The sequence below is a fragment of the Triturus cristatus genome, chromosome 12 (assembly GCF_964204655.1).
Source record: "Triturus cristatus chromosome 12, aTriCri1.1, whole genome shotgun sequence".
Taxonomy (NCBI): Eukaryota; Metazoa; Chordata; class Amphibia; order Caudata; family Salamandridae; genus Triturus; species Triturus cristatus.
The window spans coordinates 765,040,576-765,112,664 of NC_140595.1; the positions used below are offsets into that span (position 1 = coordinate 765,040,576).

Below are 72,089 nucleotides of genomic sequence, written 5' to 3' on the forward strand. Positions count from 1 at the left end.
TAAAAATCTAGAAGCTGTGACTGTTCCAGTGACGATAGGCCCTGTGATGCCTATTTTTGATAAACAGAAAGATAGCGCACATTGTTTAAAGTTCCTTATAATAGCAATAAACAGGCTGAGAAGCCAATGCAGAGCGAAAATGAAAACCCATGGAGACAGACAATGAGTATGATCGAACCAAATGTTTCGGGTAACCCTTTTATAGGCCAAAATTTAGCGGAAAGACATACAATGACAGTGGAATCAATATTAGAAACGCAAAAGAATTCAGAAGGAGGTAACGTAGAAAAACCAGTAGGTCCATCTAAAGATGAATTAAGTGAATGGTTGAGAAGCTTGCAGAGAAAAGACAAAGAATCCCAATCAATAGATGTGGCCAAATTACGAATGGTACTGGAAGAGTTAATAGTAGGAACTATCCCCACAGAGAAATTAAAAACTTATCAAGATGAGGAATTACTATTTTTGTGCAAAAGTGTAACATGGAGAACAAAAAATCTGCACGAAAGGCTAGAAGAAGCAGCAAATGAAATGGGTATAGATATTGAAAAGGTAAAGGCCTTACAAAAACCATATCGAATAGATTTCACTGAAAAAGATATTGAAAATTTTAACACCACAGGACGGATAAGTCAAATTAAGGAAATAATTATCTTGCTGAGAAAATGGGGAGATGTGGATAAATGGAAAAGCAGGTGGAACCAAAAACAAGATGATGCCCCAGATAAAACGTTTGCAGCATTCCCTGTAAGAGAAAAAGAAAAGATAGTAACAGAATGCCCCTTGAGAGAAATCCCAGGAGGAGGATATGTACATGTTCCATGGACAAGACAGGATATTTTGTCTTTTACACATGATTTCCCTCGACTACGCAAAAAGCCTGTCGAGTGGTATAGGCAAGTGGACAGATTTGTGAAGTTGTCCAAAGTACTATGGATTGATTTGAATAGTCTATTTGACATAATAGTACCAGCAGAATTATGGACAGAGTGCAAGCTGAGGATAAATTGGCCAACACAAGAATACCCTAGAGATCCAAAAACTGGAGCTCCTGATCCCGAGGTAATGAAGAAATATGAACAGGTTATTGCCTTTCAGAAAAACAAAATACCTCCTAAAGAGACAGATTGGGTGAAAATTGACAGAACACATCAGGAAAGCAAAGAGTCGGTACATGCATATTACGAAAGGTTGATTTTAGCCTTTAAACAGTTTAGTGGTGATGAAAATCTGAGTGAAAAGGATTTAAGTCATTTTGTATACAGATTTGTATATGGTCTACGTCCAGAGATTAGTGAAATGATAAAACAACATACTGTAGACTGGCAAAATAAGAAAATAGACGAAGTATTGAGACATGCAAAATATTTCAGTGATAAGATTGAAGCAAAACAGCGAAAATTAAAAGAAAAGGCTATGTGGGCACAAGTAAAGGTAGCAGAGCGACAGGAAGTACAATTAGTGGAACAAGCAAATAATACAGGCCCGAGACAAAAGTTCATTCCTGGGAAAAGTAAGGGAAATTTTAATATAGAAGAAGCTCAAAAGAAATTCCCATGTCATAATTGCGGTAGAATAGGGCATTGGAAATCCGAGTGTAAATTTCTCCCAAGTACTAACAATGAAAATGCATCATTGAATCCACAGGTGCAGAATGAGGTGAGTGGTCAACCGCAGCGACAGCAGCAGGTTGTAACCCAACAGAATCAGGTGCCAAAACCGCCTTTTCCACAGAGCAAAAACTCCCAGAAATATAGTAACGAAACAGGATTCTACAACGAAGAACAGGTAAATAAGCTGCCACGCGCTAGCGCTGTTTCGCAGTATTGGCTACAACGCGATGAGAGTGATTCAGAAGAAGGTTATTGACGGTGCCAAGGGAGGAAGAAGAGTGCGTACTTGGCGCAACTCTAGAAGTAGACCAGACAGGCCCATTTGTAGATGGGAAGATAAATAATGAAACTATTACTTTCTTAGTTGATACTGGTGCTACTCGATCAACTGTCAGGTCAACTGATGTTAAGAACCTTCCTCTCTTGGATGAAATGATCCAAGTAGTTGGTGTATCCAACAGACAGATTAAAACTTATCTTACAGAGCCAGTGAAAGTTAGCATAGGGAAATTTTCCGAAATGCATCGCTTTGTTTTGTGCGATGCCAGTCCAGTGAATTTATAAGGTAGGGATTTGTTGTGTAAGATGAACTGCACTATATTCTGTACTCCTGATGGGATAGCCTTTGAGACCCCGGATGAAGACGTGTTGTTTAAAATGACCATGGCAAACAGGGAAAAAGAGGTTACTGAAACCTACGCTGTGCTTAACTCCGATGAATTACCTAGAGAATTGAAACAGTCTGTAAAAGCAGAAGTTTGGGTTTTCACAGGAGAAGATGTGGGATTAATTAGAAATGTAGATCCAGTAAAAATAACAGTGAAAGAAGGAGTAAGCTATCCAAATGTCCCTCAATACAAATTGACACCTGAAATAATTGAAAGAGTTACTCCTGTGATTGAGAAAATGATAAAACAAGGCATTCTGAGAGAAATAATGAGTAGTCCATGTAATTCACCAATTATGGGACTGAAAAAGCCTAATGGGAAGTTCAGGATAGTACAAGATCTGAGAAAGATAAACAAAATTGTTGTGTCTTGCTGTCCTATTGTACCAAATCCATCTGTGATTTTGTATCAGATTCCCCATGATGCAGAATGGTATACTGTGATTGATTTATGCCATGCTTTCTTTTCCATCCCATTGCACCATGACAGCCAGCAAATTTTTGCGTTTCGTTTCGGCGAGCATATTTTGGCTTGGTGCCGAATTCCACAGGGGTATACAAAAAGCCCCTCAATATTTAATCAGCTATTGAAGAAGTCTCTGGAAAGTCTAGAAATGCCCGAAAATTCAGTGTTATTTCAATACATCGGCGACCTTCTTGTGGCGTCGAAAACCCGTGAAGCTTGTGAGATAGACACTATAGCCTTGCTGAATCATCTTGCAGATGGAAGACTTAAAGTGTCACCATCAAAATTACAATTTTACAAGAAAGAAGTACAATACTTAGGCCACAATATTGAAAAAGGACTGAGAAAGATAACAATAGACAGAATCAGGATCATAAAAGGAATAAGAGCACCCATGACCCAAAGAGAGGTGAGAATGTTTCTTGGAATGGTTGGATACTGTCGTCAATGGATCAGCAATTTTTCGTTGATTGCAAAACCTTTGGTACGATTGACAAGGAGTGATGTGAGAGATCCCATTGATTTGAACAAAGAAGAATTGGCAGCTTTTAAACGATTGAAAGATGGGTTGTGTGAAGCACCTGCATTAGGTATGCCTGATTATGAGAAAGAGTTTGAGTTGTACTGCAGCGAGAGGAATGGATGTGCACTCTCTGTTCTAATACAGAAGCATGGAAAACTGACGAGAACAATTGCATATTTTTCATCAATGCTGGACCCAGTAGCTGTAGCCCTACCTGGCTGTTTGAAAGCAGTGTCTGCTACATGCCAGAGTTTGGAACAGAGTGAAGGAATTGTAATGGGATATCCTGTGAAAGTGTTTGTACCTCATGACGTGGCAATCCTTTTGACAAGGAGTCGCACTCAGTATATGACACATAGTCAGCTGACTAAGTATGAGAATGTCATATTAGGTGCCACGAATGTAAGTCTTGTGAGATGTTTGAATGTGAATCCTTCAACATTGCTGCCTGATCCTGAGAATGTAGAAGTCAGAGATGAAGCAGATCATGACTGTCTGGATGTACTTGATTTCTGTACAAAACCACGACCTGACATAAAAGATGTACCTTTACCAGAATGTGATTTTGTCATGTTTATAGACGGCTCTTGTTTGAGAACAGATGATGGAGTGTTGAGTGCAGCATATGCGGTATGCACAGTTGCAGCAGTGATGGAAGCATCCTACCTAAAAGGAGTAAAATTGGCCGAAGTAGCTGAACTTGTTGCTTTGACTAGAGCATGCAAAGTGTGAGAGTGACTGTGATAACTGATAGCCAGTATGGCTTCGGAGTCGTACACGACTTCGGTCAAATATGGCTGCAGAGAGGGTTTTTGACATCCAGTGGAACTCCCATTAAGAATGCTGAAGTGGTTGGAAAATTGCTTGAGGCGATACAGCTGCCTAGGCAATTGGCTGTTGTGAAGTGTGCTGCCCATATTCAAAGTGGTGATTACATCGCCACTGGCAATAAATATGCCAGCGACATGGCTCAATACTGTACTGTGTAATCAGAATTCTATTAACAGGGCCAAGGAGAAGGAGGTGATTTCTTACTCTCTGATGTTTACTAACATTGTGAATACCTGGGAAGAAGTGAGACAATTACAGGAAGAAGCAGAAGATGAGGAAATGAAGCAGTGGGTAAAAGCAGGATGTGCACCAAGAGAGAAGGATCATGTGTGTGTCTATCGGGATGGAAGACCAGTTATGCCTGATAGCATGATGTCTGCCATGGCACGGATGTATCATGATCAGGGACACATAGGGAGAGATGCCATGATCAGGTCATTTAAGCAGACCTGGTGCAATGCAAAATTCAGGCTTGTAGCAGAAAGTCTTTGTCAGAGATGCCTAAGATGTCAGCAATACAATCCTGGAAGAAAGACAGTGTTGAGCCTAGGAATAATAGGTCGAGAAGGAGGGCCTTTTACCACAATGCAAGTGGATTTCATTGAGATGCCTCCCTGTAACAGGTTGAGGTATGTTCTAGTTATGGTCTGTCTGTTTTCTAGATGGGTAGAGGCATTCCCAACAAGAAGGAATGATGGAATGACAGTGGCAAAATTACTTTTGAGGGAATTTATCCCTGGATTTGGATTCCCAGTAACAATTGAATCAGACCGAGGAGGACATTTCCATAATGAGATTATAAAATTGATTTGTGAAGCATTGAATGTACGACAAAAACTACATTGTGCCTACCGCCAAGAAGCTTCTGGTGTGGTGGAACAGATGAATGGTACTATCAAAAACATGATACGGAAAATGTGTTTAGCCACTGGTATGAAATGGCCTGATGTCTTGCCTTGATACTCATGACTATTAGATCAATTCCAGACAGACCTACAGGTTTGAGCCCCCATGAAATTATCATGGGACGGGCGATGCGACATGTGTTCAAACCAGTCAACAAGCTGATGACTATAACTTATGACATGGTGTTGGAATACTGTAAAAGCCTGGCTGACGCAGTTCATTCTGTGTTTCGTCAGGTTGGAGCGGATGCCACAACCCTTGAAAAGAAGCAAGCCCATGATATGAGCCCAGGGGACTGGGTGAGAATTAAAGTACACCGAAGAAGAAACTGTTTGGTACCAAGGTGGGAAAAACCACGACAAGTTATCTTGACTACAACAACAGCTGTGAAGTGTGCTGGACTGAAAAACTGGATTCATGCAAGTCATACATTGAGAATTCCAAATCCAGTGGATAGCACAGAAAAAGAGTATTCTGATGAATCAGAATCCAGTACTGAATCAGATGACGGAGAGCCAAAAACAAAAGAAAACCCTGAAAGGGGGGAATCAGAACCAAGTCTAACATTTGTCCCCAGAAGTATTTCCTTGAGAAGAAGGTTACAGATTTCTGATACCAGTTCAGACTTGGAGACTGAACAAGGAACTCAATGTTCTAGGAAAAGACAAGGAAAAGACAAAGGAAAAGACAGTGAAGAGACAATAAAATAAATTAGTGAAAGAGAAGTTCCAGATGAAAAATTGAGGGAAATTACACCTGAAATAACACATTTAGATGGACAGGTGCCAGATATAGAGAGAGAGGGAAAGATTACTGCGGAAGACCCCCTAGGAGGTGTAGGGAACTCCAACACTCAGTCAGAAGTAGGGACAAGTAGTCAGCAGGAAGATTGCATGCCGGAGATACGAGGAGGGACAGAAGTAGGGAAAACAAAAGAAGTGGTGGAAAAAGAAGCTGTTGAGAGTAAAAAACAAGTTGAAACAGAGTCAGAGGAAAGCGAAGACGAAGTACCTGAAGGTTGAGTTCTAAGAAAAAGAGCTTGAAGAACTGAAAAGAATGATAAAGGAAGTAAATTGAAAAGAGCAGCAAAAGACGACGTTTGGCCGAATAGAATAAAAAGACTGAGATATCGACTGACACTAGTAAATTCACCAAGGGCTGAACAGGTGAATGAAGTGACGAGTCAGGAGAAATTAAAAGGTGAGGAAACCATTGTAATTAAAGAAAGCAAAAGAATAAGAAAACCCAACCAGAAGTATAAGTCACCAGAATGGACGTATGTGGCCCTGCCTGAAGTGAAAGAAGAGGTGGATAGCCAAGGAAATCCAGAGGTGATTGTGCCAGAAGTGGTTGAGGAGGACGAAGAATCGGATATCCTGAGAGTTATCTTGTCCGATATTTGAGAAGAAGCGGATGTTCAGGACATTTTGTTTTCAGATTCCGAGAGAAAGGTGAAAGATGATGAGATGCCAAACTGAATGTGACCAGAACGCTGCTAATGGAAAGATAATAAAATACGGAAAAAGACAAAAACTGGTAGAACCAAGTAGGTGCGTAGAGCCTCGGGTTAGACAAACTAGTTGTGAAGTAGAAGAGGCTAAGTCAAAAGACACTGTCCATTTTAACAAAAATGGCAAACACAGATAGTAGAAAAGGTAGATGTATATTTTTGCGAAGATGGTGTAAAATGTGTTGTTGTTGTACAGGGTTACTAATGCTTCTGTGGAGCAACTTGCTCTCCTGATCTCATTTAAGATTACTATAGATACAATAGAAAGATATAGTGAAAACAAAACTAATATAGAAAAGATTAAAAAGGTAGTTCCAACTAAAATAGATAAAAACAATTTACATAAAGACTGGTCTATAACCGATTTTTCTAATAATGTGTTTTCGAAATTGTTGTATGAATATGTAAAGACAATGGACGTAAGGGACTTCTACGTTTGTATGCAGTTACCTGCCTCTGTATCGGAGGGAGTGACTTATCACCACCTTCCAGTAACTTATGGAATAACATGTAGTGTAATAGCTAGTTTATTTTACCAAACAGGGAAATTAGAGTATTATTTTTCAGAAGTAGATAACATATTTTCACAAGTATCCGCAATTAACAAGTTAAACAAGGTAAAACCTGCAAATGTATTAGGTGAATTTTTCTTAGAGACTAAAGAACTAACATTAGAATACATAATTAAAAACAATTTGACTTGCAGTTTAAAGAAAGAGGAAAATACATTATTAGATATGGTTGAAGAAAGGAGACTGAAAATGCAAAGAAAGGCATCTGAAGGAAAAGTGGAGAAGACAGTCTGGGATGTAGAAATGGAAAAACACTTGAAAGGTGAAGCTAGTCCAACTATGGCATTAGATTGGCCTCAGAAAGGGTAACTGTGTATTAGAAGGAATCAAACTGCATATGATAATTATTTTGTAGGTAATAGTGAGTGCCATGATACATACCGAATCATAAGTGGATGGGGATTTAAAGGTGGAAAAATCCAGTTTTTCCTGGATTATATTTCATTTGCGGGAGCAGGGCATATTATCGTTTGCCAGATCATTGGTATGGCACATGTTATGTAGGCCTGGTTTTCCCGAAGATTTTTCATATGGATAGAGGAGAAGATGGTGTACATAGTTTAGGTAGTTATTTAGCACTTAGTAAGAGAGAATCTTGGTCAGAAATTGTGGGTGACATCTTTGGAGCATTGATACCAGCAGTGGGAATATCTCTGAATGCAAACAAAATTAGAAGACTTTCAACAGTAGTGGATCGCTTGTCAACAAGCACCGCTGGAGGATTTTTATTGGTGAACACTGAAATGGTTTCCATGCGTGCAATGGTAATGCAAAATCGACTTGCTGTTGATATATTATTGGCAAAAGAGGGTGGAGTCTGTGGAATGCTGAAAGTTCAACATTGTTGTACTTACATTCCAGACGAAAGTAAAGATTTGAAAATTTATATTAAAATTATAACTGAATTGCATGACGAAATTGCACCATTGGAGATTGAAGGTGTTTGGGAAAAGATTGGAAAGAAAATATCAGCTATTAGAGATTTCTTAGTAAACTTAGGTAGTACCTTTTTAGGTAAAATCTTATTTCCATTAACCTGTGTGATTTTCATAGTATTAATAATAAGATTAGGGTGTATCTGTTGTAAAAAGAATAAAAGTCAGAAACAGTTAAAAAGAGAGAATTTAGGGAGAAAAGATAAGAAACAAGAGAGAGAATTTGAAGAAATAGAATTAGAGGAAGTTAAGAAGAGTATGTATAAGTCAGCGAAAAGAGAAGAGACAGGGGAAACTGAGTTATGAATAAAAGCAAGAAATCACTTTGAACCTCCATAAAAGAAATAGAAAATTTTGATGGTGTGGTGATATAATCACCAAAGGGGGGATTGATGGAGCGGGTAGTACAACATTTTGTATACCCCCCCCCCCCAATTCTGCATGTTCTTACTAATTAGAATAATATATTAATTGTAATAATATTAATTTGTTTTGAGGGGTACCTAGCCAACCTTACTAATGTATGAATTACACGTGGGATTTGCATTCTGCATGGCTAAAATAATTTGTAAACTAATATACGTACGCATACTAATACTAGAAAAATAGAATATTGCATGATATATGTTGCTTTTGTGACGTAATTGTATGTTGCACCAGATGACATCATTGGGTGAATATAAACGCTTTAAATGTCGCCATTATGCTAGATAATTACTTACACATGGGGGAATTAGTGAGGGTTAAAAAAATTATTCGTTATTTCCATGTTTTAATTATTTTTTGTGTTTGTTTCGCTTAAGTTGACCGATTGGGCCTATGACAAAATGGCCGACCAACGAACACGATGAGACAGCTACCATTCCACGAGGTTTCAGACCAAGTGCGCATGTCACAGGCTCCTGAACAAGTGGCCTCAAGATGACCTACACAGCCTGTACCCGAACAAGGACTTTTGCCAAGAGCTTTAACAATGGACAATTTTAACAAATGGATGAGTCATGTCTGACGGAGTGACATCATAGACTTTGGGAAACCGAAACGGACGATCTTAACCAACCAATCAGAAATGCCTAAAATTGACTTTCGTTACATTCTGTCGTTACTTTCATTATAAAAGATGGTAGAATAGTGAGTAGTGTGTAGCGGACCTTTCCCTTTTCCTGGCGTTATGCTGACGGAGAGGACTGTGACACTGCAGGACAGCTGTTTCCCTGAATCTTTGACAGACTGAATTGCTGCCCAATTTCCTGATGAACTGAGGACTCTCGAACTGATGGGCATTGGTTGATGTGTACACGCTTATGGTCCAGACCCAATCTTCGGGACTGTAGCGTGCTACATGACGACTTGATTGACTTAGAGGATGACTAATAGCCAGATTAGGTAAATATGGTGTTCTGTGGTTTGATTAACGTTTATTAAAATTTTGCATTAATTAGATAAACAATATTATTGATTAACGAGCAAATGTGTTGGGTTATTTATTGAGAGGGAATAGATTACGATTTGAATATAAATGAAAGAGAACTAAAATCACTTTTCCAACACAACTAATTGATCCATCGGCTAAGTGGAAGGAATATCTAGAGGTTCAGGTATTAAAATGTGCTGGATTAAGGATATTTAGCGTATGTTTATGTAAATACATTTTCTTTAGGTTATAAGGTATTCCTTTCATGTCAGCGTTTGGAACACTTATCTCTCTCGTAAGACCAGACCAGTGAAGTGTGAGTGTTGGTGTTATGGGCCCCACCAGTGAATGCATTGAGTGAATGCGTTAGTGAGATATTCGTTCTGTGAAGAAGGGAGGATTTGAAATTCCACGCTGCAGCACAACAACAGCTGTTTCCACCAATCCTGCAACTGCAAGGATGCATGTTTTAAAAAAATAATCTTGATTCCCAAAACTTTCAGGTGTTCAGCTTGTCACCACACCAAGCTCTTTAGTGCCTTGCCTCCTCCTCTTTGGCTTGAAATCAGAAATATGGCGCTACACACAAAACGTAAATATGTAATTAAATTGTGTAATATATTATTTTGTTAACCTCTCAGATATTTCAATAAAATGATTTTAAAGGGTTTTCAGGCTCCAGAGGCTGAGACTGCTCCTCTGGTTGGAAGTCCTCAAGGTGGCCCATGACTTGAGTGTGCTCTGTGCCCTGAGTTCTCGTCTACCCATCAATAGTTACCAACCAGGGCAGCTGTGCGTCTTTGAACAATTACCGCCGTCCCCTGTGGCCCAGCCTGTGGGCCTCGGTGGAACTAGGGCCTTTAAAAGTGATTAAAGCGCCTCGGCACTCATTCACATCATCATGAGAGCCAGAACAGCGCTCTGACCTGAAAAGCTCTGCGCCATATTTTAAAGGCCGTGGCACATTTACTTGTGCCACTGCTGAAAAGATGACAATCAGATTCTAGGCACTAACTAGCTGTAGGAAACATAAAGAGTAATCGTCCCAGATTTGTCATACTTACTTGCACCTAAATTAAGTCTTTTGTATGTCATTATAGCTTCTGAGCTCTCTTTCATCACCTCATTGTCTTGAACGGAGCATGGGACATTCCACTAATGGACACCGCAGGTGTGCGCTGACCCAGGAGCCCGCGCCTTCCATCGCGAGCCTGGCAGTGAAGAGCGTCATCAAACGCCCCTCCTGCCTGGGAGCTGTGCTGAGCCTGCTGCTCGGCTGCCTGATGACGGCGCCCGCTGCCAGAGCCACGGCGCCCGCGTGCCAGCTCCGCCGAGCACGAGAGCGCGGGTTCACGAGAGGCGGGGATATCGTGCTCGGTGGCATCTTCCCCGTCCATATTGATGAAGTGAAACGAGAAATGACCTTCCGGGAAGAGCCTGTGCCCGCTACATGTCAAACGTAAGCAAACCATCATACTTACCGAACCCTGTATTATTAACTGCACTTCAGAAAGAAAAGCAATAACGGTGGGAAATATTAAAGAAAGTAGGCCCTGGTATTCTGGTATTTGGTAATATCTGAAAGGAAGCAAAAAATGACGAAAGACATAATAATTACAAATAGCTGCTACTTTCCTTTGAAGATCCAAGGGACATTCTGAGCAATGCATGCAAGAGCCATACAAATTAAGGGGCAGTTATTGTGCGTCACGGCAAAAATGGACAGATGCGTTACGCATCTGCTGCCGTAAAGGCGGCGCATTGCTGGAGCTGCGTCGCAAGCTCGACGCAGCTCCAGCAAGGCTTGGGGGTGCCCTATCTTTAAAATGATGCGTCAATCCTTACGCCTGCTTCAAGCAGGTGCAGGGTTTTGACACAGCATGGCCTTAAAAGTGGCTGAGTGAAATCTTGTAGATTTCACTCAGCCACTTATAGGAGGCGTTCCTGTGCCGGAACGCCCCCCCCCTGCGCCGGAACGCCTACATGTGGCGCAGGGCTTTACAACGTGATGCATCTCCCAGATGCGTCACGTTGTAAGTACCCCGCACCATGTCGCTGGCTTTGCGCCGCCGCTGCGTCACAAAAGTGACGCAACGGCGGCGAAAAAGAGGTGAAAGGGGCTTGTAAATCTGCCACTTAAATTTTCCATGACCGGGCCTTGCGCAAAGTCAGCTGCCAGCATACGTACTTGTCAGGGACCAAAGAAGGCACGAGCTGGGAGGAATGATGAAAACACCCACACACAAGCACAGTGCTGGGGATTATGGGTAAAAAGTGGCGGCACAAGGGAGGTCTATGGTTGGCGTCGGAGCCTGCCTTGGGAAAGAGGGTGACAGAACAGAAACCACTGCCAGCAGGGTTGTGTGAAAAAGGCTGGTTAATTGAAACAGGTGAGCTTTACAACATAACCTGGGCCTTTGCAAAACTATAACCTCACTATACATCTTTAATCACCCATGTTAAACTACCCCCACCCTTAAATTAACCCTCCCTCCATAACAACTTAAAAACCTCAATAAAATACTTGCATCAGAACTGATCAACTGTAAGTGTGACCTCTAAAATGCCTTCCCTTTTCCTACCTCAATTGCCCTTTGAACCTCATTCATCTTCCTACCTAACCTTGAACTTCCTGTGTTGTCCAGACTTGTTCTTCCGTCCATCCGCCATCATCTTGTGTGTTTTGCTGTTCGCCCTATGTGGGAAGGGTATGCCCAGACGTGGGTCCGGTGCTCACTACGCCACTGGAGTCAAGCTATCCTGGCTGAAGAGGGGTGAAACCCCGAAACTGGTCCTAGGATGCTTGAGTCCGGTCTAGGGAAGACATGGCTTGACAGTTTGGGCTGGACTGTTCCCATGAGGTACAGGGTCAAGACTGATTTGCATATGGCCATGTCTGAACTGGGGTGGCGTGGTGAGCAAAATAACGATGGATTAAACCCAGATCTGTGACTGGGGGAGAATGTTTTGCCACTGTGCAACATTCCGTCCATCATCTTGTGTGTTTTGCTGTTTGCCCTATGTGGGAAGGGTATGCCCAGACGTGGATCCCGTGCTCACTACGCCACTGGAGTCAAGCTATCCTGGCTGAAGAGGGGTGAAACCCCGAAACCGGTTCCAGGATGCTTGATTCCGGTCCAGGGAAGACATGGCTTGGCAGTTCGGGTTGGACTGTTCCCATGAGGCACAGGGTCAAGACTGATTTGCATATGGCCATGTCTGAACTGGGGTGGCGTGGTGAGCAAAATAACGAGGGATTAAACCCAGATCTGTGACTGGGGGTGAATGTTTTGCCACTGTGCAACATTCCATCCATCATCTTGTGTGTTTTGCTGTTTGCCCTATGTGGGAAGGGTATGCCCAGACGTGGATCCCGTGCTCACTACGCCACTGGAGTCAAGCTATCCTGGCTGAAGAGGGGTGAAACCCCGAAACCGGTCCCAGGATGCTTGATTCCGGTCCAGGGAAGACATGGCTTGGCAGTTCGGGTTGGACTGTTCCCATGAGGCACAGGGTCAAGACTGATTTGCATATGGCCATGTCTGAACTGGGGTGGCGTGGTGAGCAAAATAACGATGGATTAAACCCAGATCTGGGCCTGGGGGTGAATGTTTTGCCACTGTGCAACATTCCATCCATCATCTTGTGTGGTTTGCTGTTCTTCCTACCTGTTTGCTTTCAGCCTGAGCTGCTGCTGACAAACAATAAACTTCCGTAAAGCATGGCAACTTCTCAGCCAACCACCTGTGCAGCTGAATCAAGCAATGACCTGATCCGATGAAACTAACCCATGACCCAAAAGAGGGAATATTATGGATAATCCCTCCCCAATAGACTTAAATTTGGCACGGGAGGGAGGAGACAAAAATGCTCCTGCCTGGGTACCAGTCATCATGCCACCATGACAAAATGGTGACTGCCACCCAAAATGGCAGGCTATATATATGTTGGGCTACAAAAGTAGCCGAAAAAGAGCACAAATCTCCATGGCAGTCCCTGGACTGTATCACTTTCCCAAAAACCCGGGTGGGAAGACCTTGAATGCTCAGTTGCTACCCAAGTCCCAATTCTGGCCTCTCACACATACTGTGCAGGCCTTGAGGGCGTGCTATAAACTTCGATGAAGAGTCCTGAGATCGGCGTACCAGTGCTTTAAATGTGCAGGTACTATCCGCTACTCAGTACCTACACTGCTTTAATTTGAAAGGAAGAGGTACCTCAATTTCTGAGCACTAATTCAATACATTTAGTGGGAAAGAAACATGCACTGTAAAGAGCAAGTCCATGCACACCTATATTTCCATATAAATCAGTGGTGATGACTGAAATAAGAAGAGATGCAGGAAAGGGGCGGGGAGAGGGGCTAAATATGAAAAGAGGGGGTGAAAGCCAGCTAAGAGTGCAAAGGAAAGAAATCAAAGGTGGTAACACTTTGGGAAAGAGGGACACAGCAATATCATGGAAGAAATAATGACAAATGATGGAAGGAGTGGAGGGAGAGAAAAGAGAATTAGAGTGAAAAAGAAATAAGTAAAAATAGGGGTTAAAGGGAGGTGAGGAGAAGCGGGGAAAGAGAGGAAGTGTAGAGAAAATAATACAATTAAGGAACCAAAAGTAGATAAAGTGAGAGATGGAGAGTTAAAAAGTAGGAGGGAGAACAAACAATTAGATGGAGAAGGAGATGAAGATGAAAATAAAGATTAAAACTGGAGACTTGCCAAAAATTAAGTAAAATATTGAAAAACATTTTTTTAACTCTAAGCAGGTTTCAGAAAGGCCCAAAGTTAGGAATGCCACTCTTCGTTGAAAAAACCACGCCTCATTTGTGTTTGTTATTACGTTAGGGAAGGGCCAGAGATGGCACTGGGAAACCTTTAGTGTAGAATCCTCTATATTCTTTTTTAACACAGCAATGATGTCACTATTTGCTTTAAAAACATTTAGAAACAGTCTAAATAGAATTAACATTTACTTGACAGATTTGTTGTCTTTTTCAGTTTATATTTAAAGGGAGAATATATCAAGTTTTAATGATTTTTGGGATACTTTTTTACCTGTCTTAACATGATAATTATTAATGATATTATTTATTGAGCGCACATACATTGATGCATCTTGGCACTGGGAACAGAGAACAGGCTAAAGATGTCTTAAATACATAGAAGTGGGGTGTAGAACGAGGACTGAACTAAAGGCACCAGAAAGGAGTTACACCGGAACTAGAATCCGAATTTAGGGGCATATTATCAAGAAACGGCGTTCAAATTATCGCCAGTTTAGTGGCAGAAAACTGCGATAACGGGCTTGATAATATGCCCTTGAGAATTCCCATAGAAGCCCATGTCCTGGTGTCAACATGATGATGATTTTATCGCCGGTCTTGCTAATATGCCCCTTATTTTGGAAAGTAGAAACTTTTTACTGCATACTTGAAGGATACGAAGACTGAGATGTTCTGTATCTTCTGAGGGAGGTCATTCCAGAGCTTTGGTCCACAATTAGCGAAGGTCTTACCACTGCGGCAAGCTAGTCCAGCATGTAAAATAGCGGCCAGGCTGCTGAAATACCAGTCAGACTGCGACCCCACCCACAGCGTCCGACTGGTTATGTTGCAGAATTCTTATCCCTAAAACTAATATATCTTGTGGTCATCGGTCTATGTTCACACTGGGTATTAGCGCACACGGTGTGAAATGCGGGCAGCGGTTCCAGATGCCCTGCTGTAATACATATTTGTGATTCTGCTGAGTTTACTCCCAAACTGCACTGTGGACCTTTAGTGCTTGGTGTTTTCCTTACATAAAGAAGCCCCTGATGCTTTGGTCAATATCTCGTACATTGCAGTCGAAATAAATTTAACAAATGCCTACCTTCCAAACCATGCATTCTGCTGGCAGATAAAATGGGGAAAATTTAAAAAACGATAATTTCCCCAGATTCATGTTTTCACTTGACATTTCTAAGGTTATTAGGAACCAGGGGACTGCAAGCATTATTAGGACATATGATAAAGAAACTTTTTAAGGACCTCCACAATTGGTAACAGTGTTGAATGTTTTTCAAATGTGGGGTCTTGCTTCTTATTCAAGGTTTGCATTTCCAAATTACCAGTGGGTCCAGGCTATGGTCTTTGCGATCGAAGAGATTAACAACAGCTCTGCCCTATTACCCAACATCACGCTGGGGTTCCAGATCTACGACACCTGCTCGATGCTCCAGTGGTCACTCAAAGGGACTCTGTGGATTCTGTCTGGTCAGGAGGAGCCGGTCCCAAACTACCGATGCCAGACAGGCTTGCCACCAGCGGTCATTATAGGCGACACCGGATCCACTCCATCAATGCTTCTAGCGCACATTCTGGGTCTGTACAGATACCCTCAGGTAAGCAATTAATGTGATCACTTTAAAAATCAGTTTTATGTGGCTCAGGCTAGTTCGAAAGTACAAAACCAGAAGCTGTGCACAAGCAGTGGGACTCGAGTGACTAATGGTTGACAGTAGGAAGAACCCACATTAATGGATCAATGCAGTTCAGTATTAATCATTAAAGTCATGGAGCAAACACATGTAAAATATGGTGCTCGGTTTCTCAATTGAGGAATCTGAAATCGAAACAAAGATACCCAGTGTTCTCGTCTTCTCAGACCTCTTGACACATTGAGCGAGCCCGATATTTAAATACACAACTCAATGGTTTGTTTTTTCTTAATTGGCCAATAGGTATATACACAACCAATAGCATATTTTTGGCACTTTCATCACACACTAAAGTTTATTTTCTAGCAAATGTAGATTTCGTGAAAATGTGAATGCTTCTGCAAACTACCCCACCAAGGCATGTGTGTGCCCATTTACATGCACAGTCATGCATCACTAATCTCTTTTCGTAAGAGTACCAGAACAGAAGCTCACATGTCGTACACATTGCCATTTAGTGAGCCTTGTAAGCCAACAAGGAGACACACAAACTAAAGCTTCTAAGCATCATATGCCAGAGACAGCACTATGTGACTCATTGTGAAACCCTTGCACCCCAATTTGATGGTATATCACACAATGCTATGTACATTGAATGTACATAGTGCCTCTGGCACACCGCCATAAATGCTGCATAGAAAGGCGCAAGCAGCAGAGGACAAACTGAGGAGGAATTTATCAAGTACAGAAAAAATGAGGAGACCACCATCGTACACCAACATCCCATGCCGAGCTCAGCAAGGCCAGTCTGGACATATGGGTCTTTAGTGCCTTGGACAAAAGCTGATGAAATGTCATGCACTTGAGTCAACTTGGAAAGTTAATTTTTTTAATGTAGCTGTTTCTGGAATTTTAACAGGACGAAGGGTTATCACATTTCTGTCTGCTCACCTGTCCCTGCAAGGACATCAGTGCCACTCAGAACTCTTGAACTATCACCAAGGCTACTAGAGCAACAGGGGATCAAAAGAGCGAGGATAGTGGGGAAACAGCTCCTCACGTTCCCCTCAGAGAGACTACCACTACAGAGGAGGACAATCGCCCACCACCCTTCACACTTCTTCACTTCCTTGAAACTCTGCTACAAGCCTATCAGGCAAGTCATGATTCTTTACCTAGAAACGCCCATGCTGACTCCACCACCAAAGAGATGAATATCTTCCTCCTCTGGTCGCCATGCCCTTTTAAGGGGAAACCCATTGAAGCGGTGAGACTCTTTATCTCCAAATCTTATTTCAACAAAAAGGCATTCTTAGGGCCAGATGCATCAAAGGGTTTTGCCCATTCTGTGTCTATGAGAAAATATGTTCATGCATTTGGCTCTTAGGGCCTCATGTAGGAAGCCAAATACCGGTCGGTAACGGCCGATTTTCGGTAATTTTACCGTTACCGACCGGTATTTTGGCTAATGGTATGTAGGGGGACAATTTTTGCTTTCGGAATTTACCGATTCGGTAAAATTACTGAATCGGTAATAATACCGAATCGGTAATGTTACCGAATCGGTAACTTTTCCGAATCGGTAATTTTACCGATTCGGTAAATTCCGAAAGCAAAATCGAGATGTAGGGGGAGTGTGTGGGTGTGTTTTAGAGTCGGTATTTACCACCAACTTTTAGTTGGTGGTAAATAATTAATGTATGTATTCATGCATTTTTACCCGCGTAGCAGTGTGCAATGTGGCATACATACATGCCCTTAGGGCATGTATGTGTGCCACATGTGCACACATGGCCGAAACAGGGGTGCAACAGGGTGTCAATGTGACACCCTGCCACCCTTGTATGTGTTCCCCCCATTACCGAATCGGTATTTACCGATTCGGTAATGAGGCATACCTTCCCATCAATGGGAAGGTATGCCTCATTACCGAATCGGTAAATACCGATTCGGTAATCACCGACTAGTAACGAATCGGTAAAAATTACCGACTCATTACCTACATACGAGTTACCACTTCTTAAATACCGAGTCGGTACGGCTCGGTATTTAAGAAGTGGTAACTGGTACGCTACCTACATGAGGCCCTTAGTCTCTAGTGTAGACGGGTGGAGGTCAGGGAAAAATAGTAGACTTTCCTCCCTCAATTTCCCATATTTACATTTGATGGCCTCTCTAAGTATACAGTCTCTCCATTTCATCATTGCTCACAATCATCCTTATGGTACCACCAGGGCTAGCATTCTGCTTTCTTGAATTAGCCGTGAGCCTGAAAGCCTTCTTCTCCTTTGCATGCACTTTCTCAGGCGAGATATCTAGCAAGATAGCCAACATGTTTCCCAGCACGACCTGTAGCACCTAGGGGATCACCTATGACCCAGAATCTGGCGGTGGGTCTCCCTTCGCACTTCCATCTTCCAATCAGGCGTTACCGTGGCTGCCACAGCACTTTCTCTGCAATACCATGACTATCAGTTTTACACTCCTTCATCACTTGGACCCTATACTCTGTTGACTTAAGAGTGCATTCAGCCATTTGCATTCTACTCGTTAGTGCCTTTAATTTCTCCTTGATTCCTCAATTGAGATACAGAGCACCATATCTTACATGTGTTTGTGCCAAGACTTTCAAAATAAGTGCACTGTAGTACCCACCATTGTGATGTTGTCCCCTAGATCAGTATGCAGGGCCTGCATCAAGTTCAGAAGAGCCTTCTCACCTTCAGACAACTGTACTGGCAGCTCCTCTACAGTGTCCTTTGAGATCTGACTCGAGGAGGCCCCCTTAAGGTTAAATAATAGTCACTCTCTCTTTGCCACCATATTTCCTAACTGCAAAGTCACTAGAAGTAAAGCTCTATGGTCCCCCAGTGCACCAATCAAAGTGGGTCACATGACCTCGGTTGGTGGGGAAACAGGTGCCTGTAAGCCTCAGGTGAAGGAGATCTCCCTGGCTCATCCTTCCCCAGTCATGCTTTAGCGGTGCATCCACTTTCAGATTTAGTAGTCAGCTGTACTTCACTCTCTGCTTCCCAGTGATCCCAAAGTGACACATCTGGTGAGAATCCTCCAACCGTGTCCCTCCCGTCACTCCAGATAAGGACCTTGAGAATTCGTTGTAGCCAGCATACTCCAGAGCGCAGAAGTGGCATCCATTTGCTTAGATGTGGGCCACTGTTAGAGCCTTTGACTAGCAACACCATCAGTTTGACGCTGCAGAACCGGCTCATAAGGGTACACCACCTTTACAACCATTCCGAAGCAAGGGAGGTGGCTGCCCAGCACCTGGACCGGGCAACATGCAGGAGCTTTGAAGGTCCAGTGCCAATTTGGGTCCTGGCCAGCTCCATCCCTTCCTACTTCTTCCTACTTCTTCTTAATATGATTTTATGGTAGAAAAGGTCAGCAAAACGTTCTTTGTGGGAGAATTATCCCTTAGTGTATCCGAGTGTATCCGAGAAACATCTCCCGCCAAAACCTTTTTGTTGTGTGAAGTTTTGCCCACTGGTAAAGTTGTGTTAGGTTGACGAACATCAACTCCATGAAACTGTGAAGTTGTACCCTTCGCACAGCTCAAATGGGAAGCACAGAAACACAACTAAGTTCTTGCTCTTTGTTGAGACCCATCGAAGAGGGGATACTGAAAGGGAAGAAAAAGCAGTGCCTTGCTGTGCACAAACAGGGAGGACCAGTGACTGACAGCAAGAATCAGGATCTCCACATGGTCAGGCCAACCCAGTAAAACAATAATGCACAGAGGAGAAAATAAAAGGAGTGTGTCCAGGAGAGGTAATCAAGGGTACAGGCTCCACCACCAGAAGTCCCCACGTGCAATGATGCTGCAGTTCACTTGCAAAATTAAGGTAGGTATCTCTTGATTACAGCACTCAGAAAAAGTAACTATCATTACTGCAGATGAAAACTTTGGAAAGCGTAAGAGGCAGGTTAGGACATAAGCCTCATCACCCACAACAGTGATGTGAAGTTACCAGCACTTGTCCCACCTGACACTTATATATGTTGACACTAAGTACTGAGCTGATGAGCAGGAATTCATTTAAAAGAGAGTTTCAAAGCACTCTACCCCATGATGCTTGAATAACAAGCACTTTTATTCAACATTAAAAAGCAGCAGCAACATGCTTCAACCTGGTGCGTTTCAGCTTTCATGTAAGCCTTGACCACAGGTGAGCAGCATTTATGGAGTAAAGTGACCATGTGCTTTAAAAGGCAGACTACTCTGTAGTTCTGTAGTCTTGTAGGTCATACAAAGGGCCGGCTTTAGCACTGGTGGCACCATGTGCGACATCCTTTTTTATCCTCACCCCTCATGACCTCATCCTCAGATTCCCTCAGTACCACCAGCAAAAGGGCCACTCATTTCTCCATAGCGCCTATCTCACATATATTTCATTGGTTTTAAAGTGCTGGTAAAGGCTGGATTTACTAATCCACTCAGCTGTCCACATAAAATACAGATCTGTTCTTTGCAGCAGACATATTAACCCTCTACACGACTTTATGGCTAGTCAAAACTGCCACTAGACAAAACACCAATTTATTTCTCTCTCCCTAGCAGGAACATTAATCACAAGAGTTATCTTGGCATTTTTATTGCTGCCTGAAATCTGGATGCACAAGAAACTCTGCATCAGCTGCTTTTAAATCGTAAGTTATTACTAAACACAGCACTAAAACCTGAGGTCAGCGCCCCCCACCTTCAAGTCAGCGTCAAGTGCGGCCACACCAGTTGCACTGCCCTAAGGCATACATTTCCCAGAATGCACATTAGAAAACTGGATTTGGACTGCAGAGCCCAACATGTTCCGTTCTCAGTTCATTGTCAATTCAAAGTAATGCTGCTCATGTGATCAAGGCTTATTTGAAATCCGAAATGTGTCAGGATCATGCACATTTCTGCTGCTTTAAAAAAAATGTATTTGTAAAGTTTTGTATAGCGCGAACTTGGCGCTAGTGGGTATCAGAACGCTTTACATGACAGGGATTAGTGTAACATTTGGTCTGACAAAAACACAAAAACCTCGAAATACATGCGTGAAGAATCAAACAAATCATAAAGTATATAGTATTACAAAGATTTGTCTAGAATAAAGACAGTAATAGGAAGGGATAATCCCCTTAAGAGTTTGCTGACTACACATTATCAGTGAGACTGGTATATAGTTTTAAGGTAAAAACTTCTTCAGTAGAAAAGATTTGGCTTCTTTTTTGAAGGAGGAAGTAGAGGATATTAGGCGGACATCCGGTGGTAGAGAGTTCCATATCTTGGGTGCAATAGTCGAGAATGCTCTGGCACCCATTATCTTTTTGTGAGTACGTTGAGGTTTCAGAAGCAAGGTGAGCGTGCTACGTGAGTTTCTGATGCCCCCTGATTTTTCCAGCTTTTGAGCCAGGTAGCTGGGGGTATTGAATTTTAACGCCATATGCGTCATGCAGGCAATTTTCAGCTGGATCCTTGCCTCATACGGTAGCCAGTTTAGTGATTTCAGATCTGGTGAGATATGTGTTTTTCTTTTTGCTCCAAGGACAAGTCTGGCTGCAGCATTGTGGGATGCTCTTCGAGGGGCCAGTTTGTATCGAGGTAGGCCACATAGTGTGGCACTAAAATAATCCAGCCTTGGTGATACTAGGGCTTGAACCATTTGTGTTAGCTCTTCTTGTGGTAGATAGGGTTTAAGTTTCCGCAGAATGCTTAGTTGATGATTCGCTCCTTTATTGACTGCGTTGATTTGATTCTGCATGTTTAGGTGTTTGTCTAATGTGATACCTAGTGATCTAGCGGAGTGTATGATGTGGGGCGAGCATTTGAGGGCTGTAGTATGTTTCATCCAAAGATCAATTTTTGGGCTGTGTTTCAGTGGGAGATGAGAAGAAATTCGGTTTTGATAGCGTTGAGAGTTTGAGATGGTTAACCGTGAGCCACAGGTGTGTGTTTTTTAAGATGGACTTGAGGGATATGATGTCCTCTGGGGAGGTGATTTTGATATACAGCTGAGTGTCATCAGCGTACATGTGGTATTGGATATTGGAAGATTTCAGGAGGTAAGCCAGAGGGTCAAGGAATACGTTAAATAGAATGGGAGAAAGAGCAGAGCCTTGAGGAATGCCAAGCGTGATCGCATGGGGATTAGACAGCGATTGATTCATTGTGACTTTTAGAGATCTGTTTTGTAGGAAGGAAGCAAACCATTGAAATATGACCCCCAATATGCACATTGTTTGTTCCAGTAAGTTCAATAGATTATCATGTTTGACGGTATCAAAGGCAGCCGATAAATCAAGCAATATCAGAAGGCATGATTCACTTTGATCCCGCATTTTTAGTATCAATCAGGGCATTTGTAAAGTGCACTACTTACCCGTGAGGGTCTTAAGGCACTGGGGGGGGATGGATGCTGCTACTGCTCAAAGAGCCAGGTCTTGAGGTGTCTTCTGAAGGTCAGCAGCTCTTGGGTCTGCCGTAGGTGGGTGGGGAGGGTGTTCCAGGTCTTGGTGGCAAGGTGGGAGAACGACCTGCCGCCCTAGATCGCTCTTCCGATGCGGGGGACTGTGGCGAGGGCAAGGTCGGTGGAGCGAAGCTGGCGGGTGGGGGTGTAGAAGCTGAGTCGTCTGTTGAGGTGCGCTGGTCCGGTTTGTGGAGTGCCTTGTGTGTGTGGGTGAGGAGCTTGAAGGTTATCCTCTTGTTGATAGGGAGCCAGTGCAGGTCTCTTAGGTGGGGTGTGATGTGGCTGCGGTTGTGGCAGGGTATGTCGAGGATCAGGCGTGCAGAGGTGTTCTGGATACGTTGAAGTCGTTTCAGGAGTTTGGCAGAGGCTACTGCGTAGAGTTCGTTTCCATAGTCCAACCTGCTGCTGACGAGGGCCTGGGTGACCGTTCTTCTCGTTTCGGTAGGGATCCACTTGTAGATCTTGCAGAGCATGCAGAGAGTGTTGAAGCAGGAGGAAGAGACGGCGGAAGAGACGGCGTTCACCTGCTTTGTCATGGAGAGGGTGGAGTCAAGGATGACCCCAAGGTTGCCTGCATGGTCGGTGGGTGTTGGAGCTGTTCCCAATGTGGTCGGCCACCAGGAGTCATCCTAGGCCCAGGGGATGGATCTGAGGATGAGGACTTCCGTCTTGTCCGAGTTCAGCTTCAGTCGCCTGTTCTTCATCCACTCGGTGACGGTTTTCATTCTTTCGTGGAGGTTGGTTTTGGCAGTGTGGGGGAGCTTGGTGAGGGAGAAAATCAGCTGGGTGTCATCGGCATAAGAGATGATGTTGAAGTCGTGCAGTTGGGCGACGTGGGTGAGCGGTGCCATGTAGATGTTAAACAGCGTAGGGCTGAGGGATGAGCCCTGTGGTACGCCGTAGATGATCTCGGTGGCTTCGGAGTAGAAGGGGGGGAGGCGGACGCTCTGTGTTCTGCCGGAGAGGAAGGAGGTGGTCCAGTCCAGGGCCTTCTCTTGGATCCTGGCATCGTGGAGGCTTGTGCGTAGTGTGTGGTGGCAGACCGTGTTGAAGGCAGCTGACAGGTCCAGTAGGATGAGGGCCACGGTTTCTCCATTGTCTAGCAGGGCCCTGATGTCATCGGTGGCAGCGATGAGGGCAGTTTCGGTGCTGTGCTTGCTGCGGAACCCGGACTGCGACGGGTCCAGGATGCTGTTCTCCTTGAGGTAGCGGGTCAGTTGTTTGTTGACGGTCTTGTCAATGACCTTCACCGGGAATGGGAGCAGGGAGATGGGCCGGCAGTTCTTGAGGTCCTTGGGGTCCGCCTTGGGTTTCTTGAGTAAGGCGTTGATCTTGGCGTGCTTCCAGCTCTCCAGGAAGGTTGCAGTCTCGAAGCAGATGTTGGTGGCTTTCTGGAGATGGGGTGTGAGGGTGGTGCTGGCTTTGTTGAAGATGTGGTATGGGCATGGGTCTGATGGAGATCCGGAGTGGATGGTGTTTATGATTTTGATAGTGTCGTTGTCGTTTATGTTGGTCTAGGAGAGCAGGCGGTTGGTGCGGATGGTGGTCGTGGTTGTCGGGGCGGTCGTGGTGTTGAAGCTGTCATGGATGTCTTCCACTGTATGATTAGGTGCCGATTCGGTGCTGTGATCTTGACGGAATCCTGATTGGTCGAGGAGTTGATATTTGATTATGTGGTTGCAAAGTTGATTCTGAACACATTTTTCTAAGAGCTTTGCCAGGGTAGAGATGTTGGAGATGGGTCTGTAGTTGTTAGGATCTGCCACAGGTTTTTTTAAAATGGGAATTATTTGTCCTACATTTTGGCAGTCAGGGATAGTGCCTTGTCGTAGTGAGCTGTTTACAATCTTGCTCCAGAGAGGGATAACACAGGATTTGATTTTCTTGAATATGCGAGGAGGTAGCGGGTCCCTGAAGTGGTTAGATGGGTTTAAGGAGGAGAGAATGTTGTATATAACTTGTTTGTTGATTGGGGAGAAGGTGTTCCAGGAGGCATTGTTTTTTGAGGGGGGCCACGGTGTTTCACCCCCTTCCATGATCTTGGAGGTATATGAGAAATTGCATGAGGTAGTTGGTTGTAGTTCCTTTTCTAGTTGAAGTTCGTTCTCTATATTTGAAGTGTTTTCTTTGAATAAGGTGGCCATTTCTTTGCAGTTTGGCGGGGGTTAGTTCTGGAGACTGCAGAGTTATATGTGTTATGTGATTGCTGATTGGCTATTTCCAATATTTTTTTAGGCCTATTTCTTGCTTGGTCAAGCTGTGTTCTAAAGAAATCAGCTTTCTCTTTTCTTTTCTTCTATTATAAGTATTCCTTGTTGTTCTTAGGCATTTTAGCAATTCTAGGGATGGTGAGGATCTCCAAGCTCTTTCTGGTGTTCTCAGATTACGTCTTTCTGTGTTCAGGTTGTCGTTGAACCATGGTTTTGAATTTTTATTTGATATGTTTTTCTGTTGAAGAGGCGCAATGGAGTCCATGACTTTCAATATGGAAGTGTTGTAGTAGTCACTGAGCTCATTGACATCGTCCATGTTGGTCTGTAGGATCAAGGTATTATTGCATAGGTTAGATAGATCATTTTGGTATATAGTACATTGTTTTATTTTCTTTGGTTGTACATGATTAGAGATCACCTTTAGCTTGATGAGGAAGGTGATACAATAATGGTCTGTCCAGTCAAAAGGGCTAATGGATTCTAGGGAAAATGTGTTGGTTTTTGAGAAAATAGGGTCCAGGATCTCCCACTTGTTGTGTTTTGGCCTGTCGCAGATTTGGGATAACTCATGGTTTAATAGAAAAGTTTTTAGGTTATTCACTGAGTGGTCATTGAGGTCATTCCAGTGTAGATTGAAGTCGCCCAGGAAGATCTGGGGTCCTTGAGTATTGTCATTAAATTAGAAGTGCTTGTTATCTGGAGATTGGGTGTCGACTCATTGTTTCTGTTACCCAGAGTGTCTACTCTCAGTCCACAGTCTTATGAGCTCCGCCTGTCTCAGCTCTGGCTCACTGATCAGTTGCATGTCCCTCACTCACAGTTATTCTGCAATGCTTTTCTGTGAAGCCCATTTTCTGAACAGCCCCTCAGCGACTTGTACTCGCTCATTCATTGCTCCCAGCTGTTGCTACTGGTAAATAACTTTTATATGCAATTAAAACTCTGAAAGGAGCATGTTTCTCGAATCATTATCCTCAGTTTCAGAAATCACAATTCAGCATCTTGTTGCAGTTTTGATTGGCTGCTCACAGCAGCTCTAGCGGGATACATCCTTGTTGCTCAGATGCTGGCCACACCTCTGAGGTATATATTTCACGGTGAAATTATCAATGTAAAAAGGATTTATAATACTTTAGCCAACTTACACCGAGTTTCGCGTTGAAGTTATTCAAATATGATCTAAGTGGTGCAAAATGAGGCCATGCTGTGCAAACAGTGAGGTCGAGTTACACAAAAGTGCGGTGTGCAATGGAATCATCCAGGGTTAAAATGTTGTGTGGCTAAATGAGGTATTGCAACATGAGGAAATGCAAGAATGGTACACCCAGAATAAAACCCCACATGTACAGTAACTAGCACATTTGATGATAGCCATGCTTGCATATCTGATCTTACTTACAGCCGCTCTAGGAACACCGTGACTGAATGGATCTGAGGAGAAAAAAAATGGAGACCTCCCATGATGGCTTTCTGCAGACTGACACTTGGAAATCAATAGTAAGTGCCATGAAATCAACAGCATTCAAAAAAGGTCAACTTTGATATACAACTGGCAATGGAAAATTTACACCAATTTCCAAACACTTTCTGGAAATGCAGCTGTAGCCACTTGAGTGATAAAGATAAGATGGTGTTGTCATCAGCTCAGGCAGCTCCAATGATGCTGAGGATGAGACCATCTCTCCTTTAGCACTCAAGGATGACCTGTGATGAATTTTCTCCTGGAGCTTCCCATGGAATTCAAGAGCAGTCTTAAGGGACTGTCTGGAGCTCCAGATCAAACTCTGTTCGTCCAATTCGGATACCAGTTGGGGACCTCATTTCTGGCAGTTCACTGCTTCAACACATTTATTAGGCCAGAGGTTTTGCCTACATAGCATTTCAAGAAATTATTTTGTCTAACTTAATAGGATTTTAAATTGGGTTGGTATCATTTGTCTTCCTCAGACACTTAATTTTCAGTTCAGGTTACTTGGTTAATTTTCCTCGTAGGTTACTTGATTGTTGTCAATTATGGAGAAAGCCCACAATTATATAGATACCACAATATGGAACACTGTATCTATCTGAATATTACCGTTTTATACCTTACCAGATATCCTCTTTCCCTGACATTTTTTTCTTGAAAAAGAGACTAATTTTTCTAATCTTTTTGCACTTATTTGGATATTTGTGTCTTCATAAATTCCCACTGCACTTTACCATGAACCTGGAATGGAACATATGACATTTCATGTACATTCCTAATGTATTACATCTGGTTAAGCCCTCTGGATTAATGTATAGGTTTTGTTGTATTTTTAAGGAACCTGTTTGGTATATTTATGATACAATTGAAGTATTTTTAAGAAACTATATTTTGATCCTAGCATTAAGATTAACACATAGTAAATACAGTTCCAGTTTACTTAAAAAAATATAATGGTTTATAGTCTCCTTAGTGTTAAAAATTACTTCTTGTATCTGGTGTCCTCATACAGCAGGGGATAGCTGTTATGAGAGTGCACCTTTAACACGGAACACTCATCTCCTAATACCTCCCAATTCTTCTTCTTATTCTGTGATATCACGTATGTCAATCTGTTGACAAGTCTGTATCATAGGCTGAATTAATCTTAGGCAAACAAGTTTGCGTATTCTGATTTTGAAATTAAATAATTTATTTTCAGATGTCTTTTTTGGTAACTTACAAAGATTGTGTTGTATTTCTCAATTTGACATCAGCTTCTTCGTCTAGTGTATTTGCTTTAAGATTCCTGACTTAATGTGTCAATCATGAACCTAGTTGTAAAAGTTGTGAACATGCTCCTGTCTATTATTACTTTATGAGACTGTCTTTCATTCAGGCAGTCTAGTTTTACTGGAGAGTTACTTTCTTATAATCACTGCTTGTTATTAAATGTGTTTTTTAGAGCTCTTTTTAATCTGATGTTTTCCATCTCATTGTGTTTGAGTGTAGTGGCCATTCCAGAGTCTTCTTTAGGGCTTGTCTTTTAATTATGCATATTTTTCTGAACTGGAACCCCTCTGGCCTGATTAAAGCAGTGCTGACACTGCTTCACCTTGATCCATTGCGCAAGTGAACCACTGTATGTTGTTGCTTCCTCAATCATTTCTGGAAAACTGTGTATCATGTGTAGGGCACTTTTTTAGGAAAACAATACATATAAGAAAATAAATGTGAGATTGGTGCATTGAACATATGTGCCCTAGCTTATATGGAACAACATTTTACATATTACAATTTGTTTTTTTCTGACATCCCTGACAACTGAGATTTTGGGGTCAAGAGTCTCCCATGCAGTAATTTTGTCAGAATACTCAACTTTAGTTTAGTGTGTCAGTTTGCAAAAGATGGGGTGCTACACTTTCTATTGATTATGATATTTAGAAACTCTACAGTGCCTGTGTTTCTTGGTACTCCAATCAAAGTACCTTAAGCATCATAAGTCTGTGACACGCACTGAGCAAGATAAACCCGTATTCTACCAAAGGTTAAATTAAACATGTAATGGGTTTCCAGACCGCCAAGCATTGCATCTCAACATTTGAGAAGAATATTTCCATTTAAAACACCTTGTAGTAATATGCTTGTTTTCTTTTCTTTTCTTGTTTTACATAAGATCAGCTATTTTTCTACTAGTCCACTCCTAAGCGACCGGCATCAGTTTCCATCATTTTTTCGCACAGTCCCCAGTGATGACTTCCAAGCCCATGGACTGGCACAGCTGGTGATACACTTTGGATGGGCTTGGGTTGGAATTGTAGCCACTGATGACAACTACGGGCAGCTGGGCAGTCATCTTGTTCAGCAAGAAATAATCAAGGCTGGAGCTTGTGTGGCCTTCACGGAGAACATCTTCACAAGTAGAGTAGACACAAATGTCTTTCATATTGTCCAAGTTATTAGAAACACGACAGCCAAGGCAGTTGTCCTTACTCCAACTTACTCATACATGGCTTCCCTCTTGGATGAGTTGGTGAGACAGAATGTAACTGGGAAAACCTGGATTGCCAGTGAGTCCTGGTCAACATATTCTCTCCTCTCCATAGATAAATATTCGGAAGTTCTAACTGGCACCATTGGATTTGCAATCCACAGTGGAGAGATGGCAGGCTTTCAGGAGTATTTCATGAACATTCACCCTTCTACATTTTCAGGTGATATTTTTGTAAGAAAGTTCTGGGAGGAAGCTTTTGGTTGCCAATGGTTGGACTGGGAAAATCTCCAGATTGTGGACAACAAAACTAAGAAATGCACAGGGGACGAAACATTATACAGACTTCCAATCAAAAGCATGATGGACTTTAGAATCACCTACAATATCTACAATGCAGTGTATGCCACAGTTCAGGCTTTAAAATACCTGAGGTCATGCACTGGAAATGGGGGCTTTTTCATTCAAGAAACGTGTGCAGATATCTTAGACTTCCATCCATGGCAGGTATGTGTTACTTTAAAGAATAGAATACATTAGCCATGTTTCAAAAGCACAGTAAGGAGGACAACACACAATGCCCCCTTGCAGAAATGAGCTGACACCAGCAGATGACACTGTTTTGCACATTACCTGAGACAATATTTTGACCGCTTATAAGAGGATGCCATGACTATATGCCAGCATGAGACTAGAAATGATATGGGTTGCCACAAAGATCTTCCTGGAAGCACATGGAATGGTTGCGTTCTACGTTTCTGGAGGAACAAAGAACAGGAGTTCACCCGTTTTCCCAGCAGAGACCGGGCAATAGTTATAACAAAACAACAACGTCTCAGCTGGATATCATTTTTAGAAAGAACACGTTTTTTAGTGATATAAATCACAGAGGGAGGGGGGAAAAAGAAAAGGGAGACCACAAGAAATTAGAAAAGAATTATATATTGTAGGTAGTTTTTACAGCACTACAGTACAATAAAAGTACAAATGACCAAAAACACACATAGGTGAGCACTGAGCGTGCTAGTGATAGTGAACGGCGCAGTGACACAATGAGTGAAGAGCAGCGTGAGTGGCGCAAATTAAGATAATAACAATGTGGTCAAAAAAAAATAATTAAATACAATCTGCTATGAACACATTTTTTCTCAATGACCACAGATAAGCCAGAAGTTCTTTGCTGGGTTTTGTCGACGGCGTTTTAGCCTGGTTAGTTTCAGGCCATCATCAGGACAATGGTCATAATTTTAACGTGTGCTGGGCGTAGTACAACTAAAGTACAGGGAATCCTTTGAGATTGGAGGAAAAACGGACATAAATCGGCGTGTGATCAGGCGTTCAAGCACTCAAGGAACAACAACCGATGTTTGGATAGTGGCCAGGAGCAATAAAGGTCCAGGGCTCGGAGATAGGGATCGAATCTCGTGAATGGTTCGAGGAAAAGGGATCCAAAAAATTGGTATTCCAGAAGACAGGGAACAAATCCAGGAAAGAAGGGACGACGGGACTCGTTCCCCATCTTCTGGAATACCAGTTTTTTGGATCCCTTTTCCTCGAACCATTCACGAGATTCGATCCCTATCTCCGAGCCCTGGACCTTTATTGCTCCTGGCCACTATCCAAACATCGGATGTTGTTGCTTGAGTGCTTGAACACCTGATCACACGCCGATTTATGTCCGTTCTTCCTCCAATCTCAAAGGATTCCCTGTACTTTAGTTGTACTACGCCCAGCACACGTTAAAATTATGACCATTGACCTGATGATGGCCTGAAACTAACCAGGCTGAAACGCCGTCGACAAAACCCAGCAAAGAACTTTTGGCTTATCTGTGGTCATTGAGAAAAAATGTGTTCATAGCAGATTGTATTTAATTATTCTTTTTTGATCACATTGTTATTATCTTAATTTGCGCCGTTCACGCTGCTCTTCACTCATTGTGTCACTGCGCCGTTCACTATCACTAGCACGCTCAGTGCTCACCTATGTGTGTTTTTGGTCATTTGTACTTTTATTGTACTGTAGTGCTGTAAAAACTATCTACAATATATAATTCTTTTCTAATTTCTTGTGGTCTCCCTTTTCTTTTCCCCCCTCCCTTTGTGATTTATATCACTAAAAAACTTTTTCTTTCTAAAAATGATATCCTACGTTTCTGGAGAGCACTATTGTAACTAAATATGATTTTAGAATCCTGCAGGACATACCAATGGTAATCCTGATGTAAAATGTTTCTGCTGTTAACATACTGGTTTCTTAGGCTTCCAGTGTCAAACCCATAGAAATCATTCAAGAATCTTTAGGAAAAACCAACAAGTTTTCAACATGGAGATAAATTAAAGTATACACATAATTAAAGAGTAGTTCTACATTCATAAAATAGATTAAAAGTTGCATACACCACTATGTTTGCCGGTGTTTTAACCATAACTGCATAAGAACAACTGCATGATAATTGATTGATTTCAAATTCTTACACCCAGCTGGCATATGACAATACAACTGCAGTAATAGAGGTTTTTATATTGTTTTAGTTTTTGCACTGAAGAAAGGATGTTTTAAATGGAATTAATGAGGCTGAAACCTATTTTGTCTTTCCTAACAATACTGTAGGTTTGACATCAATATTAATTTGTTATACTTTTAACTCTCAAGCACAGTCACCACACCTCTTAAAACTACGCAAACCCACCCTGTGCCTTGTGTCACCTGCTTATTTTTTATGATTGCTATCGCATATTGTGTGCTGAATTTCAGCAACAGTTTTGCTACTTACTTATTACAAAACTTGATCAGACTGTCTTCTTTCTATTACATGATCTGTGTCCTAAAGAAATTGTCTGTGACTCATGATGTCATAACAGATGTATACAGAGTTGACATTTTTAAACTAAGTACAATCATATATCTATTGGTAGCTGGTGGTGTAAAAATCATGTGGTGGCTTCTTTAATGTTTTTTTGCTGTTGAACCAAATGAAGGAATAGCAAGCTAAGCCTATGTATAGTGTTACTCTAATCCAAAAATGTGAATGCTTCTACCAAAATATTCTCAAAACCATGTCTTTTCTCAATGCTACTACTAAACATCTACCCATCTAACTTGAGTCCCTGGGGCAAATAAAAGACTAAAAAGAGTAGTTGTGAGGTTATAACTGGCCTAGATTAGAAATAGAAAGTGAGAGGGAACGCTTTATATTATGGCCTAGCTGCTCAGGTAATCCCCCCCCAAACATATTTTCTCCTAATCCTTAGGTACCTATTTGTATTTGTATCCTTTTCTTTGGCTTTAAATTATAGTTTATCAACATATCTATAATTATTATATTCATCATGGTTTTTATCTTAATTTGTGTCTTTGTCTGTTTTTTTTTATGTCGCCTTACAATCTTTATTTTGTAACTATATGTTTCTAGTTATCTCTATGTGTGTTTTTTTCTTTGACTTATTGTAATTTTCTCTATATATCTGATAAATCTTCTGCAAGCTTGGCTTACTTATAAGCCACCAGTTCACTAATTGTAGTGTAAAGTGGCAATAAGGATGGAATGCTAATCCATTGTGCTGTGGATGTGTGAGTTTGGATCCCACCCTGTTACCTAACAGCAATTATCAATGGTAAGATGACATTTATGTTATTGAAGAACACCCCATAGCTTTGGCAGCTCCCCTGCCTATGAAAGGAACCCTTCAGAAAGTCACAGAATAGAACCCAATACCTACATATATGCAAATGAAAATAAATTCATACATGCAGTCTAAATTCAACATCCTCACACCAAACATAGATAACAATAGATAGACTAAAATATAGAACAAAACAGAACCAAACCGTAAAAAATACAGAAGCCACTAATTAGGCCCAGTTTAAATAATTTTTCATAAATAGAGGTAGTTGCAGTTTATTTTGTTGTACACCAGGGTTTTGTTCCTCGAAGACAGGGCAAGACCAGAAAGAGATTTGGTTCAAACGTTTTCGAAGCATTCAAAAAACATTTGAATTTTTCCATGAGACCTCCAGCTCAACTACAGATGAGGTCCCTTTTTTTAATGCGGTCTTTCTCTCTTAGGCACTATCAGGCACATGCATCATCATAGGGTTTTGCGATTCCTTAATAGCGATTATTAAGGAATCGCAATTAAGGAATAGCAAAACCCTATGCATGTAGGAATCGCTAAAGAATTAGCGATTCCCACAAATTCCTTAATTGCGATTAGCAAATTGCGATTCGCAATTAAGGAATGTCTTCCCATTCATTCCTATGGGCCTCCAGGCCCATAGGAATGAATTAGAGATTGCGGGAGCAATTTGCGAGTACCAGTAGGTACTCGCAAATTGCTCCCGCAATTTCGATGGTGCAAGGGTGTCAAAATGACACCCTATTGCACCCATGTATGTTCACTCTGCACAAATGTTGCATACACACATGCTCTAAGGGCATGTGTGTGGGCAACATGTAACTTAGAAAAATGCAAAGAAGTGCATTTTTCTAAGTTTTCGCAAATTACCATGAGGTCCAGCCTCATGGTAATTTGCTCACGCTATTAGCGAAATCGCTATTTTTTAAAGTGTAATGCATTGCATTTAAGGAATCTCAATTAGGGATTCCTTAAATGCAATCGCTATTTAAGGAATCCCAATTTAGAGATTCCTTAAATAGCGATTTTTGCATTTGGGATGATGCATCCCAAATGCAAAAATACCGGGAGCAAAGGGTCAGATTCTGAGAATCTGCCCGTTTGCGACCGGTATTTTACTTGATGCATGTGCCTGAAAGACCTTGACACTGGGTAAGCCTGGAAAGTGGCATAAAATATATAGAGAACATAGTGGCCCTACTCCAAACATAGCCTCATTTCTCAGTACAGAATCTTTACTGATTGGTCTCTGGCATAGCATTTGTATCCTGTGCATGAAATGTGTTGAGAATGTTCAGTACTTAATTTGTAAGAGAATGATTGTTAGCACTCAATGATCTGCTTAGAAGCCCGTGGCCGGCATTTTTAAATGTCCCCACACTGAATACCAAGGCTGTATAGGTTTGAACCCCCCTCATGCCTCTTTAATTCACTGTCAGACATCCCCTGCCGTTTATCTAGCTTGTACAGGTACCTGCTTTTCCCATTTATGATGGTTTTTCTGCCTTTCTCTTCTTCCTTCTTTCCTTTTGTGTGTTTTACCCTCTCGTTCTCTCTGGAAAAGTCTATAGAGAAAAAATGAGTGTCAGTCCCTATAAATGAGTGTTGGTGGCCCCCACCAGCTTGAATTAAGCACTAAGGATATTATAAAGTTTACTGACACCAAGCATAGAGACAAACACTAGTGTTCTATACGGATCCCATCATCAACCAACTAGCCCATGCTTAAAAATACAGAAATATGTTATTTACTCATCATAGTCTTGTGACTCTTCAAAAGGGTAAACATTGTGTTGGGGCAACATGACCTACTGCTCTGTTATGTGAATAAGTGCCAAACAGATCCCAGCTGCAGATCTCTTTCTCTGGCAAACAATTGTCAGCTCTACCAAGTGGCAGGACATTGTACAATATTTTTAGGGGGTGATTTGCGCACTGTCATGGCCTGTACAGCACTTCACTTCAAAGCGGGAAACATCCTTTATCACGATGCCAGATCTCCGCATGCTCTTACAACAACAGCCTTACCACTCATGCAACACTACCATGAATGCCATTACCACGCATGTCTTTACACCAATTATACCAATAGTGTATATAAATTGATAATACTCCTTCAGTAAGAATTTATTAAATCAACAACAAAGTTGTGCTCATAAGATCATTCAAGGGCAGATCCCTTATTAGGACGTAATCCCTCACTCACCAAAGGTGACATGCTTCATCACAGGGATTCGCCTCCCAAAGGAAACACCTAGTTCCTTTGAGGGCTAAAACCCCCTCACTGTGAGGGAGGAGCTCTGAGATGTTTTATTGGAGTATTGGAGCACAACTTTGTTGTTGATTTAATACATTCATACTGAAGGAGTATTATCAATTTATATACACTATTGGTATATGACTAGACCCTAGGATTTTTTTGTATTAGTCATGTTTGCCTGGGGATATAATCCTTAGTGGTCTTTAAAACCTTTCCCTTGGACCCTGCCTCTCGAACTGTTTTGTTTTTCACTCTTTACATCAAATATGCCTTTAACATGCATGCCATTACAGCAAATATAGTTTTAAAGGCATGAATATTAAAGGTGTATGTGTGGTAAAAGGGGGGAGAATGCCACTCCTATTAGTATGTCCCACACAGGGGAATTGCTGAGAGGTCTTCGGAGGCCATGTCCCCATTCTCCAGCACTCTTTAAATGCACCTCCTGGTGCACTACTGGTTGGGAGATGAAGTCCTCTTGCTTCCTGAGGGTCCTTGTACTACCTGAGGAAGGCGAAAGCTGAAACGTTGTAGTGTAAAAAGATTTTTGTTCATCGGTAAATCCATCTGTTTGAATCACTTCATATATATATATATATATATATATATATATATATATATATATATATATATATATTATCTACTGGCGGTCGCCAGTAGATAGTTATAGTTAGGACCCTCTTACCATAGGAAATCCGCAACATTCTATTTTGAATAACTTTGGCGCCGGTCGACGAATCCTCGCGAAATTTTCAAAATAGGTGGGGCGTTGAGCTCCGCTCCTACCCTGAAAGTCTCGGGGGGATTCGTCAAGCGGGGGCTGAGATAAAAGGGGGGTCCCAAAACGCGTTTTTCCCATGCATTTTTCCATAGGACCTTTAGACAGAGCTACAGCCCGAACGGCGGAACAGAATTAAATGAAATTTGGCAGAGAGGTAGTCCTCAGGTCAAGGAAGTGCCTTTTGTAGGTTTGGTGTAAATCTGTTCAGTAGATTCCGACAAAATAGCCTTTAAATCAATATATATATCTGAGCCAGCTTACGGTGCGCTTACGGTGCGCTTACCGTACGCGTACGGTGACGTGCGCGAGCGCGATTCTGATTGGCTCTTAGATCTTAGTAAACATTCGAATCGGCCGAAACCAGGAAGCGGCGGCCGCCATTTTCTCTCTCGCACTCTGAGTGGGGCAGCATAAATGAAGCCAAAAAATGTCTAAAGGGGCAGTATATTGAGATCATAACCACCCAGCAGTGATATATGGGTCCCCAAACAACCCCCAAGGTTTTCGAAAAATCGCCGATTACGCTTACCGTACGCGTACGGAAAAAATGTATAAAAAAAAAAAATGTATCCACACTCTCCCCACCCCGTGTGCAAATGGTGAAAATAATAAAGAATACATTTCACAACGATGCGCATAATATGTCCCCCATGTGCGCACGGTGCGCGAAGCGCATCGTGCGTACATGGCCCATCCCGCATAACGTGCGCGCATGGAACGAACTGCGTTAACTGGGCGCGCAAGCCACGAATGGCGTAAAGTAACTTCGCATTTAAAAAAACGTACAAATTCACTGAAAAAACCATAGGTTTCACACACGTTATAGTTAGGAATTAGCATTTAAAAAACCTTGCAAATTCACTGAAAAAACCATAGGTTTCACACATGTTATAGTTAGCTGTACATTTCACTCGTAAAAAACCAATGAAATTCCCCCGTTATAGTTAGTGCAGGCAACTATAACTCACGCGACCGCAATCTTCTGCTGATGACATATGTGTCTTTATGAAAAAAAAATATTTGTAATATATGTATAGCTAAAATTTAATGGAAGAAGACATGGGCAAATAAGTGTCTAAATACAGTATTAGCATCAGCAGAGGATTGCGGTCGCGTGAGTTATAGTTGCCTGCACTAACTATAACGGGGGAATTTCATTGTTTTTTTACGAGTGAAATGTACAGCTAACTATAACATGTGTGAAACCTATGGTTTTTTCAGTGAATTTGCAAGTTTTTTTAAATGCTAATTCCTAACTATAACGTGTGTGAAACCTATGGTTTTTTCAGTGAATATATATATATGTATATATGTGTAAAGGCATATACTTGGTATCTGCATGGTAATTGAATGTGTGGTAGTGTAGTAGTTGTTGTAATGACCACTGGTTAAATGCAAGCATGGTAATGGCATGCCTGGTTCAGTCATGCAGCTCTTTAAACCTCAAGTGACAACAACAAACATTCTGATCATTTTGGAGAACGCACTGGTGATGACTGGCACAAACTTGTGACTAGTGTTCAATTCCACCCCCTAATATAAGACCTTCTTCTGATTCAACATGGTGCCATGTAAAATCATGCTCAGTTAGAAATATTGCATTCAGCAATACCAGTTAAGTCTGTGTACAGCAGGAGGAACAACTCAATGCCACGGCATTCCTTTTATCTAAGGCCTTTTATAGATGGTATTGTGAAAATTCAGTAAGCTCTGAGGTTTTCCAATTTAAAACCTATGAGTAGGTTTGGTTTTCTAAAATACCAACATACACATCCAAAGAAGGAATGTATCATATAAGTATAAAACATTTCACAACTATTTAATGAGTATCCATAGGGTTGTTTGAACACAAGTGTCAGGATTGTTAGTAAACGTCTTGGTGGTATGTTGATGATATCTTGTCTATTTTCTATATAATATACATTTGGGGGTACCAGAATGGAGACATGTATATGAAAGTATTATTTCTTAAAGACTTCACATCTGATATAAAATAGAAAAATATTCAAACTGATTCTAGCGTTTTTCTGCTTCCAGCTCTTACACTACATCAAGAAGGTTCACTTGCTACAAAAAGACACAGACTTGTTCTTTGATAGATATGGCAACATCCCAGCACGGTTTGATATTGTAAACTGGCAGCGGGATCCAGAAGGCACCATCAGGCATGTGAAGGTTGGCACCTATGATGCCAATGCCCCTTCAGGAAAGACCTTGAGCATCAATAACAGCGCTATTCAATGGGCTTCAGGGAACATGCAGGTAGGAGAGAGCAATTATAAGCATATAGCAAGTATTCTAGTTATCTTACTTGATACCAGCAATTTTTAATGGTGTGTATTTAAAAAATCATCAAAACATTAATGGGGCAACAGAAGTGCTTAGGTATGATTGTTTTTTTATAAAAAGTCAATATTCTCAACCAATGCTCCTAGAGGTTGGGCATAGACAAAAGCTCAAAATCACAGAGTGCATAATATGCCTGTGGTAAAGGGGTGATTTATCCCAAGTACTACCAGACACCTGTAGATAACATGTATAAACTTGAATTTAATTCTGTCTCAAAGAGGACACCAATGGACAAGGATGGGGGCAATCCCCTCATTTTCAAAACTTTCCTTTGGAATTTCATGGCTGTATCTCTTCTCATTGTGGATGAGATAAAGTTCAAAACTTGTTCAAAGGTCCTCCTTATTATTAAATTGACATGTATAAACCTCAAAGGTCGTGCATTAGCCCATGCAGTGGTGATGTGGCCTGCAGGTAGTTTCAATCTCAGTTTATTCCTTGCTTAGTAATGGGTAGTACTTTGGTTTGGTAAATTCAATGAAAAACTGCACGAGCAGCTATGGTTCTGATTAGGTTGAGTCTGATTAGCACAGCATTGGTCACAAGTAGAATATCCAGACAAAATACACTGTGTACGCCGCACAAAACTGTAACGTGAGTCAAAGATATATTGATATAGATGAAGGGCCTCTCTGACTAGATATCACAAAGTATCAATTTCTTCTTTTTGCACACCTAGTAAAGAAACACCTTGACACATTTATTAGGGTGCTCTACAGCTGCACTAAGACATCTTTAAATGAAGAGCCCTGAGAAAATGACATATAGATTCCATTCACTTTTTGCCCAAATTACAAACATACCTACATCTTTTCCTTTCCTTCCACTTATTGATGGCTTTAAATTTGAGCATGTTGTCAAGTTTTAAGTTAACTTATTACCCCATGACCACCAGATATATTTCTTCTGCATTACAAGAGATTTCCTACCTGAGTTGATAATTGAGATACTGTTTATTGTTAAGTTTAGATTAAACCAATACAATAATACATACAATACCATAATAAAATCAATTTAAGATGAGCAATGAAACCCAAAGAGCCTCTTTGAGCATAAATCCAGAGCTAGTCACAAATTCTGTGCAATGATACATTCCTAGGTGGACATTGATAGCGAAAAACAGCATTTCAAGTGATCACAACACTAAGGCCAATCTCATGGCAAGCACTACTGTCATTAGGGAGGAACGGCTTGCTGCTGACATTTGGCCGGGTCCACTAACGCAATCAGATATTTTTGTTACGCAACCTGCTTGTACTTCACACCCCACCAAAGCTGTTCCTCATTGCAGTTAAAACAGTTTTCAATAGCCTCTCTACATGTTCTGGTTCCAGCCCTGAGGAATGCTAGCTTCAGAAAGGTGCTTCGGTTGATTTTTAGGGCCGGCTAGAGATAGAATAATGAGACATGGTTGAGATTGGTTGATCTGGTTTTGCAAAAAATACATTGATTTTAATGTGCCTCATTTTTCAAACTCTGGTGGCCACAATTAATTTAAAAAAATCAACCCTCAGTCTCAAATAATACATTTTGATAAATTGTTCTTGAAAGCTGTTCCTTAATATGAAAAATACAAATTTAAAATCAAAGGGACTGTACACAAACTTGATTTAGGCCCCTGTTTGTTTTCATTGGGTCTGAAATCTAATTGCCTCTCCCAAGTTTGCCACAGACCCAGTTCTCATGACATAATCGCAGTATAGTCCTAAGTTGTTAAAACAGTGATACCCCATCAATGCAGATGACTCCATAGCAAATTTATTTTTATGCTATCAAAGGCAAATTCTAAATAAAACATGCATATTACAGAGTGCTGCCAGAAGTGGTATGGGGTTCAACCAGCATTGCAAGGATATGTTATCAGTTGTACCCTCATCATCACAGAAACCTGTCTGACACAAGGAGATAAGTTGTCTTTCAAAGGCCCATTCTTTCAGATCTTCCAGTAGCAATGGAGCGTACAATTTACCATCTGCATCAATTCTTGTCAATCATTCGGAAGATTTGTAGTTTTAATAAACCTATCAAACATCAAACTCAAGCATGTTGCCCAAAAGGAAATATCATGTTTGAAAACTGTAGTAAGAAGGCCATTAGGCCCAGTAACACCATCAGCCCTGCACTTTTAACAAAAATGAAATCGGTTTTATTAGCAGAACTCATAGCATAACAATACAAAGTATTATTGCCTAGAACCCAACGGTCCGGCTGCATAAAGACATGAAAACTAATAAGAGCCAATAAATTACAAGCTGTCCATATAGATAGATTACACATCATGCTGCCTACAACCCATCCTGGGCTGACTGCGTTCAACAAGAAGAAACATTAAGTGATCCAGGATCCGTGGCAGTGGAGCATTGGAAAGGGTTCAGCAGCATGCTGAGCCCGCAGGTGTCTATAAGCCACAGACTCATTATAGCAAGTCCGGGGTGTTAAAGTCTGCCTTTTAAGGGAATTAAGAATCACAAAAAGGGAAACATTAACAGAACTAAAATGAGTAAATCCGGGAGCGTCCCACCCCTCTCCAGGTGAGCCAGTGAGTGCACTTGCGCACATGAATGTGGTTCGTTGTGATAGTTACCAACAACACTTGGCCCTAAGAACCCGTCCGAGGCTATTAGGTATTAACCACTCCCCCCGCTGTCTGGAATCAGTTTCAAAATTTGTAAGTAAGCTGAACATCTCAGTTCCCGAAACTCTGTGGAGAGGATGAAAATAAAGGGGGACCATATCTTAGCGTATTCAGATTTGTCCCCTAGGGTAGCCATGGATAGTCTCTACATGCCCAAAAGGGACCACAGCTGGTGAAGCCATTTCGTGTGGTCCAGAATCCTGTCCGATTTCCAACCAGATAAAAGTACTCGATGTGCAGCATTCAATGCCAGGGTGATCTGTCTGCCCTTGGTAGAACGCAAGGGAAAAGTCAGGGAATTGGGAAATCCTAGGATACTGTATGCAGGGAACCTGGGGATGGTAGTGTTGAAAGCTTTATTGATCTCATCGAGGATCTTGTCCCAATATTTTGTGAGCTTCGGGCAGTTCCACAGCAGATGAACGAGGGTACCCGGGCTCCCACAGCCTCACCAACAGAGACCATCGCGCTGTTAGTTCCGATAGTTAAACAAGCCGGGGTGTAGTACCAGTAAGATATAACTTTGAACGCAGTTTCGGTGTGGCCCATGGAGTGTGCAGTGTGGTGGGTCCTATAAAAAATATCCTCCCATTCCTTGTCCGACAGGGTTCGATCGAGTTCAGCCTCCCACCAGCTTTGTCTGGCCGTCTGGACCCCAATCATGCCCTGGGAGAGAAACATGAGGATTTCCGAGATAACTTAACAAGCATCTTTTTTCAGAAAAAGCCACTTTTCAAACAGGGGTACAAAAGGGGGTGGTGATGGACGGAGCATCAGAACCAATCAAACACTCACACCCAGTCAACAGATCTGGGTTTAATCCATAACCGTTCTTTAGCCCACTCTGCCACCCCAGTTCAGACATGGCCATATGCAAATCAGTCTGACCCTGTGCCTCATGGGAACAGTCCAGCCCAAACTGCCAAGCCATGCCTTCCCTGGAACGGAAACAAGCTTCCTAGGACCGGTTTCTGGCATTTCAGCCGTCTTCAGCCAGGCTTGCTTGAATCCAGTGGCAAAGTGAGCAAGGGACTCACGTCTGAGCATACCCTGCCAACTTATGGCGATCAAAGCGGTACAAAAGGGGGTGGTGATGGACGGAGCATCAGAACCAATCAAACACTCACACCCAGTCAACAGATCTGGGTTTAATCCATAACCGTTCTTTAGCCCACTCTGCCACCCCAGTTCAGACATGGCCATATGCAAATCAGTCTGACCCTGTGCCTCATGGGAACAGTCCAGCCCAAACTGCCAAGCCATGCCTTCCCTGGAACGGAAACAAGCTTCCTAGGACCGGTTTCTGGCATTTCAGCCGTCTTCAGCCAGGCTTGCTTGAATCCAGTGGCAAAGTGAGCAAGGGACTCACGTCTGAGCATACCCTGCCAACTTATGGCGATCAAAGCGGTACAAAAGGGGGTGGTGATGGACGGAGCATCAGAACCAATCAAACACTCACACCCAGTCAACAGATCTGGGTTTAATCCATAACCGTTCTTTAGCCCACTCTGCCACCCCAGTTCAGACATGGCCATATGCAAATCAGTCTGACCCTGTGCCTCATGGGAACAGTCCAGCCCAAACTGCCAAGCCATGCCTTCCCTGGAACGGAAACAAGCTTCCTAGGACCGGTTTCTGGCATTTCAGCCGTCTTCAGCCAGGCTTGCTTGAATCCAGTGGCAAAGTGAGCAAGGGACTCACGTCTGAGCATACCCTGCCAACTTATGGCGATCAAAGCGGTACAAAAGGGGGTGGTGATGGACGGAGCATCAGAACCAATCAAACACTCACACCCAGTCAACAGATCTGGGTTTAATCCATAACCGTTCTTTAGCCCACTCTGCCACCCCAGTTCAGACATGGCCATATGCAAATCAGTCTGACCCTGTGCCTCATGGGAACAGTCCAGCCCAAACTGCCAAGCCATGCCTTCCCTGGAACGGAAACAAGCTTCCTAGGACCGGTTTCTGGCATTTCAGCCGTCTTCAGCCAGGCTTGCTTGAATCCAGTGGCAAAGTGAGCAAGGGACTCACGTCTGAGCATACCCTGCCAACTTATGGCGATCAAAGCGGTACAAAAGGGGGTGGTGATGGACGGAGCATCAGAACCAATCAAACACTCACACCCAGTCAACAGATCTGGGTTTAATCCATAACCGTTCTTTAGCCCACTCTGCCACCCCAGTTCAGACATGGCCATATGCAAATCAGTCTGACCCTGTGCCTCATGGGAACAGTCCAGCCCAAACTGCCAAGCCATGCCTTCCCTGGAACGGAAACAAGCTTCCTAGGACCGGTTTCTGGCATTTCAGCCGTCTTCAGCCAGGCTTGCTTGAATCCAGTGGCAAAGTGAGCAAGGGACTCACGTCTGAGCATACCCTGCCAACTTATGGCGAACAAAGCGGTACAAAAGGGGGTGGTGATGGACGGAGCATCAGAACCAATCAAACACTCACACCCAGTCAACAGATCTGGGTTTGATCCATCACCGTTCTTTAGCCCACTCTGCCACCCCAGTTCAGACATGGCCATATGCAAATCAGTCTGACCCTGTGCCTCATGGGAACAGTCCAGCCCAAACTGCCAAGCCATGCCTTCCCTGGACCGGAAACAAGCTTCCTAGGACCGGTTTCTGGCATTTCAGCCGTCTTCAGCCAGGCTTGCTTGAATCCAGTGGCAAAGTGAGCAAGGGACTCACGTCTGAGCATACCCTGCCAACTTATGGCGAACAAAGCGGTACAAAAGGGGGTGGTGATGGACGGAGCATCAGAACCAATCAAACACTCACACCCAGTCAACAGATCTGGGTTTGATCCATCACCGTTCTTTAGCCCACTCTGCCACCCCAGTTCAGACATGGCCATATGCAAATCAGTCTGACCCTGTGCCTCATGGGAACAGTCCAGCCCGAACTGCCAAGCCATGCCTTCCCTGGACCGGAAACAAGCTTCCTAGGACCGGTTTCTGGCATTTCAGCCGTCTTCAGCCAGGCTTGCTTGAATCCAGTGGCAAAGTGAGCAAGGGACTCACGTCTGAGCATACCCTGCCAACTTATGGCGAACAAAGCGGTACAAAAGGGGGTGGTGATGGACGGAGCATCAGAACCAATCAAACACTCACACCCAGTCAACAGATCTGAGTTTGATCTGGGTTTGATCCATCACCACCCCCTTTTGTACCGCTTTGATCGCCATAAGTTGGCAGGGTATGCTCAGACGTGAGTCCCTTGCTCACTTTGCCACTGGATTCAAGCAAGCCTGGCTGAAGACGGCTGAAATGCCAGAAACCGGTCCTAGGAAGCTTGTTTCCGTTCCAGGGAAGGCATGGCTTGGCAGTTTGGGCTGGACTGTTCCCATGAGGCACAGGGTCAGACTGATTTGCATATGGCCATGTCTGAACTGGGGTGGCAGAGTGGGCTAAAGAACGGTTATGGATCAAACCCAGATCTGTTGACTGGGTGTGAGTGTTTGATTGGTTCTGATGCTCCGTCCATCACCACCCCCTTTTGTACCGCTTTGATCGCCATAAGTTGGCAGGGTATGCTCAGACGTGAGTCCCTTGCTCACTTTGCCACTGGATTCAAGCAAGCCTGGCTGAAGACGGCTGAAATGCCAGAAACCGGTCCTAGGAAGCTTGTTTCCGTTCCAGGGAAGGCATGGCTTGGCAGTTTGGGCTGGACTGTTCCCATGAGGCACAGGGTCAGACTGATTTGCATATGGCCATGTCTGAACTGGGGTGGCAGAGTGGGCTAAAGAACGGTGATGGATCAAACCCAGATCTGTTGACTGGGTGTGAGTGTTTGATTGGTTCTGATGCTCCGTCCATCACCACCCCCTTTTGTACCGCTTTGTTCGCCATAAGTTGGCAGGGTATGCTCAGACGTGAGTCCCTTGCTCACTTTGCCACTGGATTCAAGCAAGCCTGGCTGAAGACGGCTGAAATGCCAGAAACCGGTCCTAGGAAGCTTGTTTCCGGTCCAGGGAAGGCATGGCTTGGCAGTTCGGGCTGGACTGTTCCCATGAGGCACAGGGTCAGACTGATTTGCATATGGCCATGTCTGAACTGGGGTGGCAGAGTGGGCTAAAGAACGGTGATGGATCAAACCCAGATCTGTTGACTGGGTGTGAGTGTTTGATTGGTTCTGATGCTCCGTCCATCACCACCCCCTTTTGTACCACTTTTCAAACAGGAGCATTGGCTTGCTCACCAAAGGATGTACTAGAGACCCAGACACCCAGTGCAGCATTTGCACATGAAGGTAGCGATCGGAATCGGTGAGGCCGTAATCTGCCCAAAGTTGCTCAAAGGGGATATGCCCCTGGAGGTCAAAAAAATGTTCCAAATGCTTGCAACCGCCTGCTAACCACCGTGAACCCGACCCCTTATCCATCCCGGGTGGGAATTCAGGATTCGAAAAAATAGGGGACACAGTCGAAGGGTATGATGTAAGATTTGCCCACTTGGACACTCCATCCCATACTAACATGGTGGGTCGAGTGACCGGCGAAGAGTATAGCCTCCAGGGTCGGGACGGTCTAGGTAGCCAAGCTTCCCACCAAATGTGATGGCGAGCCACCGTCTGGTCCATAAATACCCAGTGTTTCTCCATCATTGGGCGGTTCCATTCCACGAGATAGCACAATAGTGAGGCTTGAAAGTATCGAGTGATGTTTAGGAACGTAAGGCCACCTTCCTTTTTAGGGCGTTGCAACAGAGACTTCTGCAACATGGCAGAGACCGTACCCCAAATCTAACGCTAAATCTCCTTTTGTATGTGTAAGAGCGCATTCGGTGGGGGCAACAAGGGGAGGGTTTGGATTCTATGTCTGCCTCCCACTCCTTCTTCCCCCTCACACTGCTGCCTGTGAGACTCCTTATTACAATCCTCACAAGTGATAGAAGATTTTTGACGTAAATTGAAAGATTACTTAGCAGTTAATGATAATGGCTCTATGGCTTTAGCCTCCATTTGGGAGGCTCTTAATATGGTCTTGAGAGGGGCCTTGATAGCTAAAGCGGCTCATGATAATTAGACTAGTCAGGCCAAACGAGAGAAACTCAAATGTAAATTTAAAGAACTTGAGTCAATCCATAAGCACATCGGCGCTCCGCGGGTCTGGCACCAATTGGAGAAGGAGCGGCTCCAGTTGAAGTGTTTGGAGCTGGACAGGGCTGAACATGCAGTGATTGGGTTGAAACATAAATATTATGTGGGATCTAACAAGGGGGGTCTCATGCTAGCACACTGCCTCCGCAGTAAACGACAGGCACATGCAGGTAAGACGATGCGCGGAGAACAGGGTTCAGAGATTACGGATGACTCGGGCATTGCAGCGTCTTTTGGACATTTTACGCGCATCTCTACTCAACTAAGTCCTCAACCCTCACGGACCCCAGTGATTATGTCAATCGGGCTATGGTCATCCCGCTCCCGTCCAATGAAGTTGATAGTCTAGAGGCCCCTATAAGAATTGATGAGGTGATATTGGCTATTGCTCGTCTGAAGGTTCTAAAGGCATCGGGCCTGGACAGTTTCAGTGCGCTGCTTTATAAGACTTTTTGCGCAGAGCTAGCCCCCCTGCTCACTCGCTTGTTTAACTAATTTCCCGATACGGGCACTCTCACCTATTCTATGTTACAGGCGACAATTTCGGTCATCCCCAAACCAGGTAAAGATCCTGCGCTTTGCAGCTCATACTGGCCGATTTCCTTGATAAACATTGATGCAAAGCTGTTCTCCAGCATTCTGGCCCACAGGCTGAACCCTCTAATGCCCGTTTTGATAGACCCGGATCAGTCGGGTTTCATTCCGAATAGACAATGCGGGGACAACACTAAACAGCTCTCTCACCTGATCGATAAGGTACAGCGCTCCAAAGAAGAGGCGCTCTTGTTGGCGGTTGATGACGAAAAGGCATTCGACCGCGTGCATTGGCCGTACTTGTTTGCCACTCTGGAGCGCATTGGTTTGGGTGCAAAATTTCACCAATGGGGAGCAAGCATTTACAGCAACCCATATGCTGCAGTCAGGGTAAATGTGATTTTCTCGAACGGTTTTGCGGTGGGGAGAGGCACCAGGCAGGGCTACCTCCTCACCCCCCTGCTCTTAGCTCTTTACATGGAGCCCTTTGCTCAGAGGCTCTGGAACAACCCACACGCCCAGGGCGTCCCTTTTGGTGCCGACCGCCACTTAATTAGCCTTTACGCCGACTACGTCATTTTATCAATGACGCAACCCTTGACTTCCTTGCCGGCCATTGTAGGAGACCTGCACGCCTAAGTCGGGTTTCGGGATTCAAAATGAAGCTCCAGAAATTACAGGTACTTAACCTTACAGCAACGCAAACAACGGTGGACACCTTATACGTCCAATTTGCCTTTGATTGGGTGACGGATGGCATAACATACCTTGAGATGGTCCTTCATAAGAATCTAGGTAAGACTGCGGAGGTAAATTATGCTGCTTTACTCTTCCTCATGTGTAAAGATCTAACTCAATGGCAACGTTTGCCTCTTTTGTGGCTCGGGAGACTAGCCTTGGTCAAAATGAATGTTCTACCGTGGGCCCTATATCTTTTCCTGCCCTGCACTTTTAATGATCTTATACCCTCACGGGTGATTAGTTGCTCTTTATAAATCCATATTGATTGATTGATATACAATTTTTGGAGTTTGTTCATGTGATTGAGTCATCATAATATGCTTCGTACAAGTTCATTGCCTCCTGATGAGTAACATACAGGTGATTTATTGTTTTGATGCCAATGATCTAAGGAGGCAGAACTGTTTCTGCTGGTTGTGTATGATCTAGCTGTTACATTATTCCAGATGTTTTTCATATCCCTGAAGGTTATTGTATAGATTTCCAGACATCTTTTCACCTTGGCTGAATCCAATGATGCAAGACTTTCTTTAAGCCCTCAGAAATGCCTTGTTTTTCATCTTTAAGGTCTTATTGAAGCACATTAGCTTCAGTTTACATGATGTCTTTAATTTCAATCAATGAGAAGACCTACTGAATTTCTCTCTCAATTGCCTCAATAGTGTGGACCAAGATGTCGCAGGCAAGATTTTGTCATAAGAAATGCCTAGTGAAGATGTTAGCTCCTTACTGAAGGGGACTCCAACCAATCAGATGTTTTAGGGATTGTTCAGATAGCCCATGTAATGCTCACCAACTGGGCGAGACCATTAAAGACTCCAGCCCACTGTGCCTTTTCTAGTTCGATGCAAGGAGTGCACAAATGGATTACTTGGGGAAGTTGATTGCTCTCTGTTCTCAGTGTTATTTTAAAGCTAGTTACAGCCTGGAACAACTGAACAGAGGCAAATGTATAATCAAATAAGGAGATTTTATATGGAACGAATATGTGTCATTATTATGGGGCAGTCCATTTGAAGTTGGGCATTCACAGCTTGTAGGTTTAAAGAGCACAAATAATTTAAGGCATTCAAATCACTTTGTAGCTGCCTGTTGAAGCGTGGGTCTGCCTGGGCTGGAATGCCTCAAAGGGTATCTTGCTGATCTATGTGCTCATCTTCCCCCCCCCCCCCCCCGCCCCGGATATAGATTTGAGATACAATTGCCAGTTACCAATAACGAGATCCTGGGAAACCTCTCATTATTTGGTGTGCTGGTGTTTGTTTGAGGGTTTTGTGTGTTGTTATTGAGGTATACAGCTGCAAGGCTTGCAGTGTTGACTTTAGTTTGTGACTGGAACAGCTCCAACTGTATAAAAGCACTATAAAAAGGACTATCAATGGTTAGACATTTTACTTATTTAAAGGGAACATAAATTGGCAACCCCCCACACATATCTACCTCCTTTGGAATATTTGTATTGCTTGAACAAAAAAGCTTGATGAAACAGGAGATGTGGTGGATCAATGCACCATGTCTCTTGGACAGAGGTAATCTAATGATTTTTGACAAAATTAATAGCATCACCATCCCAACTGTAAGCAACTCAATAATCAACTCCAGCACATTCCAGGAGCAATTGAAATGAGATATATACAACATTCAATAGATTATTTAGGGCCACTTGACAGAGTCTGCCATATGACTTGAAGGATCTTCTGGTGCCAGAGGGTCAACTAACAAGGACCAATCCTCCCAGATGTCTCCAAGATGTTATCTCTTCATACTGCAAGCACAAACTGTCATTTTAGTTTAAGTAAGATATTGGGTACTACACTTCTAGGGCTTCTAAAGATCAATGACAGTTCTCGCTTTGAGGGGGAAGGACTGATTGAACGTTTGGGCTCTGAGATAGTTGAATAGCTGAAAGCTTGTGGTCTTGTACTTCAGATGCTCCAATGTTCAAGAAGGGAGGATTGTCCCAGCACTATGTCTACTTATTCCTCTGTCTTTCATGTAACTAATGTGGATTAATTCTGGCCAAATCTGTGGGGAGGAAGGAACCCTATGCTAAGCATGGCATTTGAGCCTATGCGGCTTGGATCCATATGGAGCTGCAAAAGGAAGAGAATACATCTTCTATTAGGAATGATTATAGCTCTGCTATGGGCTTCCGTTTGCGGGTTTTTCAGAGGAGTCATTACCCACAGCAGCAGATCGTGTCCTTGCTCTGCTGGAGAGACAGGAGGTGTACAATTAGTTAAGAGTCATGGCAAGGGGTGGCCCTACATTCATGTCCATTCTGTTATGTGTCCTGATTGACTCATACACCTTGCTTACTATAATAGATGTGCTATGACATTGTGTGGCATACAGGCAAGTAGGCATTGGAAATGACTGACACTGTGATACATATACAGGTATGCTGTCCTCTGTAATGCACTTACTATTTGTCATACTGGTGAGTGCCAATGTCATGCAGGTGATGATTTGTCACCAGTAAGGAGAGTCAATATTTCATTTATTAGACACATCTCACATTTATCTATTGTGTCTATTATTGGCTACCATTGCAATTCCTGAACTGCTACCTGTCTGATTTGACAACATGTAATTGTAGCAGGTGATGTGACGTACTTAGTCACGCATATTTGGCATTGAGAATTGGAGTAGATGGCACTCAATGTGTACTAAATCGTTAAGAGGGAAAACACGCACAACGTTTCCAGAATGATCGTCCTCGTATTCAATTTGTAGAGTGCTCAAGGGGTTTCACTGTCTGATCCAAGAGTGTGATATTGAATCTAAATGTAGCATCCACTGGTAGGGTCCATCCCCCCTAGCACTGCAAAGACAACAGCCTGCTCCAGAGGGAGAATTTTTGGATTAAACGCCTGGATGCTTTAAAACCTAATGGGCTTAATGACAGGATGGAATTTTCATGTGACCTATAATATGACTTGCAGGACTCGTTGATGGACCTCTGTTTGCAATTTTGTATTTTCATATTTTCCTATGTATTTTGGTGACACTGTACATTCTTATTTTATTTATGATTTTGCATCTGGTCCTTCATTGGCAACTTGAGTGTTCATATGACCTACTAATGCAGTTTTAATGCTGGATTGACATCCGTTGATATACTAGAGTTACAGTACTGAGGTGTCCTATTATGGTAGGAACTCATGTCCCTAGTGTTATTTGATTCCTGACACTCTCTAAGATGGCCCACGCTTTGAGCGTCTTGAGCCCATGAGTCACGCAGCTAGAATAGTTTGTTTTTGCTGATTCCAACGTTTGTATAACGCACGTAACTGACATCCATTTAAATGCCAGAGTTGCAGTACTGAGGTACTCTTTCTTTATGGTTGTAGAAACTTATTTCCCCAGTGTTGTTGTATTTCCTTAGTGTTAATCCTGACACAGTCCAAGATGGACTCTTCTTGGAGCATCTTGAGTCTATGAGCCATGCAGCAAGAATAGTCAGTTTTCACTGTTTTCAGCATTTGTTTAACGTGCAGAATTCACTCGGTCACAATCTCAACACCAGACTGTTCAGAAGCGCTGGGAGATTTACTGGATCCCCATAAGTATGGCACATTGAGGGAAGTGGATAGTCTGAAGGAGTTAGAGATATGTGTTATTTGTGTACTGCACAGTGCAACTGGTAGACTAACTACACTACAGTGCCAAACTGCTTGTGGACAGTGTAGGCTTTATTTTCCGTCTGAATCAGTTACCAGGGTTTTGGAGCTGCACTGGCAGAACCTGTGCAGCATTGCTCCAAGACATCAACATTATTCCCATGATAACTGTATTGTTGGCTGTCATTGGAGATGTAGTTTGTGCATGAGTATTCACCTTGCTGTACAGTCTGGGGCCTTGAATGAATGTTATAGTGGTGTGTGTGCAACAAAACGGTGTGCACATAGGATGAGATGTGTTTATATGATGAGTGACATAATATAGCATGCTAGACATGATCTTGTGAGCTTCATATATGACAATACTTCTCGGTTTCAAATGTTTGGGATATATCTCATGCCTCATGACCAGGGGATTGACATGTGGACACACAAACTAAAGAAAGGGATTCCCTTGCTTCAATAGTGTTTTAGACACATCGTTTTACAAGGCTTTGCTTTTATGAGGGTATTTGACACTATTGAATGCACACACAAGGTCTCATTTAGCAGTTGTTGCCACTGGTCAGCAAATGCTTATAATATGGCTGCGCTGACCTGCATTCAAAGTTAATAGGTGGAATGTGCCTTTTTCCAAACATACAGCACTTCCACGGTTTGTCATATGGTACAGACTAGTGCCAACACCCCCCCCTTGCATCAGGCGGCATGTGTGTCAGCTTATTATCCTCAGCTGATGTCATGCTTTTAAGGGACACATTCCAGCACCAAAAACGCACAATCTATGCAATTCCCTCCTTCTATGTGTCCTGTGGAATGCAGGCCACATAGTAATTGGAAATGACATGTAAGTAAATGTCCTCATTTCACCTCCCCTTTGGAGGGGAGTCACACTACTTGCACACAGTCCCAGGATCCCTGAACATAGGATGTGTGTCAATGCATGAGATCGTCTTTGGTGTTGCATGGGAAAGGCCACCGCAAGGCCCATGGTAAACATCCTTAACGTAGGGTAAATGAATGCTGCACTTTGCTTTGGCATGCCTTACTGTATAGCTATTAGGCCATGCAATGTCATGCAGACACACTTTACATTGCGACATTGATATGATTTGGGGATCTGCTCCACCAGAGCATCATGAAAAGTGATACGCCATCAGCACAGTTCACTTACACATGAGGTCCACATTGGCATGGGTTGTCTCAACATGTTTGACTTGTAGGATTGTGTTTCGCATATGCCATGTAGTATGGTGCAAGTATGTAGGCCCACACCAACTATTATGCATTCAACCCAAGACTGATATGTCAAAATACCTCCACATAATTAACTGCTATATGATCTGTCATGTGTTTGAGAAGTACATACCAACCAGTAGGCCATTCCTATAGGTCCCATTCTGGAAGCACTTATTGATGGTCGAATTCCGGAAGATGAAGTAGTCATAAGCCCTGCCGGCGTACTTTTCAAGGACATTTATGAAGAGGCCCAGATGGTCCACGATTGCCTGCACGTCCATCGACTAAGTGTGTTTCCTGTTGCGGTAGATGTGAGATGTTGCCGCAGGAGGCACAAGTTGCATATGGGTGCATTCCATTGCCCCAACACATGTGGAAATCCTGCAATGGCAAAAAAGCCTTGCTTGTTCACCTGTTGTTGCTGCGCTGTGTTGGGGAAGTAGAGGTACTGGGTGTGAGGCTTATAATAGCATCCAGGACGAAGGGGAGGAACCTCAAGAAGGATGCCTGAGATACTCCTGCCACCCCGGCTATTGTGGGTTGGAAAGTTCCAGACACCAGCATGTGAAGGACAGTCAGTAACTTGACCTAAGGAGGTATGTTGGTTCAGCGCTGCAATGTTGTCTGCAGCTTTGGTGCTATATAGTGCATGAGGAGGACAATGGACTCCCTCCTAAGACTTTAATGGGCAATTATGTGTTCTCCTCCCTGAGGTCAATGAAGGTAATCCTCTGTCAGTATGTCCACTCCCTTCTCCTGCGTTGGCTCTGCGTAGTGGTGGTGGTGGAACTCTCCTTGGTGCTGCGAGCTGCAATAGTAGTAGAGCCATGAAATAGTTGAGCTTGCCAAAGTGATTGGGTATGTTGTGCTTTTATACCAATGTACATGTGTAATATTTACGCATGCTTTTCCATAGCGGTAACAAACTGCTGCTAATGGGGCCTGTTTTTCCTAAAATCCTTGTAAAATGGCTATGTCAGTTCTGTGGTGCTTTTTTCGGGGCATCGCCTACCTTGCATATCAATACCAAAAACTGCCCCTAGGGCACCTGGGGCAAAATAAAAATGGGCGCTAGCAGTGAAAAAGTGACTCTAGAGTCACTTTATAAATATGGTACCAAAAAAAAAGCTTTAGTAGCATCAAAAAGGTGATGTTCCAGTGGCTCTAACTGCTTGTAGGTATGCCCCTAGATTGGTGCCCTTTAGAGAACTTCTTCTGTTTACCCTTGTACCCCCCACTCTTCTGGTGGGGACCCTGCCTACCATTGGCGGAGTGTCCCTCATGCCTCTTGTGAACCCTACTGCTCATCCAGCAGTCAGCCTCCTGAGCAAGCTTCCTGGGGTCAATCAAGTGCTGGCACAGCTCTGAAAAGCAAGGACTAAACAAGTGTTCCCAAGCAAATATTTGTATAGCTCCTCATAGTCTGTTACCTTACTGCCCTTCACCCAACAATCCAGTGCTCTGCTAAAAGGACCTACACATTCAAGCCAAGTGTGAGAATCAGATTTCTTGAAGGACCTAAACTTTACCTTGTACTGCTCAGGGGTGAGACCATACCTAGCAATCAGGACGTCCTTCAAGGTAGAGTAAACCAGACCCTGGGCTGGCCCTAGGGTTGTCAAAGTACCCCTCCCCTCTACCTCAAAGTGCTTCCAAGGACCCACCCACCGGTGTATGTCAGGGACCTGGTTCTTGTGGGGAGCTGATTCTTTCCCCATAAACCACCTGTGTATGTAATTCTCCCATCTCAAACCCTTCTCTAGACCCTTGGGAATGCACACCCTCCACTGAGACTCCACTGGACATGTGCTGCCACCATTTGTGCTGGACTCTGCCTGCTTGGCCTTGAGGTCCAGCTCCTTCAAATTCAACTCATTAGCTGAAAGCAACTTCTCCTACAGAGCAAAGGTTTTATCATTTTGCTTTTGCTCCATTTCAAATTTCATGCTCTCAATATTGAGCTTTTCAAGCTCCAACTCATGCTCTCTGGCCTGTCGCCTGTCCTCCAGCTTCTCTGGGGACAATCTCTTAGGAGAAACACTGCTGCCTGCCCTGAAGACAACCTTCCCCTCCAGCAGATCCTGGACCCTCACTTGGTCCCCTGACAGGTCTCCCACCTCCATATTCACAACTTGCTCTACAGTGAGCTCACTCGTTTCTCTGGCAGCTACCCAGGCCCTCAGCGCATTTACTAGCTCCTCTTTCCTGTTGAGGTCCTTGATTTGGACTTTGTTGTGTTTGCAAATTGTCTTCAATTGAGGGAAAGTGTAGAACTCCAGCCTATTCTCCTCAAATATAAAATCCAAGGATGCCACTGAAGATGCTCTAGACAGAGACATGATGAAGTATGGAGCTCGCAGATTGCAGATACCCAAAAATTAAAAACAGTATGTGGTTGTGTAATGGTCTGCGATATGGATGTCGTGTACATCAATCACTGTTGTCAGGCAAAAATTCAAGTACTAGCTTCACTGCTGGCCACCAATGTTAGAAATGGGGTTCCTGCTTGTACAGGGTGCAAACTGACTAACAACCAGAATCCGCATTTCTAACACTACCCTTTTATATTTACAAATTTTAGCATCTCATGAAATGTGTTACAATGTGTCAATGTACCCGACACCCACGTCCCAAGTTTGAGCTGCCCAACACCACAAGGAGGTCTTCCTGGTGATCCTGACCTGGGATCTGGTGATCCCTGACCTGCCTCAAGTCTCCAACCAATGCCTGCAGCCTCTTTCTGGAGGATCCCCCTGACCGGAGCCGGTAAGAAAAACCTGATGACAATAGACAACCAACAGTGTCCAGGCATTACCAGGCATCCCAACTTAACTCTCCAACCGGTGGTCGCCTCCAGAAGATCTTCGTCCCCGAGCCTGCAGTGTTTCTTGCAACCGGAGAATGCCCATCGGAATCAACAGGGCCCCCGATGCCAAACAGCACCCTGCACCCAGCCTCCCATGTGCCGCTGTGGGTGCACTTTGTGTGCTAAATCGGATCCCAATTTTGCCCCGAGCAAAACACCAGGAGCTTTGCTCCCACAACCCTGTGGCCTGCCCGTGAGCAGCTACCAACCGTATGCCCCTATCCCCCATTGGATAGCAATGGGCCTCAGCACTCTGCACCTGGCCACCCTAGTGCAGCTGAGGGTGCTTTGAAAGTTCATTCTTTCCCCTTGGGGAACCCTGGTTCTAGCCCCAGAATACCAACCCTAAATCCTAAGTACTTACCGTTAAACCAATAATACTGTTTTCTCCCATAGGACTGCATTGACTGCTTTTCTGTAAAATAATCTTCTATATGTGGAGTTGGTTTGTATAAAACCTTGAAAAACTGCAAATGTATGAAAAATTAATGACTCACATTATCTCTAGGACATGTCACAGTGTGATATCTAGGCATATCAAACTGAGTAGAAAAAGTAACTTAAAAAGTAATCTGAAAAGTAACGTACAAAGAAATCTCAAAAATAACTGTAAAGTAATTTTGACTGTTGACTTACCTGTAAACAAACCAATTGTGTCCAACTGCATTTCAATTGTATTCAACTGCATTATAGCTGCAAAGTATTATTTCACTTACCTACACAAGGCCTGGCTTGGTTCTAGAAATAAAATAACTAAATAATATTTTCATGCAAACAAATTGGTCTGAGTTCAATCTTTGCGTGTGTGACATAATTTCTTACCTGTGTGTGTACAATAAATGCTTAACACTACCCTCTGATAAAGCCTTATTGCTTGCCCACCACAACAAATAGAGAGTAAGGTATTATCTACTTTTACCTTTGCCTACCTTTGGGGTTCCACTGGACTCTGTGCACACTATAGCTTATGTTGGTTTAGCATATACAGAGTCAGCTTCCTACAATAACCCCCTGGCCAAGACTTGAATCCCTTTTTATTCCATATAGGTCACCCCTAAGGTAGGCCATAGACAGCCCATAGAGCAGGGTGCATTGTAAATAAAAGGTTGTACATGTACTTTCAAGTTTTTCATGTCCTGTTAATGAAAAACTCATACATTTGTTTTTCACTACTGTGAGGCCTACCTTTCGCATAGCATAACATTGGGTTGTCTTATTACATTTAAAATGTGCTAACGTTTGATAGAGGCAAGTAGGACTTTCATATTTGGTGTCTGAAAAATTGTAATTTAAAATCCCCTTTAATGGTAAAGTCGGAATTTAAGTCACAGTTTTGAAAATGCCACTTTTAGAAAGTTGGTATTTTCTTGCTCTAACTATTTGGTGCCTGCAGCCTGTTCCTGGGTCACGTGAGTATATTTGGTGGTTGGACTTTGCTTATTCCTTCCACACAGCCACACAATAAAGGGATTAGGTGTGCCTGGATGTGACATCACTGGAGAATGAGAGGATCAGAGCTAAGCACAGCCCTATGTCTAAGTCAATAGGCTGCGTCCTGCCTTCATACAAACCATTTCACACTACCTTATTGTTCATGCAGTCAGGCTGGAGTCAGGTCAGGAAAGGCAGAAAACCCCAACCACTTAAAATAGAATTCTCTAGATCTTTCTCCTGCTTTAAAGAAGGCACAGGGGATAAAAATAGGACCCTCAGACCCATTCTTCAGTTCACATTCTTGGCCTGTGGAAGGACTCCCAGAGGGTTTCTTGCTGCTGTGGCCTGTTCTGCACACCAGAAGACTTGTTTGATGGATCTGGAAGGCCTGCCCTGTTACTTCAGCCCAATCCCACTGCTTGAACACAGGACTACCAGAGTGACCCCAAGGTAAGTTGGCTGGCCTCATAATGAGAGCCTCAGGGACAGAAAAGGCTCAAAGTATATTGAACATGAACCTGGACCCAGCGAGATTGAGTCCTGGCCCTCTAAGTTGTGCATCTCTAGTGCTGGACCCCTGAAAGTTGTTCTCAAGGCGCCCAGCTATCCAAAATCCAAAACTTAGGGCAAACATTTTGCCTAAAAACTGCTCTAAGAACTGAGAGAAGACCAGGACCTACCTACTCGTTTATCCACCCATGGTGCATCGCCATTGATCTGACTTCTCATCACCTCCTGTGACGTTCTTCTCTGCTGCAGCAATTCCTGTTCAGCGGTCTTTTGCAGAAGGGGTATTCAGCCTTGTGGAGCCCTTGTCAGTTACAATCTCCAGCCTCATCTTCCTCCAGTGTCTCGCTTACGACTATACCTTCTCCTTGGACACTACCTGCAGCTGTGCCCCACTGAACGTTAACTTCTCATACAACGTTTGCTGAAATTTCTTCGCTCCACTGATTTTTAACATCTCAGACAATTTTTGATGAAATTTCTTCTAAGTCCGAAGGTATGCACCGACCGCGCCCAATCCACCTCTTGTATCCGACTTCCACGTCACCGCATTTGACCATATTTTTCAACTTTGACCTGGTTCCGACGGAACTAGATGTCCTCCACTGTTGGTGCTTTGATATTTTAGTCGCTAGTTTTTATCTTAAACTGTAAAAATGCATGACTCCAGTTCTACTGATTGAATCTTTGTCTTTTTTGTGTTAAATAATTTATGAAAATGTACTCTTTTTTTTCAAAATTATTGTGTTTTTTTTCTGGTGCTGTGTTTGAACTTTTTTACTCTTTGTGTGCTGCATAAATACATTACACATTAAGTTAAGCATTACTGCTATTGTGCCAAATTAGAAGAGGTTTATGCACAGATTAATTTAGTGATTTCAGTGGTTCACTTTGATAGGAAATGGGGCTGTTGCTTGGGCAGGTTGGACACCACACTTAACCAACAACCCAATTTCTCACAAAATTAAATTCCTAAGAGTATTGCTGTGTATCTGCTTGTTTGCGCAAAATCAAATTATATACGTTCTTAATTTTACTATTGATCTAATTAACCTAAGTGCCGATAGAGTTCAGTAGATTAATTCCCTTTTTTAGACTGAAATGAGGGAGCCGAAATTAGTGAATATAATAGCAAGCTAGTGTCATCTACACCAGTATACTTACTGGAGCTGGAATGATCAAGGCTGATGTGCAGACTTTCCTGGAGTAAATGATAAATGGAGAGCTGGCGAGATGCCATATACAGTGGCGCATTGATTTGTGGGGTTGTTAGACCAGGTGTAGTCCGATGAGATACACTCATGGGTGAATGTTTTGTTATTTTGGTTATGGTGCTGTGGAGTGAGGATTTCAGATGTGATGCGCTGAAGGAATATTTGGGTTGTATGCTTGGTAAATGGAATGATCTATGTTTGCTTAGAGGTTTAGTGAAGTTCTATGAAATGGTATTATTTATAGTATAGCCTGGGGTGGGATTACATTGTATGTGACAGTCAAATCTGGTGTTAGGATGAATCTGGTTAGTTCTGTCTGTTATGAGGTAATGAGCCCTTCTAGTGCAGTAAAAGTATCTCAGCGTGTACCTACATTTGAGCAACAGTTGACATTTATCCATAATCTGAGTGTACTTTTTTACTTTAGGTGCCCGTCTCTCTGTGCAGTCCCAGGTGCCCCACTGGTTTCAGAAAAGCTATTGTACCAGGAAAGCCCATTTGTTGCTTCCAGTGTGTCCCCTGTCTACTAGGGGAGATCACCAACCAAAGTGGTAAGGGAACCTGCAAAAAGGGAGCCTTAAAGTATGATATGCTACTTGTTATGAAAAAAACACTTATGTTTTCCTTATGATTTTTCTCTTTCAGATTCCGTTGACTGCTTTAAATGTCCTTGGGATCAGTGGTCCAATAAGAAACAAGACCGATGCATCCCAAAGATCACAGAGTTCCTTTCCTACACAGAACCCTTTGGGGCCACATTGGCGGCAACTAGCATTTTGTCATCAGTGATCCCCGCTGTCATTCTGGGACTGTTCATTACATACAGGAACACACCCATTATACGAGCAAGTAATTACAACCTGAGCTACCTCCTGCTTGTGTCTCTCACCCTGTGCTTTCTCTGCACATTGGCGTTTGTTGGTTCTCCGACACCTCCAAAATCTCTCCTACGTCAGACTGCATTTGGAATCACATTTGCTCTTTGTGTCTCTTGCATCTTGGCCAGGACCATCATGGTGGTCATTGCCTTTAATGCCACCAAACCCAACAGTAGACTAAGAAGATGGACTGGACCCAAATTATCTTTCACACTGATTATTGTCTGTACACTCTTTCAGGTTGTTCTATGTGCCTCTTGGTTGATTCACTCTCCTCCTTTCTCAGAAAATAACATTAACTCCCAGCCTGGAATAATCATAGTGGAATGTAACGAAGGGTCTCCTGTTGCTTTCTGGTGCATGCTGGGATACCTTTGGCTTCTAGCCACCATAAGTTTCATAGTGGCCTTCCTAGCCAGAAAACTGCCTGACAGCTTCAATGAGGCTAAGTTTATCACCTTCAGCATGCTCGCCTTCCTCAGCGTTTGGCTCTCATTTATTCCTGCTTACCTCAGTACTAAGGGAAAGTTCATGGTAGCCATGGAGATTTTTGCCATCTTGTCTTCCAGTTCTTCATTGGTTGTCTGCATATTTTTCCCCAAAATATATATTATCTTGTTTAAACCAGAAATGAATACAAAGAATTATCTTATGGGGAGGGGAACAGGACAGAAGAAGATCAAAGGAATGTAATCAATGTTTACGCATGTATCGGTTGCTCTGTTCATGCTGAAGAACACACATTTATATACACGAGTGTAGAATGAGTGGACCTGAATAAGCAATATGCATTTATTTACATGTGTGGAAATCCTGGGAGATGTGAGTGCAACTATAGATGTAGAAGTAAATGTGGGGCTGTGGCAAAGAGTTCTGGGTAAGCTTTGTACACTTAGCCAACATTTTCTACCTTTATAGTGATCCTCAAGAGCTTGTATTTTGCCTTTGTTCATTCCTGACTGTCACTTTAAATACCCACCGTGGCCTTTAGGTTGAAAATGTAATCTCCTATCTTGATCACATCATGGCAATAGCTTCACTGTGCTCATTCCCCCGTGTTTGTCCAAATCAATAAACACATAACAGAGGTTAATTCCACAAATAAAGAAATTCCCCAAAAACTTACAGATAAAACATTAAATACATTTCACTTGCAGTGAAGTTTAGAAAGCAGTTAAAATGATGAACATCCCCTCCATTCGGGAATCCATCAAGGAAAAACACTGTTCGCCCCATCCCTCAAGTTAGGGACAAGTCAGCCAAATGCAGAGACACATTTTCAAACAAAAGTATACAATTTGGTGAACTTGTAATATATGCATTTCAAGACTGTGAAGTGGCATCTATGGGGAAGGAGGCTGACTGTCTGCCTATAACTTTTATTTAAAAACAAACACAAATGTAGCAATTCCATCTGCCCACTGCCCAGTTCAGCTTTCTTTGCCCTACTGAAGTTGGAGAGTTATGAGTATCTTAAAGAGATAGGAGGTTCTGATTACAATTGACACTTTTTCCAAGGAATTCATTTCACTAACCATGCAGAGAAAGACAAGCATGCATGCAAATTATGACTAAGAGAAACGTTCAGAGCAATAATAGCGACAGCAGCAGCAGCATGCCGAACTATTGTCAGACATTATCATCTGAATCATGGAACGAATCAAGTAGAATAATTTCTGGGAAGTAACAGGATTCTATAAAATACCTATCAAGAAAGAGACACAAAAAATGAGATCTGTGAGCGAGAAGAGAAAGCAGAAACAGCAATCCCGAGAGAGTCACTCACTGCATGTGATCTAAGGCAAGCTTGAAATAAAGCACTTAAAATGAACACAGTGCATACTGCTTACCTTGTGCTGAGTAATAATTTAAACACTAAGGGAAACACGACCTGTTTTTTTGTGCAGTAAAACAGGATTAAAGGAAAGTGCAACCAAATTCATGAGTAGAAGGCCAGCACTGAAGGGTAGAATCACCAGAGTTGTAAGATAGTTATGTTTGAACTCTGGTGAAAGTCTATTACAATAGTGTTTGACTATGTTCAGAACACAAACTGCAAAGCAGGCAGTCGTGTAGCAAGGGGGGTTGGAGGGGGCGGTTCGCCACGGGCAGCACGAGTTTTGGGGCCGGTGGCAAAGTGCCTAGCTATGTCAGTGAAAGCGGGAGGTGGTGAGTTCCAGAACTAAGGGTTTTAGGTCCCATTCCTATTTCCCCCCTAGGCGTCTTTGACAAGTTGCAATCAGCCGACTGCTCACATCATGTTCTAGAGAAATAGGTGGATTAGCATCGTTGGGCCAGTTCTGCCAAACAAGATTAGTGAAAATTTGAGCTGCTTCCTAGATTACCAAGTGAAAAGTGCATGATTTATTGAGGTACTTAATGAAGAGGTACTCATCTGGTGGCTCACCAAGCAGTTGACATCTCTTTTTTGTATCTGATTTAGCAGGACATGTTTACTTCCATGGCCTTTATATGAGGACATCTTAATGGTTGAGACTCACAGGCCTTCAACTCAGTACTCTACAGAACATTACCAACTTGCCATGTTCTTGTTTGACTTTCATGAAGATGATGGAGGCTGAAGTAAATACTCTCTAGTTTGTTGAGTTGGAGAGATGCAAATACTTTAGCAGATCTATATATAGCTTTGCTTTTGATGATTCTGCCCACAGCTTCAACACCACTACTGTCAACCTTTTCTGCAGCAACAACAGCAAGGCGAACATAATCAACCAAGACAGCAATATTGAAAGAGGAGGCAATCTAGAGGAAGAGGAGAGCAGCCTTCTCAGCTGTGGGTAAATCCATGGCAAACCCAGTCATCCGCACAATGATTTATCCACTCCACCTTCAATGTTACCCACTCAGCTGCGAGGAGCATCAAGAAAAAAGCATCACATGTGACAGCAGGTATTCACTATTGTGGAGAGTGGATAAGCTCTGCATTTCAAGCCTTTTTCTCCTACAGTTCCTCAGCCTTTGTGCAAAGTGATAGCTGTCATAGCATGTAGTGATGATGATGACTCCAAGCAGTAGCATTCAAAACATAGCTATAATAAAGTATGAAGACTCTGCACCTGGCTGTTGTCATCTTTATTTGAGTCAAACTCAGGGAAAGATGAACAGGAAGGCCCTGCCTAGAAACTTCCTTACCCTTAACAGAATCAGCGGACTCACCCCTTCTCCCTGTCAGACTTGAGTTTTCCCTAACCTTTAGATCCGTTTGTTGCTGTTGTAATGGCGAGGAAAGCTTCTTCCTAGTTGACAATGCCGAACACACCCAAGACTGTGCTAAATACTAGTGGTGAATAGGGGAAGGTGATAAGGTTATGAGTCAGGGTTTAGTAGTAGTAGTAAATGCTTTATTGGGGCGACATCCATTACAAAGAGGTTTTTACACCGCGATACGTTTACAACGTGGTCATTACAATGCAAGTCATTACAACGCCTTGCGCTGGATGGCACTATACACTAAGGAATAGTATGATTTACTATTCCAACACCTTCCCTACTGTTACGTAGGCTGGAGTTGAAATAGTAAATCATAATATTCCTAAGTCCAGCACCTCTAGCGCAAGTCGTTGTAACGACTTGCGTTGTAATGACCACGTTGTAAGCGTATCGCAGTGTAAAGACCGCGTTGGAATGTCATACATTCACTTTATTGTATTAATCAATTGATTGAAATAAATGTGTGAGCATAACATATATCATTTAAAATTATCCACAGTTTAGAATTTCAGTATTTAAAATTTACCATCCAAACCTGCAATGGCCAGGTTCAGTACAAACACTTAAAGGTATAAAAAATCAGCATATTCCTGATCTATGCAATGTTTTAAAAACGTTTTTCATCTATCTATCACCGTTTTACTATTTTCTTTAGCTCAGTTTATTCCTTTTAAATGATAAAGTGCTAATGTGCTAAATGTGCAAACATATAAGCATCTGGTTTACCGTAAGAGATTCAATACATTCACCTACTAGGTGTAATGCAGTTTGCTTTCCTTTTTCTGCAGTCATCTTCAAATATTACTTAGCCATTTGTCAATGTATTTTAATCTTTTTTGGCTTAGTCTATCATTTCATTGATGTACTAAGGTGCAAATGTGCACAATATACAAGCATGTATAGTTCATTGTATCTGGACAGTTGATTTCTTTATCTTCCAAGGAAAATCCGGAACTCTGATAAATAAAATATTTGATACTCAACCATCAGCATCTGTGTTATAGGTTTCTTTAGCACAATCTATTGCTTCTCTGATGTAATGCAGTGCTGATGAGGTGCCAGATGTGCCAGGCGCATACAGTTCTTTAAATTTATTCAGCTGTTTTTATTTCTAAAAGAGGGTTCAATACTCTGTTGAATTAAACCTGTGTTGTTCACCCATCTGCCTCTATATTATGTTCTTCTTTTGCACAATCTATTACCTTATGTAATGTACTAAAGTGCCAATGTGTCCGAAATATGAGATACATAATGTTCTTTGTATTTATGCACATTGATTTATTGGTTCTTAAAGGAGGGTCCAATGCTTTTTTGATAAAATCTGTATTGCTTCCCATTCTATACTGACATTTACGCAGATAATGCTTCATATGCCTGATCTAAAAAAATTATCATCACTGTTATTTCTCTGCCTTCTCTGAATCCAAAACAGTATCTGACAGCCTCAGCAGTTGTTCTTATTTTAGCATTTTTAATCAAAGAATGCAAATATATGTTCCATATATAAGATATTTGACAGTAGTTCCACAAAGCCAGCAATTTGGACTGCCTTTAAGAGCTTGGTTCCATTTCCCTTCAAACTCTCCTTTCCATTTTATTTCCTTATCTTTTCATATGGCCAGGTAGATTTAAGCATGAATATTCTTGACTCTGCACAGTATAAGGATCAATTACTAAATCCGTATGGTTGTATTATTCAGCTTGCAACTGGTCTAAGGCCCACTGCTTGGTAGCAAGTGTATTGCGAATTACGTTTTTATGGACGGAACTGCCCATTTGCCCCAGCTCCTGTATGTAAGGCAAATCATAAGATCCTAGTCCTGTCAATGTAGTATACAATTCTGTATCTCTATATATAGGTCTACCTAACTCTTCAAATATTAGATGTTTCAATGAAGATGGATTGGCCTTGGAACATTCAACAGTGTAATTCACAGAACTCCTATACTGCAATGATACCAAGGATTTTAGACTAAGTTCCAATCTCATAATACAATGGTAGGTTGCCAGCCGTAGATGCAATAGGGTACGTACACATTTCATAATATACTTCTCAAGGTTGAAGATGACCTTCTTACTCATTATTTGGGAGGCATATAATAAATAAGGAACTCATTTCATATGAAATACTTTTAGTGAGGGGCTGATTGCTTTTCCTCCAAACATTTTCATGAATCTTGTAATCGATTTAGTGATAACAGTTGATTTCAATTCTCTACTGGCCAGGTGGCTCGACCAAGATAACTAATTATCAAGAATCGCTCCCAGGTATTCCTATTGCTCCACTACTTCAATTGATGTTTTGTTGGCTGTCCAAAGGTCACAATTTTTGTTTTGGACATATTGTCTATCAGTCCATTCACTGTATCATAGAAGTATAATTAATGTAATTGGTGCTGGAGTCCTTTCCCTGTTTAGTACAAGATCACTAGGTCATCTGCATATGCCAGGTATGTTATTTGTGTACCTCCAAACTTTGGTGGAATACCCTGGTGAGACTTTAATCACATATCCATATAAGCAATGTACAGGGAGAATAATAACGGGCGACAACACAACCTTGCCTGAGGCCATTTTTAGTACCAAATTTAGGTGTTAGCGTATTGTCGAGTGTCAGCTTTACCTGTTGTCATGTTTCAGAATACAGCTCATTAATAAAATTCAAGAGTTTCGAATTGTCTTCCCATGTTATACACTTATTACAAAGCCTTTGCCTATTTACCTTATCGACTGCTGTGGAATAATACATGAAACAGGCATATAATGTTGTTTTTTGCTTACATGATTTTTTGCAAGTAAGACCAATGTAATGATGGTATCAATTGTTGAACACTCTAAATGAAATCCTGTTTGTGCTGTTGGTATTAATAATTTTTCCTCTGCCCAAAGCCGTAACTTATTTTGGAGCTATTTTTCAAACAGTTTCCCTTCGAAGTCTAAAAACGCTATTAATCTATAGCTGGTCGGGTTTGCTTTTGGACCTCGTTTGTATATCGGGTACACTATTGCTCCTTTCAAGGAAGATGGAATATTCCTTAGTTTGGTTACCTGTGCAAACAGCCATTCTAACAACGAACTCCAGAAGGTATGTTTAACTTAACCAGATCTATAGAGATACCATTTGGTCCCGCTGCTTTGGATGAGCATGATCTTTTTATTAGTTCTACTATTTCTTCCTTTGTTATATCTGGAAATATTCCATCAGCTTTTGGTGGCATATAGTTACAGATAATAGCTGACTTATACAGAACTTTAATATATGTTCCCATTTATCATTTGGGATAAAAAGGTCAGTTGGCTGTTTATACAAAATTGTACCATATCCCACCAGAGGCCAGTACACTTGTTCACTCCTGGTTAATACAGCATGATATAATTTTGCGTAGGCATTGCTTTCACTATCCCGATTCATTTGTATATTTCTGTTCTTAAATTCCCTCCCTCAGTCTTTCAACCTCAGATCACGCTCATTAGACATTGGAAGTTTTAGTGTGTGTTGCACCATCTTATGTTATACACTCTTTGATTCGACTAATTTCTGAGTATTGGGATAAATTGCAAACTTTGTTTGTAGGTTCTGTGATTTGGCCACAAGGATTGATAATATGTTCTTTAGTATGGATTGACATGTAGCTATTCAATCGTCTGCAGCTTCCAACAATGCAAAATCTTTTCTAATACACAATGTCAGGGCTCGCTCTAAATTAGACATCTTCTCTTTTAGCGCCTTATTCCAAATAAGCTTTTTACCATTAACAGCAGTCATTCTGCCACCATTAGTTGTTACCATTGTCTCCCAATGATCATGTTTGACATTGATAACAGACCCGGCAGCAAGAAGGCTTCCTGTTTCAACGACGATCTCATGAACTCCAAGAAGAACTGCCGCACCCTCGAGAAAGCCTGGCGCAAAGACCCGACTACAGACAACATGACCGCCCTCAAGCACGCCAACCGCAAACACCACCAGTTGATCCACGCCACCAAGAAGACAGCATTCAAAGAACGACTAGACAACAATGCGCACAACAGCAAAGAACTATTCAACATAGTCAAAGAGCTCTCGAACCCCAATGCCGGATCCATCGACATCACCCCCTCGCAAGAACTCTGCGACTCACTCGCCTCGTTCTTCCACAGCAAGATCGCTGACATACACAACAGCTTCAGCACACAGCCCACGCACCCAACCACTGAACCGACGACTCCCACCATCACCCTCTGCACCTGGACCCCGATCAGCACCGAAGACACCATCCACATGATGAACACCATCCACTCCGGATCACCAACCGACCCATGCCCCCACCACATCTTCAACAAGGCCGCCTCCGCCATCGCACCCCAACTCCGAGACGTCATGAACTGCTCCTTCAACACCGCCACCTTCCCGGAGAGATGGAAGCATGCCGAACTCAGCGCCCTTTTGAAGAAACCATCAGCTGACCCCACCGACCTCAAGAACTACTGCCCCATCTCGCTCCTCCCGTTTCCTGCCAAAGTCATCGAGAAGACCATCAACCGACAGCTTGCCGCCTTCCTCGAGACGAACGGATCCCTCGACCCCTCGCAGTCCGGCTTCCGAGCCAACCACAGCACCGAGACCGCCCTCATCGCAGCCACTGACGACATCCGAGCCCTGCTCGACAACGGGGACACAGCTTCCCTCATCCTCCTGGTCCTCTCCCCAGCTTTCGACACTGTCTGCCACTGCACCCTAGTTCAACGCCTCAGCAACATCGGAATCCGAGAGAAGGCTCTGGAGTGGATCATCTCGTTCCTAGCCGAAAGAACACAGAGAGTCCGCCTCCCCCCTCCGAGGCCACCGAAGTCATCTGCGGCGTACCACAAGGATCATCACTCAGCCCCACCCTCTTCAACATCTATATGAGCCCCCTCGCGACCATCGCACGCCAACACAACCTCAACATCATCTCCTACGCCGACGACACTCAGCTGATCCTCTCCCCCACCAACGACCCAGCCACCGCCAGAACCAACCTACACGAAGGGATGAAAGAAGTAGCCGAGTGGATGAGGACCAGTCGCCTGAAGCTCAACTCAGACAAGACAGAGGTCCTCATCCTGGGACCATCTTCCTCCGTCTGGGACGACTCCTGGTGGCCCCCTGCCCTGGGCAGCGCTCCCAAACCTACGGACCATGCACGCAACCTGGGCTTCATCCTGGACTCCTCCCTCTCGATGACCAGACAAGTAAACGCCGTTTCGTCCTCGTGCTTCAACATCCTACGCATGCTCCGGAAGATCTTCCGATGGAGCCCCACCGAAACCAGGAAGACGGTCACACAGGCACTCGTCACCAGTCGACTGGACTATGGAAACACCCTCTACACCGGAACCACAGCCAAACTTCAGAAGAGACTCCAACGCATCCAGAACGCCTCCTCACGACTCATCCTCGACATCCCCCGCCACTACCACATCTCCGTACACCTGAGAGACCTGCACTGGCTCCCCGTCAACAAGAGAATCAAGTTCCGTCTCCTCACCCACGCACACAAGGCCCTCCATGACCTGGGACCCAGGTACCTCAACAACCACCTGACCTTCTACACTCCCACCCGCCAGCTTCGTTCGACCAACCACGCCCTCGCCGCCGTGCCACGCATCCGAAGAGCCACCATGGGAGGAAGATCCTTCTCCTACCTGGCAGCCAAGACTTGGAACTCCCTCCCCATCCACCTCCATCAGACCCAAGACCACCTCTCCTTCAGGAAGCAACTCAAGACCTGGCTCTTCGAGCAGTAGCAGACCCCCCCTCCCCCAAGCGCCTTGAGACCCTCCGGGTGAGTAGCGCGCTATATAAATGTTTTGATTGATTGATTGATTGATCGGGCTCGTGATCACTCTCGGGTCTAGGTATGATAGCATACTTTTTACACAGGTAAAAATATGAATAGTGCACAAATGTGGAGTCTATGGTAGTAGAGACTATGGGTCCTCTGGACGTTGGTGCGGATGGTTGATCTTCTGCTAGTCTTCCATTTAATGCTCTATATCCTGAGTCTGATATAAAATCATATGTGAACTTTGTTAGAGCACTGGCTTTTTTTTCATAAATACATTTTTGGTTGTGGGATATTGTAGCTCAAGTCCGGTCTTTCGTTGCTTGCACATTTAATCACCAATGGCAGTAAGGTTTGATTCAAATCCCCAGTTATAATGACAAAAAATTGTTCATACGCCGCCATTATTTGCTCCAGTTCTTCAAGTGTTGCTCAATATCTACACTTGTTTTTCACCAGTTGTGGATGAAAATAGATGTTTATAATCACATGCTTTGTGGCATTTTAGTTTTGTTAGAATCACTGGTAATATATATTGTGAAGGTGTTTTCATTTTTTCACTTGTCATACAAAGTTTGTTGCTTATTGAGATTGTAGGACCTCCACTTGATCTTCCAAAAGCATTCTTTTTTGCTTTAATTTTGTGTGTGTATATTTTGATTTAGTTAGATTCACAGATTGCCAGGTCTCCTGAAGACATGCTACACATTGTTCTGGTAAAAAACTGTCCATTTTTCCCCAGCTTTTTTCAATTGTCATTCATATCCTGCGATATTCCATGATAGAATAGAGAAATCATCGTGCGGTACATCCCTTACATCATATTCATTAGGTGTACTGTTCGGCCTGGTGTGGATAGTGTATCACTCATAGATTCAATGGCTCTATAATTGATCGAACATTATCCTCTTTTTCCTTTGCAATGATTTGTGAATTTTCAAATCTTATGTGTTCTTCAGGGCCTTTATAAGATATCTGGTACTTGATTTTTTTATACTTTGGTTGTCTGTAGGCGGGTCTTAGCATATGCAGATATTTAAGTTTCTCCGGTTGGCTAATCGCAATTCCCCAGTTTGCTAAAGACTCTTCTACAGCCAATATCCTGAGTGCCACATTTTGAGATGACCATTTTGTTCTACTGCTTTCATAGGCAGTATTTATTTCTGATCTACAAGGAAGAAAACAACAACAAGTTATGTTGTATCTAGTTCTTTCAAGCCTTCAAAACAATGTAATAGCTTTAGGATATTTTGCAAATTTAGTATATCATGGGACCTTTGGATTTTTATAACAGTGTAAAATCAATGATATATTTTTATTTGCTAAGGGAACATTCCTTATATATTAACTTATCATCATGAACTTAATTTCCCTTGGGTGCTCTTTGTATTTTCCATCTACTTGTCTGTTAAGAGTACACAGGACCGCCAATTTGAACATTTCCTATACCTGTGCAGATTTTCCCTTCCTCATCTGTTCCAGTGCTAATTAAGTCTGACAGACCTCTAGGGACTTTGTCTTCTAGATTTTTAGTTAGCCCTGTTATCTCGTCCATAATCTGTTTCAGTAAATCAGAAATATTACTTGAGAGTGGCGCAGCTGTATCTTTGTTTTGGCTGCTGGTATTGATGATGAACGGCGTTACTTTTTTATGTTCAATGCTGTATTACTTCACTGTGCATTGGTTGTGGTACTCTGGTTAAAGTGCTAATTTTAGATGGAGCATTAATATTAGTTGGTTTGGAGGACGTATGTGTGGACTTATTTCCCAAACGTGTTGGAATCTTCTGTCCCAATTCAAATCTCTTCTTTTCAGTTATTGTAATTTTGTCTTGCTCTTCCATAAGACATTGTTCTGCATGTGCTTGCTTATTTGCATCAATTCTGTATGTCCCATCAATGTTTATATCATTACATATTTTTGCTTTCACACTTGTATTATTAAATATGAGGACATTTCCTCTTCCTTCTGATAGGGCCCCTGAGAGTGTTTGTTTGGTGCCATTATTTCACTTGAGTTTTCCTAGTTTTTTGAGTCATCTCTTACTCAGATAAGGAGCAAAGTCATCTTGATGTTCTTCCATTTTTTATTTTGCTAAAGTTGTCTTTTATAGTTGTATTTACATATGCTGTATTCACAAGACACTCTCTCTGTTTAAGACTATCTTGATGTAGTTTGGTTGTTTCATTATTACTTTCCTTGTTCTTCCCTCTGGTTGGCGATAATGCATACTTATTATCATGATCCATTATAAGCTTACTGATTTTTTTGGGGTAGCAGTTGCAGTGAATCAACAATATCATCCATACACTTAAGATTTTTAGAGGCAGTTGCTAGTTTGCTCATATCTTATTTGATTTATGGCAGTATTTCCAAGTTTGCCTTTATTAATGCCATTCCCACTGCAATTTGTTTGAGATAGTCAACCTGATCTGTGAATAGGATAGATTGCTTTGTTAGAAATATCCGACATTTGCGACAGTGTGCAACTGATTGCCCCCATTGCAGTTATTCCTAGCCATATTTTTCTTTGTATCTTGATCCTCTCTAGGACGCAGTCTTATGTCGAGAGTGTTCTGTGAAGTGTTGGCCAGATGTTAATGAGACATTAAAAAGACTTGTACGAGTTTTTTCTTCTTGCTCAGATTCTGGATCATTGATTGTATTCCCGTCTCCTAATATGTTTGACTCCTCATGCCCATATTTTGAATCTGGTTCCGAGTTTATTTTCATTCCTTCGTTGTTTCCTGTATTACTTATTATGTTTGTTTCTACATTTTCATAGTGTATTGATTTTTCAGTCTCCTCTTCAACCACTCTAAAAAGAGAAGACAGGAGTGAACTCTCTGATAATGTTGAATAATTCCCCATTCTTTTATTAATAACATTATTAATACTTCGGAAGCCCTGTACAGCTTGTATAGATTGCAGGAGTTTTTGGCTTGTTTGTCTTGTGAAGCAGCTTGCGCCTGAGATATATTTATGACTGCTTCACTTCTTAATGTGAAATTTATCAATGGAACCAGAGACATCCGTAATCTCTTTACTCTCAAAACATTTGTTAATTGGCTGCTGCTTTAAAAACTGTGACTCTGTTAAGTCAGATATTAATTTTCTAGGCGCATCTTTTGGCAAATAGTTTTATGTTGTATCTAGTGCCAAGCCCCTCTCTACAATTCCCTTTATTATTCTAGCAAAATTGCCTTTCTCCTGAGTGTTTGTACTTGAATCTCCTGCTGTACCTACAGAGCAAGTCCCTTTTGCCATATCATCCTTGTGTTTCCTTGTTCGGCTTTGAGTTCTACTCCTCACACTTTGTTTACTCTGCACCAAGGTTTTTAACGATCAGGATCACAATTTAGCTTAAATTAGTCACAATTTAGCTTACATTGTCCAGTTGTCCGGTTATCATCAAAGGGTGCACCTAAAGTGCATGTATGGTGCCCATAAGTGCTCTCCCTAATATTACCTCCATGTTATCCACCAAAAGACTAAGGACCAGATTCCGATCTTGTAAGGAAGGAGTCCGAATCGTGTACAGAATCGCAAACCGTTACGGAGCCCTTGTTCCCGACCAAATCGTCCCCCATTCCGAACCACCAAGTAAGATGCGAATAGTATGTCCGCATTGACCGCATCGTTTACGAACTCAATCCAGTCTGTACAACTCGTGCGGAGACGATTCGTACAGCTCTATGGACTCTGTTTAAGAGTGAGCAAGTACGATGTACGATTCAGAAAGACTTCATGATACGGTATGTCTGGATCCAAAAGGCTGCTGGAATCATTCTTTGGGGTCCCATAGCAGGCTCCCCTTCACCTTGAGCCCTCTGATTCAGATCCGTGGGGGTGCCCATGGGTTCCCCCGATCCAAGCATGCACAGTGTGGTGGGTACCATGGGGTGCCGGTCACAGGGTGTACGCTCTTCCCCAACCACCCCTTTTTGCTATGGGAGCCTGTGTATGCGTCCAGTATACAGGCTCCCATAGAGTTCAATGAGAGTCTGAGCGAACCAAGTCCGTAAGCATGTGGATGCATCATACTCGCTCAGTCTGACTCCAGTGCTCTGAATCATATGGAAAGCATTCCAGATCTGGATCAGTCGGGATACTTTCCTTACAAGACCGGAATCGGGCCCTAAGTCTGAATCCACATCTGGCAATTGTAACAATAAGGTCAGCCGGGTTATGATCTATTACGCCAAAATTAAGTCTCAGCACACATCGATGCATCAATTCATCCAGTCATCAGTTCAACAGTGAGCCCTGTATTGCTGTATATGCACTCTCTTGCTCTCATATACAGTCTGGCAAAATCAGAAGCAGTCAACAAGACCAACAGCCGGTTATTAAACTTCTTTTCTTCCAGACTGCTATTACACCCTGCTCAATACTGCACATTGCATAAATCAAATACCGCCACTACACAAAAGTGCAGTATTTTTTGTGTGATGCCCCCTTTTTCTCACTGCGGGAGTTAAGCAAGCGTTTGACCTGAGTTTTTTCTTCCTTGGTCTAAGCAGATGTAGAGGAGGGTACGTGACTTTTTCGGTAAGAGCCAAGCACGGGCCCTGGGACGAAAATGGTCCTTACTGTTTGTGTAAGCCACACCAGCAAAGCGCAGGCCGCCTACGAGCGACCAGGTGGTACCGTGGCTCCAGCCTCATCTGTCCGCCCCACTGCTCATTTGCCTCTCAGTCCTCATTGTCCTCATCATCGGTTTTGCAAAGCTGTATCCACCCATTTCGGCCTCTCCCCATCTCAGATGATCTT

At 42.8% G+C, this 72,089-nt stretch overlaps 1 protein-coding gene across 1 annotated transcript; it reads left to right on the forward strand.

The window, feature by feature from the left end:
• The first annotated feature begins 10,579 nt into the window (after positions 1 to 10,579).
• On the forward strand, positions 10,580 to 58,970 carry LOC146782760 (extracellular calcium-sensing receptor-like). Its single transcript, XM_085637234.1, has 6 exons — positions 10,580 to 10,896; positions 15,527 to 15,818; positions 28,158 to 28,979; positions 37,189 to 37,413; positions 57,827 to 57,950; positions 58,045 to 58,970. The coding sequence occupies exons 1-6, from the start codon at positions 10,580 to 10,582 to the stop codon at positions 58,968 to 58,970; spliced, it is 2,706 nt and encodes a 901-aa protein (XP_085493360.1).
• Positions 58,971 to 72,089: the final 13,119 nt, after the last annotated feature.

Coding starts and splice junctions, on each gene's coding strand:
- LOC146782760 (XM_085637234.1), top strand. CDS start 10,580: ATGGGACATTCCACTAATGGACACCGCAGGTGTGCGCTGACCCAGGAG. Junction 15,819..28,157: donor GTCTGTACAGATACCCTCAG/GTAAGCAATTAA, acceptor GTTTTACATAAG/ATCAGCTATTTTTCTACTAG. Junction 57,951..58,044: donor GGAGATCACCAACCAAAGTG/GTAAGGGAACCT, acceptor TTTCTCTTTCAG/ATTCCGTTGACTGCTTTAAA.